The sequence below is a fragment of the Cherax quadricarinatus genome, chromosome 4 (genome assembly GCF_038502225.1).
Source record: "Cherax quadricarinatus isolate ZL_2023a chromosome 4, ASM3850222v1, whole genome shotgun sequence".
NCBI lineage: Eukaryota > Metazoa > Arthropoda > Malacostraca > Decapoda > Parastacidae > Cherax > Cherax quadricarinatus.
In genome coordinates this window covers 56,951,643-57,020,928 of record NC_091295.1, presented here as the reverse complement: position 1 = coordinate 57,020,928, position 69,286 = coordinate 56,951,643, and the positions used below count along the sequence as shown (strand labels likewise).

At 40.9% G+C, this 69,286-nt stretch overlaps 1 protein-coding gene across 2 annotated transcripts; it reads right to left on the bottom strand.

Moving 5' to 3' along the window:
- Positions 1–8,575: 8,575 nt before the first annotated feature.
- On the bottom strand, positions 8,576–51,216 carry Cipc (Clock interacting protein circadian). 2 transcript variants are annotated; one of them, XR_011393543.1, is made up of 5 exons: positions 50,667–51,216; positions 35,258–35,551; positions 34,883–35,071; positions 17,516–23,434; positions 8,576–17,461 (listed from the first exon to the last, which is right to left on the bottom strand). XR_011393543.1 is itself a non-coding variant. In XM_070096936.1 (4 exons), exons 1-4 carry the CDS (start codon positions 50,766–50,768, stop codon positions 23,180–23,182), a joined length of 840 nt encoding a protein of 279 aa, XP_069953037.1. In that variant the 5' UTR covers positions 50,769–51,216; the 3' UTR covers positions 8,576–23,179. The 2 variants fall into 2 exon arrangements, 1 of the variants encoding a protein (XP_069953037.1); XM_070096936.1 differs by having other exon boundaries at positions 8,576–23,434.
- Positions 51,217–69,286: the final 18,070 nt, after the last annotated feature.

Below are 69,286 nucleotides of genomic sequence, written 5' to 3'. Positions count from 1 at the left end.
TACATAGCTTTAAGCAGAGGTATGATAAAGCTCACGGTTCAGGGAGAGTGACCTAGTAGCGATCAGTGAAGAGGCGGGGCCAGGAGCTCGGACTCGACCCCCGCAACCTCAACTAGGTGAGTACAAGCCGAGGTGGCCAGAAGAGCTCACATGGGGAAGCAGAGTTACTAGTCACGGGTGATTTCAATCACAAGGAGACTGACTGGGAAAACCTGGAACCCCATGGGGGTCCCGAAACATGGAGAGCCAAGATGATGGATGTGGTACTGGAAAACCTCATGCATCAACATGTTAGAGACACTACCAGAGAGAGAGAGGTGAGGATGATCCAGCAAGACTGGACCTTGTATTTACCTTGAGTAGTTCGGACATCAAGAATATCGTGTATGAAAGGCCCCTAGGAGCTAGTGATCAAGTGGTTCTGTGCTTTGACTACATAGTTGAGGTACAAGTGAAAAGAGTAGCAGGAATAGGATGGGAAAAACCAAACTACAAAAGGGAGGACTACATAAGCATAAGGAACTTCCTGCAACACGTTCAGTGGGAGAGAGAACTGGCAGGAAAACCAGTAAAAGAAATGATGGACTATGTGACAACAAAATGCAAGGAGGCAGAGGAGAGGTTTGTTCCCAAGGGAAACATAAATAGTGGGAAGATCAGAACGAGTCCTTGGTTCACCCAAAGGTGTAGGGAGGCAAAAACTAGGTGTACTAAAGAATGGAAAAGGTACTGAAGACAAAGGACTCAGGAAAATTAAGAGATCAGCCAAAGAGCCAGAAACGAATATGCACATATAAGAAGGGAGACTCAGCGACAATACGAAAATGACATAGCGTTGAAAGTCAAATCTGACCCAAAGCTGTTGTATAGCCACATGAGGAAAACAACAGTCAGTCAAGGAACAGGTAATCAGACTGAGGAAGGATGATGGGGAGTTCACAAGAAACGACCAAGAGGTATGTGAGGAGCTCAACACGAGATTTAAAAAAGTTTTACAGTGGAAACCGGTAGGAATCCAGGAAATCAGAACAAGGAAGTGTTGGATGAGATACATATAACCGAGGAGGAGGTGAAGAAGCTGCTATGCGAACTTGATACCTCAAAGTCAGTGGGACCAGAAAACATCTCTCTGTGGGTCCTTAGAGAGGGAGCAGAGATGCTGTGTGTGCCACTAACAAAGATCTTCAACACATCCATTGAAACTGGGCAACTTGCTAAGGTATGGAAGATGGCAAATGTAGTCCCAATTTTTAAAAAAGGAGATAGACACAAGGCATTAAACTACAGACCTGTGCCACTAACGTGTATAGTATGCAAAGTCATGGAGAAGATCATCAGGAGAAGAGTGGTGGAGCACCTGGAAAGAAACAAGTGTATAATCAACAATCAGCATGGTTTCGGGGAAGGAAAATCCTGTCACAAACCTACTGGAATTTTATGACAAGGTGCCAGAAGTATGACAAGAGAGAGAGGGGTGGATAGACTGCATTTTCTTGGATTGCAAGAAGGCCTTCGACACAGTTCCTCACAAGAGGTTACTGCAAAAGCTAGAGGATCAAGCACACATAACAGGAAAGGCACTGCAATGGATCAGAGAATACCTGACAGAGAGGCAACAACGAGTCATGGTACATGAAGAGGTGTCAGAGTGGGTGCCTGTGACAAGCGAGGTTCCACAGGGGTCAGCCCTAGGACCTGTGCTGTTTTTGGTATATATGAATGACATAACGGAAGAGATAGACTCAGAAGTGTCCATGTTTGCAGATGATGTGAAGCTAATGAGGAGAATTGAATCGGTCGAGGATCAGGCAGGACTACAAAGAGACCTGGACAGGCTACAAGCCTGGTCCAGCAACTGGCTCCTTGAATTTAACCCTGCCAAATACAAAGTCATAAAGATCGGGGAAGGGCAAAGAATACCACAGACACAGTATAGTCTAGGTGGCCAAAGACTGCAAGCCTCATTCAAGGAAAAAGATCTTGGCGTGAGTATAACACCGAGCACATCTGAGGTGCACATCAATCAGGTAACTGCTGCAGCGTACGAGAGTTTGGCAAACCTAAGGAGAGCATACCGATACCTCAGTAAGGAATCGTTCAAGACTCTGTACACCATTTACGTCAAGCTCATACTGGAGTATGCCGCACCAGTTTGGAATCCACACCTGGTCAAGCAAGTCGAGAAATTAGAGAAAGTGCAAAGGTTTGCAACACGACTAGTCCCAGAGCTAAGGGGATTGTCCTAAGAAGAAAGGTTAAGGGAAATTGGCCTAACACACACACACACACACACACGCATAAAGAAACTAGAGAAAGTGCAAAGGTTTACAACAAGACTAGTCCCAGAGCTAAGAGGAGAGGTTAAGGGAAAGCGACCTGACGACATTGGAGGACAGGAGAGATAGGGGGAACATAATAACGACATACAAAATACTGAGAGGAATTGACAAGGTGGACAAAGACAGGATGTTCCAGAGATGGGACACAGCAACAAGGGGACACAGTTGGAAGTTGAAGACACAGATGAATCACAGGGATGTTAGGAAGTATTTCTTCAGCCACAGAGTAGCCAGGAAGGTGAATAGTTTGAGAAGCGATGTAGTGGAGGCAGGATCCATACATAGCTTTAAGCAGAGGTATGATAAAGCTCACGGTTCAGGGAGAGTGACCTAGTAGCGACCAGTGAAGAGGCAGGGCCAGGAGCTAGGACTCGACCCCTGCAACCTCAACTAGGTGAGTACAACTAGGTGAATACACACACACACAAATAGGTGAGGAGGAAATGACCGAGATAGTAAATTTTCAGAGAATAGGGGGGTACTTGAAGGGAAAATTTGGCTGGTCAGACTGATTTTCAAGACAGAAACGGTGCAGAACAGGATCCTGGAAGAGAAACCACATCTGAAGGAATCATCAGCATACAAGAGGGTGTTCCTAAACCACAACAGAACAAAAACAGAATGACAGCAGCTGAGAGAGAGGACACAGAAATGAAAGGGGCTAGGACGAGAGACAAGGAGAGTCAGTAGAGGACAACCAGAGCAGATCAGAGCAACAAGCTCAAGTACACAGAACCACCCTCAGAATCCCACAGCCAAACATGCTATCCCAACACAACCCACAATCCAAACTTACAGCTGCCCCCACCCCACACTGTAGAATCCCACAGCACACTGCCAGTTCCCCCACCCCACAGCCTCCCCCCCCCCAAGAACACAGTGTTGGAGAGGAAACTGAAGGTATGGTACACCAATATTGATGGAATAACGAATAAGTGGGAAGAGTGGCATGAAAGAATCATAGAGGCATCACCGGACATCATAGCTCAGAAACCAAGCTCACAGGAATGATGACAGATGCCATGTTTCCAATAGGATATCTGATCCTGAGCAAAGACAGACAGAACAGAGGGGGTGGAGGAGTGGCACTGCTCATCAAAAACCAATGGGATTTTGATGAGCTGGAGAGGAGACAAATGGGAAGCAAGTGAATACATAATAAGAACACTTCAGTCTGGAGATCCCAAGGTGGTAATTGCAGTGATGTATAACCCACCACAGAGCAGCAGGAGACCAAAGCAAGAGTATGATAAGACTAACAGAGTGATGGTTGACACACTGGCTGAAGTGGCCAGAATTATTATTATTATAAAAAAGAAGCACTAAGCCACAATGGCTATACAGCGCTGAAAGAGCTCATGCGAGCAGGGCAAAGCTCCTGATTGTGAGTGACTTCAATCACAAGGAAATTGGCTGGGAGAACCTGGAGCCACATGGGGGCCCAGAAACGTGGAGGGCTATGATGATGCAGATGGTACTGGAAAACCTCATGTACCAACATGTAAGTGACATTATCAGAGAGAGAGAGAGAGAGAGAGAGAGAGAGAGAGAGAGAGAGAGAGAGAGAGAGAGAGGATAAACCAGCAAGACTGGACCTAGTATTCACCTTGAGTACTACAGATATTGAGGACATCACATATGAAAGACCCCTCAGAGCCAATGACCATGTGATTCTGAGCATCGAATACAAAACCAAGTGTGCTAGAGAATGGAAGAAGTATAGAAGGCAAAGGATCCAGGAGAAAAAGGAGAGCAGTCATAGAGCCAGAAATGAATATGCACAGGTAAGAAGGAAGGCCCAATGACAATACGAAAATGACATGGCAGTGAAAGCCAGATCTGACCCAAAGCTGTTGTACAGCCACATCAGGAGGAAAACAACAGTCAATGACCAGGTGATGAGGCTGAGGAAGGAAGGAGGGGAGATCACAAGAAACAACTGCGATGCATGTAAGGAGCTCAACATGAGATTCAAAGAAGTGTTCACAGAGGAGACAGAAGGGACTCCAGAAACATGGAGAGGTGGGGGTACATCAAGTGTTGGACACAATACATACAACCGAGGAAAAAGTGAAGAGGCTGCTAAGCGAGTTAGATACCTCAAAGGCGATGGGGCCAGATAACATCTCTCCATGGGTCCTGAGAGGGGGAGCAGAGGCACTGTGTGTACAACTAACAACAATCTTCAACATATCTATCGAAACAGGGCAACTACCTGAGGTATGGAAGACAGCAAATGTAGTCCCAATTTTTAAAAAAGTAGACAGACATGAAGCATTAAACTACAGATCAGTGTCACTGAAATGTATAGTATGCAAAATCATGGAGAAGATTATCAGAAGGGTGGTGGAGCACCTAGAAAGGAATGAGCCTATCAACGACAACCAGCACAGTTTCAGGGATGGGAAATCCTGTGTCACAAACCTACTGGAGTTCTATGATAGGGTGACAGCATTAAGACAAGAGAGAGAGGGGTGCATAGACTGCACTTTCTTGGACTGTAAGAAAGCTTTTGACAGTTCCACACAAGAGATTAGTGCAAAAGCTGGTGGACCAGGCAGGGATAACAGGGAAGGCACTGCAATGGATCAGGGAATAACTGTCAAGAAGACAACGCAGTCATAATAAGTGATGAGGTGTCAGAGTGGGAACCTACGATGAGCAAGGTTCTACATGGGTCAGTCCTAGGACCGGTGCTGTTTCTGATATATGTGAACGACATGACGGAAGGAATGGACTCAAAAGTGTCCCTGTTTGCAGATGATGTTAAGCTGATGAGAAGAATTCAATCGGACGAGTACCAGGAAGAACTACAAAGGGATCTGGATAGGCTGCGGGCCTGGTCCAAAAACTGGCTCCTGGAGTTCAACCCCACCAAGTGCAAAGTCATGAAGATTGGGGAAGAGCAAAGAAAACCGCAGACGGAGTACAATCTAGGGGGCCAGAGACTACCTCAAGGAAAAGGATCTTCGTGTGTTTATAACACCGCGCACATCAACTAAATAACTGCTGAAGCATATGGGCGAGTAGCAAACTTAAGAATAGCATTCCCGCATCTCAATAAGGAATCATTCGGGACCCTGTACACCATGTACATTAGGCTTACATTGGAGTATGCAGCACCAGTTTGGAACCCACACCTAGCCAAGCACATAAGGAAATTAGAGAAAGTGCAAAGGTCTGCAACAAGACTAGTCCCGGAGCTAATGGGTATGTCCTACGAGGAGAGGTTAAGGGAAATCGACCTGACAACACTGGAGGACAGGAGAGATGGGGGGATATATGATCGACAAGGTGGATAGAGACAGGATGTTCCAGAGATGGGACACAGCAATAAGGAAGTTGAAGACTCAGAATAATCACAGGGATGTTATGAAGTATTTCTTCAGTACAGAGTTGTCTAGATGTGGAATAGTCTGAGAAGTGATGTAGTGGAGGCAGGATCCATACATAGCTTTAAGAAGAGGTATGATAAAACTCATGGAGCAGGAAGAGTGACCTAGTAGCGACCAGTGAAGGGGCGGGGCCAGGAGCTATGAATCGACCCCTGCAACCACAACAAGGCAAGCACAGCTAGGTGAATACATATACATACTCAAATGCCTACATAGCAACAGGCATACATGTGAACTCCTTAAAGTGGTCAGGAAGTGGAACGACCTAGACAGTGAAATGGCAGAGGCAGAATCTATATATAGCTTTAAGAATAATCATGATAGGGCTCATGCAGCCAGGAGAGTAAAACCAATAGCGGTCAGCAGAGAGGCAGGGGCCAGGAACTGAACCACAACCCCTGCAACCACAATTAGGTGAGTACAAACATACGCACACACATAAATACGTGAATAGATACTTACGCACAAAACAAAAACATACATACAAGCATACATATACACACATACAATAACTTATCCTCTTCAGTGGCAAAAATCTAAAATCAAAATCTATACCGCTGCCTACATGTGTGTTTCACTAATAACCATGATAAATATTGTGTCGAATTGTTAAAAAAATCTCGTAACCAAATTGTTATATACAATATTAATGTTTGTTAATTGTAACCTTCTAGTGAATTAACCTAATTAACAATTATTTAATAATTAGAAGTTAATTTTATGGCTCGCCTATAAAGTATGGTTTCTATAAAGTATGCCGCTTATGTTTACTAATCCTATGTCACTTGCATACTTTATGAAAATAAAGATTGTTTATCAATTATCGACATATTTTTTATATTTTGCTACATTTGAATTTTATGACGGTCCTCCACTGTTCCTGTAGAGTGCGGTGAGATAGAAAAGGCTGGGCTTTTGGAATACAGGAATACCTTTCTTGAATCGCTGAACAAGGTGGCAATGGGCTTGTACGATATGGAGATACCTTCCATGGATCGCGCAGCAACTGATACAAGTCAAATTACTGTTGTATACGCTCATGCAGGTGATTGTTATTTTGAATGCAACGTCTGGGAGCCATGTCACCCATGCATGCAACTGCACATGCAAACTTGAAGGTGACGAGGGAGAGGCTGTAACATGCACCATGGCTGTGGACCAACATAATGTACACTTCCACATGGACGAGGGGTCAGGAGAATAGGCTTTATGTAGCAACTATGAATCCTCCTCTTCCTCATTCTAGTGTTTGCAATGGTATCAGCTGATCCCAACGCAAAGTTTCTTGCAACCTGCTGATCGTCATGTAATGAGAAATGAAGTAACTACAAGTCTTATCCATAAGTTTGTAATGGTTCCAGGACTGGGTATCTTCACACCAGACTGAATTAGCTGGCTCATAAGAATGTTAAATAATAAGTACCAATTCATTTGTATTTTTGGAATTAATGTCAGCCTTGTTGAGCTTAAACTCTAGAAACATTGATAATTAGAAAGGAAAAATGTAAAAATATGAAAGAATGGCAAATATTTAGTAAAGTTTGTTTGGATGACATCTCATGTTAACCTCACAGCTGATGAATGGGCAGAAAGAGGAGCACAAAAAAAATACAAACTACAGATTTTGAGAAACATTACAGAAAATACAAATACAAAAATCTACAGTATGAGTTGAACCAAACAAATTTATTAGACAGGTGGTTCATACATTACATTAGTTGTATTATATGGTGAATTTACCTCGAAGAAAGCTTCACCTGGATTTTGGGCTGTGTAACTTTTAATTTGCTCATTTTATTAAACCAAACTGGCTTCTTTACAATAACTGAAGGTTACTGCATAGAAGGGGTTCAAGAAAACTGGTCAGTGAGTCAGATCACTAGCGCATTCAGCTCACACACTGAAGTCCGAAGTTTGAATCACCAGTACGGCTGGAAAACATTAGCACGTTTCCATAGGACACCTGCTGTCCCTTTTCACCCATAGTATAAAATGGGTACCTGGGTATTAGTCGACTGGTGTGGGTCACATTCTGTGACAAAATTGACCTAAATTGCCTGAAATGCTCTGCATAACAAGTGACTTTCTATGTAGTAGTATGTCACTGATCATGTCAACTAAGCCTGTATACCTTGTACATGTACTTGTAGAAATAAAGATATTATTTTTTATTATAGAGCTCTCATATCTAAACTATATTATCATAGGGTTTAAACTATATTAACACAGAACTCGTCTTAATTACATTATCATAGAGCTCTCGTCTAAATTATATACAACTCTATCTAAATATCATAGAGCTCTCACAGCTAAACTAAACTCTATTATCATAGTGCTCTCATGTCTAAACTATTATCACAGAGCTCTCATGTCTAAACTACTGAATACAGCAATGCAGTGTTTCGGTCACTACACAGTCCAAAATGTATCCTATAACCCCAGTAATCTGTACCTCAATGCATGTAAGAGGACCAATAGTTGTACCTCAACTTCTTCAAAAGATTCAGGAGCAATCAGTCAACCCCTACAAGAGGCCCATGACTTATTTTTAAAGCTTTTAATGAGCCTAACATCAGCAAATTAACACTCTTTATACCAAGAACTGTTTATCATTAAGAGATACAAGAGCTGTAAATCAACACTCAAGAGACCCAGATGCTGTATTTCAACCAAGTTAAACTTCGAAAATATAGGCTACAAGGCAAAACTGGATTTGTCATGTCCTTAGAGTTTAACTTTTTTTTAATATTATTTAACTGAGTGTTCGATACACTGGCACAGTAGACTCACTGCAGTTTCATGGAATGAAAGTCTTAAGTATGCATTTATATTTTATTCTTAAAAAAAAAAGACAACTACAGTGTTTAGGAAATAATTTACAACAAATAATTTGTACCAGCAACAATATGCACCAAATGTGCTAACAGTACAGCTTCTTTTAAGAACTTAGTTATGCACCTTTGAAGATAAGCTTTTAAAATATTGTATAATAAAAAAACATTACTTTTCAAGGCGCAAATGGCAAGTGTGGCACATGTAGTAGATTCGTACATAAGACATCTTACTTGTGTACTCGCCACTGATCCCAGATTTCCATTTTCAAACTTATAACAAAAACATCAAAAATGAAGTATCGTACCAAAGGCTCATTAAGACTCATGTGCGCTGTGTTAAGTGGATCGCAATTTAACATCTGTGCACATAACAGTCTTACAATTATAAAAGACTTAATGAGGCATGAAGCTGATGTGAGTCAGACATATATGCCCTTCAACTTATGGAAAATGTTTAGTAACAAGTCTGAAAAGAGTGAGAGCAGTGAATAGCTAATTGAATTTTTATATGTTAATTGCATTTCTTTAAGACTGAGTAATACCTAAACAAAATGCCACACTTGTGGGCCAGACAGCAGAATGTCACACAATGATGATGGAATTACAAAGTTCCTGTTTGGAGATATAATGAAGAGCCAAAAAGAGATCATTCTAATGTGAAGATCCCCTCACCTAGGCCCTTATGCTAAGGTACAGCCATGAAAGGAAGCAGCACGAGTCAGCACCTTAGAATTCTCTTCATTGTTATGGTGGCCAAAATATTATGATTAGTTGTTTAAGCTTTAACTGCAATATAAGTCAAAACTCTTGGTTAAAAAAAATTTCTAATACTGTACACCAAAAATATAATTTTTTTTATTTATTTTAACACACCAGCTGTCTCCCACCAAGGTAGGGTGACCTGAAAAAAGAAGAAACATTTTATTATCAATCACTCTATCACTGTCATGCCAGCATTACAGCTCACATGCCCCTCCAAACTGCAATATCCAACCCTTCCATCAGAGTATAGGGCCTGTACTTCATGTTACCTTGCTCACACTCCAACAGCATGTCAAGTCATTAAAACCACTTCTAACATGCTCATACATGCCTTTTGGATGTCCAGGCCTCTCACATACAAAACTTCCTTTACCCCCTCCCTCCAACTTTTCCAAGGATGACCCCCTACCCCCTCCTCCTCTCCACTACAGATTTATATACCTTCCAAGTCATCTTAAATTTCTCCATGTCCAATATGTCTCAACCTCTCTTCAGCCCTCGGGATAATACTTTTAGTAAGTCCACACCTTCCTACAATCTCCAAACAATGAATTCTCTGTATAATATTTACACCACACACTGCCCTCAGAAGTGACATCTCCACAGCCTCCTTCTTGCTGCAGTGCTTCACACCCATAGAGTAGAGTTGTACCAATACTCTTTTACAGATGTGAAAAATAGGTTTTAAACACTGCAGTGAGGAGGCTGGAGGCAGTAACGAAATAAAATGAAATACCCTCTCCTTTCAAATAGTGACTAGATTGATGCAGAAAGCATTTACTGGCACTTACAGTAGAGTAGCATCATCATAGAAGAATGAACAAGGACACTAATTTATTCATCGTATAGTAATATATTTTCTAGGCAACATATTGTATGTATTTTATTATTGGAAAGAAAAAACTTTGATTTTAGATATAACAGCTCGACACAAAATCTACATGAAAGCTGTTCTTGCAAAATCAAGTTCTTAAAAGAAAAAAATGTTTATTAAAAAAATGCCAGAAACTGTCATATAATTATATACGAATATAAGATTTTCAAGTGACAGGCAGTGAATTAAATTTTACCTAATTAAAATATAAGCAGATCTGACAATACTTACCATAACAAATTTCCATTGTTATTTTTATGAAATACATTACTAATTTTAGACCTAAAATTTGAACTCATAACATTACTGCTGACAAAATAGATAATCAATAATCTATTGAGAAATGTTTAAACTAATATCTGCATATAAATATGCATTCAGTACACTGAAACATTTGTGTTCATCTTTCTGTTACTAAGAAAAAGATACAGTACCCACGGTGCTATCACTATTCATGGTAATAAACTGGAAACTACAGAGCAAAAATTTCTGCAAGGGAGATTTATAAATTTCAACTGGTATTTGTATTCTACAGAAGATTATGATTATAATCTTTATACTATGTATAAACAGTTAAACATGACTTGGACAACCACAATGTGTTACACAAATCTTCCTAATTCCTGTTCAAATGTCTTATGTCTACATTTCTCATCACTGGCACAGCAGATTTCTCAATATAAACAATCTTAGAATTTTTATATTATTTAAAAATACGTATACAAAACTTTTAACAAATGTGTAATATTTCAATAAAATTCATAACTATGAAAACATTCAGTTTATTAAATTGAAAACTGCCACATGTCAGCAGTATCATTTAAGAAGGAAGATGTTCCCATTATAAGATAAAAAATAATGTGGTATGTACAAATATTATTCCCAGATTAAATCATATGAATCTAACGGAATTCAAGGTTACAGTATGTGCCATATACCCATTGCCAAGGAACACCATAGATGAAGAACATGTCTGGCATTGTTTAGTAAGTATGTAGCAATTCCAAAATATTAAAATTGAATAAAAGAAATTTTTATGAATGCTGATAACCCTTACTATTATTATACTAATTAGTTATACTGCACTGAAGATGTTGAGAATAGCATGATATTGTGATCAGGGTTTAAACACACTGCTACATTTTCATCTTATCACAGATCTTGTCTAATATGTACAGCATTAACTTATTAGTACATGTACATACTACATGTACACTAAACATAATCAGAAAACCTGTAAACTTTGCAACGAACACTGGGATGATCCCATACAAACATGGTCACTCTTCTTTCAGCTGGACTCACTTCTTAAAAGTACAGAAAATTTTGTTGTATTTGCACTGTTGCAAACCTGCACACTGATGTACAACCACTGACAAATTATATTTCTTCCTTTAATAAGACAAGATCTTGCAGTACAACAGCTACTTAAATATTGATCCTGAAATCACCAACTGATGTACTGGCTCAAAATGACAGTGAATGAAAGTGTCACTTATGGCTCTTACTCCCAAAGAAGAATAGAATAACGATGGTAATATAATCACTTTACATGCTAAACCCATATGGGTCATACAACACAACAATACATACATGTATGTGGGTTGTAGTGTGAAAGGTTAGAAGTGTGCAAGGGGAAGAGGTGAGTAAAGGGATAGAGATGTAGGAAGCATTCTTTTAGCAAAGAATAAGTCTACTTCAGTTTCCTACTAACAAACATGCAACAAGTCAAGTACAGTAAATCACTGGTTTCTGTTTGTAAAAAAAGCCTAACATCAATAACACTTCACAGTTTGTTCAGTGTATCACAGCAAAACATATTTACTACTAAACTTAAAATTTAAATTTTAACTACATATTAGGGAATTAATATTATTTTTTAATGATTTGAAGAAATACGCAAGAAAATCTAGATATCTGTTTTTATACAAAACAGTGCAGGCCGACAAGCTTACAATTAGCACACATCTAGCACCAGAGATAGACCTTTTTGCACCTTATGCAATTTTTAGACATGATCACAGACCAAGCAGCAAATAGAGCAGATTTTATTGCACTTAATCTTACTGACAAATATTCAGTATTGGTTATGGATTAAGTTAGTGCTCTTTCACCACCTTCAGTATGGTAGAAAGAGTAAACATCCATTGATTTTACTCCATGTGAAATAAATTACCTTTACAAACTACAAAAATAATACGTATACAGAAAGAGGCCTCATCTTCCACTGACAGAAAAATAATGAATACGTATATGAAAAATTCCTTAAAGAGGACACCTTGATGTTAGAGAAGAGCACTTGATCCAGGAAACTGGAACTGCTTCTTTGGATTAAATCTGATTACCTCCCACTCCCAGGCAATGAATTACTTACAGGTTTAGTGATTTTCATGAAAATAGGTACAGTGGACCCTCGGTTAGAGGCCATTCTGCTTACTGGCCAACTCGGTTACTGGCTGGTTTTTCAGCTTCTGGTTATCAGCCGTTATTTCACTTATTGGCCGTATGGAACGTGTCAACCAGCCTGCCCACCAGCCGCTCACGCATTCATGAGTCAGTCTGGCTGTGTCTCTGGGCAAGTGAGGACACTTCTGCTCATTCATCCAAACATCAAAGAAGCTAATGTTGTGAAAGGGAGTTTAGCAGGGAGTGTAGCAGGGAGGCAGGACCCAAATAGAAATAAGTCGCTCTGTCTGACTTTTTTGGGTTATCCTAGGTTCTTTACACATATGCTGTGGAAGGGAGACAGGGAGTGTAGCAGGGAAACAGGGAGTGTAGCAGGCAGGCAGGGAGTGTAGCATGGAGAGGGAGTGTAGCAGGGAGGCAGGGAGTGTAGCAGGCAGGCAAGGGGTGTAGCATGGAGGGAGGAAGTGTAATGGGAGGGAGGAAGTGTAATGGGAGGCAGGGAGTGTAGGAGGAAGGCAGGGAGTGTTGCAGGCATGCAAGGAGTGTAGCAGGGAAGCAGGGAGTGTACCAGGCAGGCAGGGAGTGTAGTAGGGAGGCAGGGAGTGTAGTAGGGAGGCAGGGAGTGTAGTAGGGAGGCAGGGAGTGTAGTAGGGAGGCAGGGTGTAGCAGGGAGTGTAGGAAGAAGGCAGTGAGCATAGCAAGCATGCAGGGATGTAACCCCAGACAGGGCTTTGATACCTGAAGTCCTTATGGAACAGATTACGGTCGATAACTGAGGGTCCACTGTACTAATAATGTAGAGTATAGTAATTACAATACTATTCTAGTTGTAGTATAATTACAATGAACCAAGCAAATTTTCTTCACTCCTACATTTAGTGTACACAACCTATATGAAGCAATAACAACAGGTGAAAATGTGTTGCTGGTGTAAACTTACAATTAGTTTTAATATGTAACCTTGGGTCAATTTATATTTTGGTGTTAGCTTCATAAAAACTTAAAACAGAGAATTATACATAACAGTTCTCGTTTCACAAAAAAATCTGACTAAACTATTATTTGAGTTATATTCTGTACAGTATTTGCCTGTTGAATTTGAAAATATGAGTAATGTAAATGAAGTAAAAATGTTGTAAAATATGCTCAGAATTGCTTCTTAACAATATTTCAGATCAGCTTTTTATATCTGTTTCCGTTATCAACATGAATCACTCGCAAGTCTTTGAAAAAAAAAATTATGCTCAAGCACCTTTCTTACTATTTATTTTCTAACACACTGACCGTCTTCCATTGAGGTAGGGTGATCTGAAAAAGAAGAAACATTTTCACCATTGTTCATTCAATCACTGTCTTGCCAAAAGCATGCTGATATCTCAGCTCAGATGGTCCTCTGAACTGCAACATCCCCACTTCTCCTCCAGAGTGCTGGCACTGTACTTACCACGTCTAGGACTCAATCTGGCTAGCTAGTTTTCCTAGACCCCTTCATAAATGTTACTCTGCTCATACTCCAACAGCAAGTCAAACCATTTGCCTCTACTCACTCCTGTCTAACATGCTCACCCAAGCCTGTTGGATGTCCAAGCTCCTAGCACTCAGCTCCAACAATATATAAGTAAGTAAGTACAGTATATGTACAGTATATTGCTTTCTTTCAAAATACCACTGAAATTTCTTCACACGACTATGGGTTATAACTGAAACGCAGCTACTTGTGAATGCAGATCATGTCTAAAATACTCTTAATATAAAGGTCTTTAAAAGATCATTAAAAGGCAGGTGTAAGTGCCTGAAAAATGTAAAAATGTGCAATAGACAATCAAATAATATATATATATTATTATTGCGCAAAAAAAAAAAAAAAAAAAGCAGCTTCATTAGCAAAAACAAAGTAGTAATGAACATGCCACCATCACAAATGTCAAACTGTCAAATAATATTTATATTTTAACATCAGTTAAAAATTCTTAATACATTCTTGCTCTGAGAATACATGTGGGGCTCTATTCAAGTGCTAAAGTTTGTTGTGGATAATATATACACCCAGTATGGACCCTATATTTTTGTTATTTTATGGCATTCTGCTTTTTTTTTTTAAGTAAATGTCCAATCTTTTATTTATTACTGGCCTGACTTTGCCAAATAATTTCTGACTGTAAATGATGGTGAAAAAGGACTCCACAATCATACCTTTAAATTATAAGAGGGGCACTATATACTTTTTGAAGATATAAAAGTATATAGTACGCATAATCATAAGTGTCTGTATGAATCCCAACAAGACTTAAGACAATTTTAATGCAAAAGTTTAAAAAGATCTGAATTAAGATATGGAGTGACACACTTCTGTTAGAAAAAACATTCATTTTAAAATTTATACAGAAGCTATGCAGAGATTCATGAAAATCTTTATTCCATCATTGTTACTATGTGAAACATAAGTGTGTGTTAGATAGAAAATATTTAAAAATTCTGACTATTGTAAATTGTATTCCAGGATAAAAAATGTAAAACATTACACAAAGCCATAATTCAGCTAGAATTGAGAATCACATGCAATACTAAATATTTTATCCTAGAAACTCCTTCAACAACCACATGCTCTAGAGAACATCAACAACATGATGTGAGCACCTAAAACTGGACCATACACAGGACCATATTGAGTTTGTTAATCATTTCAAAATTCAGTACACCTGATTCTGGTGTAATGAATTAGAGCATAAAATATCTTCCCAATGATTTCCATGAATACAATTCACACCCCCTCTAGGCTAAAAAAATCCCTAAAAATATAAATATATACATTTAACACTGTATGAGAAACAGCATTTAAATCTTTGAATCAGAAATGTATACAATATTAGAAACTACACTCCTTAAAAATCAGACTAAAAAAAAGGGGGGTGCTGCACCACTAAATCTGACATTTCAGGACCAGAAGCTATCCAGAACTTCCAACTTTTTGAACATACACATAAAATCTGCAACACTTACAAAAACAACTTGCCAATTAATTTGGTAGGGTGTGCAAAAGAAGAAAATTAAAAGTGAATACAGGAAAGAGTAAGGTTATGAGGATAACAAAAAGATTAGGTGATGAAAGATTGGATATCAGATTGGAGGGAGAGAGTATGGAGGTGGTGAATGTATTCAGATATTTGGGAGTTGACTTGTCAGCGGATGGGTCTATGAAAGATGAGGTGAATCACAGAATTGATGAGGGGAAAAGGGTGAGTGGTGCACTTAGGAGTCTGTGGAGACAAAGAACTTTGTCCTTGGAGGCAAAGAGGGGAATGTATGAGAGTATAGTTTTACCAACACTCTTATATGGGTGTGAAGCATGGGTGATGAATGTTGCAGCGAGGAGACGGCTGGAGGCAGTGGAGATGTCATGTCTGAGGGCAATGTGTGGTGTGAATATAATGCAGAAAATTCGTAGTTTGGAAGTTAGGAGGAGGTGCGGGATTACCAAAACTGTCGTCCAGAGGGCTGAGGAAGGGTTGTTGAGGTGGTTCGGACATGTAGAGAGAATGGAACGAAACAGAGTGACTTCAAGAGTGTATCAGTCTGTAGTGGAAGGAAGGCGGGGTAGGGGTCGGCCTAGGAAAGGTTGGAGGGAGGGGGTAAAGAAGGTTTTGTGTACAAGGGGCTTGGACTTCCAGCAGGCATGCGTGAGCGTGTTTGATAGGAGTGAATGGAGACAAATGGTTTTTAATACTTGACATGCTGTTGGAGTGTGAGCAAAGTAACATTTATGAAGGGGTTCAAGGAAACCGGCAGGCCGGACTTGAGTCCTGGAGATGGGAAGTACAGTGCCTGCACTCTGAAGGAGGGGTGTTAATGTTGCAGTTTAAAAACTGTAGTGTAAAGCACCCTTCTGGCAAGACAGTGATGGAGTGAATGATGGTGAAAGTTTTTCTTTTTCGGGCCACCCTGCCTTGGTGGGAATCGGCCAGTGTGATAATAAAAAAAAAAAAATATTCCACTTCTAAATATATACAAACAAGTACAGTACTGGTATATACTGCACATCATATTGGAAAGAATTATCATTATTCTCATGGAAAACACTAAGCTTCTGTGGGTCATTCAGTGCTGGATAGCAAGGGTAAGGGAGACGGTAGAGGGAGTAAGACGGTGTAGAGGAAAGGACAATGGCAATAGTGGGAGTAGTGTCACAGAAGGTATAGAATATCAGTGCCAGTTAGGAATTCACAGAGAATCTGCATTAAAAGTGGAAAAACCACAGAAGAGGGTGGAGAGAGTAAATATGTCAGGGCACTGAAAAAGTATCTGAAGTAAAACTGGTATGGTCTTTGTTGAACTAAACATGTGACCGTATGTTTCTAGCTTGATGTATAAGGAGGCACACGAGGAAGTGGCTGGAGTAGACAGGCTTAACAATGTCTATTTTTCAATTAGGTATCTAAGAATGTGTAGCCTTGGTTTAAAATCTACGAAGATATTATTACCACTTAGAAAAGTTGTAATTATGCCTTGTTATTTGCCTTTATAGGAAATGACATAGGGTGTGAAACAGATGTAACCTAGGGAAACAAAGGACAGGCTTAGCTGGATCTAAAAGATAGGTTGAGAAGGGTTTCAGGACTGAAAATATCTTCGTCATTTCAATACAGTCATCAAAAGGAACCACAAATGAAGATCTAGGGCATTCAAATAAGAGTGATGAGAAGACTGGAGTTGTGTGAACCCTCCCTGCTACTACCCTGTTAGAAGCAAGGAGAGGATTGAGTAAGCTGAGTGGTCAAGGAAGGGGAATGAAGAGTGGAAGAGGAAAGCTGCATAAAGGTATTCAAAACTGAAGAAGAGGTAATGATCTCTGACCTATATGACCCCTAATGGCCAATATAGGTCAGAGATCATTAGTGCTTTCTTGACTAAAATAACTATAAACAAACTGTCACACAAGGCAGAAACAGAAACATTTAAAGCAGTTTCTAAAATAATTTGCCTGAAGCATCATTTGGGGTCCCAGGTAAAGGTGTAAAGGTAGAAAGTTGAAAGTGAACATTGATAAGAGTAAGGTGATGAGGGTATCAAACAATTTAGATAAAGAAAAACTGGATATCACATTGGAGGGAGCATGGAAGAAGTGAATGTATTAAAATATTTGAGAGCTCTCTTGTCAGCAGATGAGTTTATGAAGGATGAGGTTAACCATAGAACCAATTAAGGAAAAAAGATGAGTGGTGCTTTGAGGTATCTGTGGAGATCAAAAAACATTATCCATGGAGGCAAAGAAGGAAATGTACAAGAACATAGTGGTACCAACAGTCTTACATGGGTGTGAAGCATGGGCTGTAAATGCTGCAGCAAAGAGGAGACTGGAGGTAGTGGAGATGCATCTAAGGGCAATGTGTGGTGTAAATATTATACAGAGAATTCATAGCGTGGAAATTAGGAGGAGGTGTGGAGTTACTAAAATTATGAGCCAAAGGGCTGAAGAGAGGTTGTTGAAGTGGTTTGGTCATTTAAAGAGAATGGAACAAAGCAGAATGACTTGGAGAGTGTATAACTCTGTAGGGGAAGGAAGGAGAGGTAAGGGTTGTCCTAGGAAAGGTTGGAGGGAGGGGGTAAAGGAGGTTTTGTGAGTGAGGGGTTTAGACTTCCAGCAAGGGTGCATGAGCGTGTTAGATAGGAGTGAAAGGAGACGAATGGTTTTTGGGATGTGGAGCTGTTGGAGTGTGAGCAGAGTAATATTTTGTGAAAAGATTCAGCGAAACCAGTTAGCTGGACTTGAGTCCTGGGGGTGGGAAGTACAATGCCTGCACTTTAAAAGAGGGGTTTGATGTATTGGCTGTTTGGAGTGACATCTAAACTGTCGTATCTGAGCGCCTCTGCAAAGACAATGATTATGTATGAATGATGGTGAAAGTGTTGAATGATGAAAGTTTTTTTTTTCTTTTTGGGTCACCCTACCTCGGTGGGAAACAGCCCCTGTGTTAAAAAACAAAATCATGTTAAACAATAAATCCAAAAGAGTCATACAGCATTGCAGAGAGGAATGTGCAAAAGCATAAATGTTTAAAGTGTAGGATTGAATGAGGGGCAAAAGTGTGTGAGGGGTAAGAGTTAGCGAAGGTAGGGAAGAGAGCAAAAGCAAAATTTAAATCAGAGTTGGTGCAATAGGTTAGCTTCCATCACAAAGTTGAAGAGAGTCTGCATCGAGAGAGGGTGTCAGTGTGTTAGGGCGGTGGAGACGTCGACAATGAATCCTGTGAACCCACTGGTAAATAGGACAATCTATTAAGACATGGTGGATTGACAGCATAACCCAGGAGTCCATGTAAAGCGGTGCTGGGTGTTTCTCCATGTGGCATCTATGAGTGAGTCATGTATGCAATACGAAAGCAGGAGAGTTCAGTCTGCCAAACACGACAATGGAAGAAAGAGGACAGAAACCTAATTGTAGTTTAACAGAAAACAATTTGTTGTTGTCCAACTCAGATCAAAGTTGTTGCCAAAGGTTGCAGAGTTGTTGTGGGATCACTGAAAAACAGTCCAAGAAAGGAATACCCCTGTGGGAAATTGGGGAATCATGAACAGTTAACCAAGCAGCAAAGTCTGCTTGTTTGTTGTCCTGGGACCCAGCAAAAAAAAAAAAAAAAAAAAAAGGCTATAGTGTGTTTACTAGAAACATCATTACCAAAGTTGTATATGAAGGACAAAAGGACGAGAAAGTTGAATTTCTGGATAGCCTGGAATACACTTTGGGAGTTTGACGAAACTACGAAAGACAAGGTGAATATTAATGAGGTGGACATCGACACTATGTGTATGAAAGCAGTGAGAATTGCATATACGTATCTAAGCTGTGAAAACAATGACTAATTCTAATAGTAATATAAAAAAAACTTATTTCTACAAAGTATATGATTTAGTTAATACAGCAGAACCTTGGTACTCAAACAAAGCTTGACACTCGACCAAACAGACACAAACCTGCCAGAACTTCGCTGTAAATTATTTCGTGCTTTTTTTGCATTTTTTGTTTTTTATATTATTTGTATAAATAATTCACCATGGGCCCTACAAAGATTAGTGATAACAGCCAACCAAAAAGAAAATTGATTGGGAAAAATTTGTTTGATACTTGAACAGATCGGCACTTGAACAACCTTCTGGAATGAATTAAATTTGTGTACCAATTTTCCACTGTACAGATCTAGTTGACATTATTGGCATACTTTATAGAAATTCCTTAGTTATGCAGAGCATTTTGGGCAGTCTAAGTTAATCTTGTCCCCTAATATGTGACCTACAACAGTTAGCTAACACCCAGATACCTACTTATTGCTAGGTGAACACACCTGGCAGTGTGCAAGCTGTAAAACAACTTTTGTTCTGCAGAGTAAATAATCTTAGATTATTTTTTTATGAAAAACAGCTGCATACCCAACATCATCAGGGGACCTAGAACCACCATTGTACATTGAAATAGCATGAGAATGAGAATGGAAGCAGTCAATAAAAAGCAAGCATGATGTTGTAGGAGGCAAGTGAGCTTTTCTACATGAAAATGGAAAGGAGCAAACATGAATTATTAGAACTTCATAAAGAGGGAGTGGCAGGTCCCACTGTGATCCCACCTCCTCCTGCTTCACCTCATCTAACTGCAGTATATAAGCCACCTCTCTGGCCCTATGCTGCATTTCCTACAAGAGTGATGGACTGAACACATCGATTCCAGGTTGAGGGACTGATTACCTCAAACTTCTCCTCTCCTTACCCATTTCTACTTTGTATTGGACTGATGAAGCCACTGTGTGGCAAAACGTTTCTTCAATAAAGATTCCCATGTGTTGCATAAGTGTCTCACTTCTTCAAAGAGGGAGGGGAAAAGTAAGATGCAGAGTGAACATAAAGGGGAGGCAAATTAAAGGAAGCCAACAGAAGCTGAATACTGAGAGGAAAGAGCCATAATAAATGGAGGTGACAATTAAGCAAATTAGCCACACTAATATCTGCTACCATTCTGTACATGGAGGGATTATGAAGGTCATGAAGGAAGACAAAATATCAAGACAATGGGGACTATGATGATCTTGCAAACATGGTGCATTCACCTCTGCATATAAGTTCTTGACCTAGGAAGATCAAAAAGCCCCAAGAAACAAAGGCAACCTTTGATGCTGAATGGAATCAACCTTAGTAGTAGTGGGGAAGGCTGAAGAACATAGTAGGTCGGAAAATGAAGGCAAAGAAGGGTTGGTCTATCAGTCTCACCCCACAAATTCTAGTTTTAAGGAGGTTCAGCTGACTATGACAAGCAGGGAGGTTATGCAAGGCTTCCATGACATTCAATGATCAAATGGAAGACTGAGAAATTTTACTGAGCCTTGTTCAGAGATATGAGGACCATACTGGTAAAGAGTAGTACAAGGGATAGTAGGGCATCTAAGGAAAGTGATCTGGTGAATTTTAGCAGCAGGAAATTTAAGTCTGTGAGAGATGCCCAGTTGGAAGCACAATCAATAGCATACTGGAGAGGGGCTGCTAGAAGGTGACAGTCAGAACCTCCATAAGGTATAGCAAAATCATTGACAAAGAGACAACCAAATATTGAAAGGGAGAACAGAGGCAAGGTCATTAATGGTGAGCAGGAAGAGGGTAGTGCTAAGAACACAGCCTTGATGTATGCCTTCAGCCTAGACAAAGTTGGGAAAAGCTATTATTTATCCAGATGTAAAGTGCCTCTCAGACAAAAAACTTTAACGAAGAGCAACAAATTGCCTTTGAGGCCTAGGGAATGGGTGGTGCTGACTTTTGTTTAGGTTAATCTTGTCACCCTGGAGGACAAGATTAACTTAAGTTGCCCAAAATGTTTTGCATAATGATGGGTTTTCTATATAGTATGCCGGTGATGTCAGGTAGGTCTGTATCAGTTGTATCATATATTTGCAGAAATAGATTATTATTGTAATGTCGTAAGCTTTCTTGAGATCAAAAAGACTATAACAGCTAACTGATTATTAACAAAGTCATTGCTAACAAAGGTATCCAGGTGGATTAAGGGGTTGATGGTAGAATAACTCCTATGAAAACTAAATTGATTAGGAGAGAGAACTTTGGGTTTCCAAATAACATACTAAACATCTCTAAACCAAGTGTTCCAGCAACTTCCAAACTGTACTAGTAAGAGTGATGGGTTTGTAATGAGTGATGTTATGGCACAGAGGGGTAGAAGGCATGGGATATAAAATTACAGCATATGTTTAAGTGTCTGATAGTCAAACATAAGTGGAACATCATTACATTGTCTAAAATTTTGCAAGTCTTCACCCTTATCACCTCATTAGACCTTCCCTCAACTTTTTTGCTTTGAACTTTGTGTCTTGAAGTAACAGCATGCAAAGTAGGTATAACATAGTAATCTTGAGTAGACATATTGATGCTATAAGTTGGAATTAAAAAAAATAATAATAAAGCACCAACAGAGACAAGATGTAAAATGATGATTCAGGGTATTATTATTAATATTGTTGCTATATTCATTCAGAAGTGCTAAACCCATGAAGATTATACAGTGTCTAAGGAACTGGATGTAATTAAGTTTGATCCAAGAAAGAGGAAGGTCACTCCAATTCCTCAGCTCAAGAGCCCTTCACCAGCATCCTTTGAAGGGATGGCCTCAAGTAGATAGATTACCTTTACAAGCAGAAATACTATGTATATAGGATAACATGTTGGTTTGAAAGGCAGAGCTTATTCCTGAGAGCAAGATATTTAAAGTGACCACTGCAGAAAACCTATTACTATATGTTAAAAACCTGAGAACTGATAACAAAGAAAAGAAATTACAGAACTTTGGTAAACAGTTCAATGGTGCAGCACTTTTACTGTATAGTGATTGGTATCTTGAAACCAGTTACACTTTCATGCATAATAAAAAAAAAAAATTCTAAATATATACTGTCTTGTTTAACAACAGGACCAGATGCATCCAAATTCACTAATAACACTTAACTTCCAAATGAAATTAATTACAAGTTGAGCCATTATGTATTGTCTTAAGAATATATAGTACAGAATATTCCTGTTTTTGGCTGTGAATGGTCAAGTATGTTCAGTCAGTGCTCACATAGTATTTCTTCATTAATGAAATATAATTTCTCATGTTAGAATAATGAGTTTACTTTACAATTCAACACCATTTTTAAGATGAATAATGAAAGGTACAGGATAGCAAGCCAACCCTCAGTTCTACCAGTTAAAAACTTTACATGCATGAAAGATTTGTATTGCTGTGTCCATTGCATCCATAATACAAGTTAAGGTACACAATTAAACATATCACAAGTAATGAGCAAAATCCTTAAGTGTTTTCTATCTCTCTAATTTAAACAGAAGTATGGTTCAAACAACCGCTGACAATCACGTTAAATATCACTGAGCATACGTTCTCAGCATTTCAATAATCTTTCAAAAAAATCAGTAAATGTTTAGAGCAGTGTTACTAACTAAAATCAGAGAAAATTTAATATTTAGCTATTGCTAAATATTAAATTTACTTTTCATCTTATTATTTTTTAGTAGGTCAGACTAATGCCCAAAGTTGGAAAAAAACTTTGGTGGGGACAAGTTCTCCTCTTCTGATGATTCAATATCATCAGATAATGATGTGTCATCTGATGAGCTTGAAATAGTAGGTGGTGGTGAGGGTGATGACATATTGCTATGGGATGATATGTTATCATCAGACATGTCATTTAACAGAGTCGATGTCACTGAATTCATGTTCACATCAGTAGAGTGGGTGGAGACTGACATGATACGCTGCGAACCTGGGACAACAACCTGAAACATTAAGACATTTGCTGTAACTCATACTATTTTTTAATAAACTGTCCATTCTTACTATTTAACTTCTCATAAATCTTATAAGCCAACTGCACTTCAAATTTAATTGTGTTCGAGTTATATTCCATTTATAAGATGACAGAGATTAATATTGTTAGGGACATACTTAATTACTATGCAGTGGACCCTCGGTTATCGGCCATTCCGGATATCAGCCAATTTAGTTTTTGCCTGCTTTTTTGGCTGAAATTTTATCCAAGTTATTGGCTGTTTTTTCAGAGATCAGCCATACTGGACGCGTAATAAATCACCCTTGAGCACATTAAATGTCTTATTTTAGGTTAATGTAGACATTTTCATTAATCCATCTATGATATTTTCTTCAAAATTATATAAGAAACACGTTACATAACATTTAGCATATAAACATGCATGTTTATATGCTATCAAGTGGAGAGTCGGGTGGAGAGTAAACATTACGTTTTCTCTGATTCAGCGTTAGAGAAAACTGAATCTGGCATCTCGCCCAGTAACCACCCTTCACGTGCATTTGTTTACAAAGCTCGGCATGAATTATTCATCCCTTCTCCCTTTGTTTATGATGGCATCTGAAGGTAGTTGTTAGAAACGATTAAACTCAGTGAACATGGTAATAATATGGCTGTGTAGTGTAGCCCAAGGGGGTTATACTACACAGAGGGGAGAGGGAGTTGGGGATTCCCAACTCCCTCTCCCCTCCTGACTTCTTCAATACTCCAACAAGTCTTCAATAAAGGTGTGTAATGTTCATTTATCATTAAAATTTGTGCTTTATATTTATTTCTTATTGTTTTCTGTATGTAAAACAATAGTTAATCTTTAAAAAATGTATTTTTTGTTAATATTTTTGGGTGTCTGAAACAGATTAATTGGATTTACATTAATTCTTATGGGAAATATTATTTCGGTTTTTGGCCTTTTCGGATTTAGGCTGACCTTCTGGAATGGATTATGGCCGATAACCAAGGGTCCACTGTACAATGAATTTAACATATTTCCCATTTTGTGATAGTGTATTTCACCATATATCTACAATACTGTAACTATATTCCAAAGTGTTAAGACTCCATTGATCTTGTAAAGTATCCAGTCTTATAATAACCATAATAATAATTTTATGTAGTAGGTTGGTAGACAGCAACCACCCAGGGAGTTACTACCGTCCTGCCAGGTCAGTGTCAAACGAAAGCCTGCAAGATTTCAGGTACGTCTTGCTACTTCTACTTACACTTAGGTCACACTACACACACATGTACACATTTATGTATACACACTCATCTGAGTTTTCTTTGATTTTATCTTAATAGTTCTTGTTCTTATTGCTTTTCCTTATATATCCATGGGGAAGTGCAATAAGAATCTTTCCTCCGTAAGCCATGCGTGTTGTAAAAGTCAACTAAAATGCCGGGACCAATGGGCTAGTAACCCCTTTTTCCGTATAGCCTACTAAAGAGAAAAAGAAGAAAACCGTCAAAGTTGGATGTTTGAATGTGCATGGATGTTGTGTGAATGATAACTGAGTTGGGCAAATATTCTGTTAGTGGGATGGATTGTGAAGGACCTGTCTAGTATGGGCCAACAGGCCTGCTGCAGTGTATTATTATTAGTACGTATATAATATAGGTAGTAGGTTGGTAGACAGCAACCACCCAGGGAAGTACTACCGTCCTGCCAGATGACTGTGAAACAGAAACCTGTAACTGTTTTGCATGATGGTAGGATTGCTGGTGTCTTTTTCTGTCTCATAAACACGCTAGATAACAGGGATATCTTGCTACTCCAACTTACACTTTGGTCACACTTCACAGACATGCACATGCATATATATATACATACATCTAGGTTTTTCTCCTTTTTCTACATAGCACTTGTTCTTCTTTATTTCTTCTATTGTCCATGGGGAAGTGGAAAAGAATCTTTCCTCCGTAAACCATGCGTGTCGTATGAGGCGACTAAAATGCCGGGAGAAATGGGCTAGTAACCCCTTCTCCTGTAGACATTTACTAAAAAAGAGAAGAAAAAAAACTTTATAAAACTGGGATGCTTGAATGTGCGTGGATGTAGTGCAGATGACAACAAACAGATGATTGCTGATGTTATGAATGAAAAGAAATTGGATGTCCTGGCCCTAAGCGAAACAAAGCTGAAGGGGGTAGGGGAGTTTCGGTGGGGGGAAATAAATGGGATTAAATCTGGAGTATCTGAGAGAGTTAGAGCAAAGGAAGGGGTAGCAGTAATGTTGAATGATCAGTTATGGAAGGAGAAAAGAGAATATGAATGTGTAAATGCAAGAATTATGTGGATTAAAGTAAAGGTTGGATGCGAGAAGTGGGTCATAATAAGCGTGTATGCACCTGGAGAAGAGAGGAATGCAGAGGAGAGAGAGAGATTTTGGGAGATGTTAAGTGAATGTATAGGAGCCTTTGAACCAAGTGAGAATAATTGTGGTAGGGGACCTGAATGCTAAAGTAGGAGAAACTTTTAGAGAGGGTGTGGTAGGTAAGTTTGGGGTGCCAGGTGTAAATGATAATGGGAGCCCTTTGATTGAACTTTGTATAGAAAGGGGTTTAGTTATAGGTAATACATATTTTAAGAAAAAGAGGATAAATAAGTATACAAGATATGATGTAGGGCGAAATGACAGTAGTTTGTTGGATTATGTATTGGTAGATAAAAGACTGTTGAGTAGACTTCAGGATGTACATGTTTATAGAGGGGCCACGATATATCAGATCACTTTCTAGTTGTAGCTACACTGAGAGTAAAAGGTAGATGGGATACAAGGAGAATAGAAGCATCAGGGAAGAGAGAGGTGAAGGTTTATAAACTAACAGAGGAGGCAGTTAGGGAAAGATATAAACAGCTATTGGAGGATAGATGGGCTAATGAGAGCATAGGCAATGGGGTCGAAGAGGTATGGGGTAGGTTTAAAAATGTAGTGTTAGTGTGTTCAGCAGAAGTTTGTGGTTACAGGAAAGTGGGTGCAGGAGGGAAGAGGAGCGATTGGTGGAATGATGATGTAAAGAGAGGAGTAAGGGAGAAAAAGTTAGCATATGAGAAGTTTTTACAAAGTAGAAGTGATGCAAGGAGGGAAGAGTATATGGAGAAAAAGAGAGAGGTTAAGAGAGTGGTGAAGCAATGTAAAAAGAGAGCAAATGAGAGAGTGGGTGAGATGTTATCAACAAATTTTGTTGAAAATAAGAAAAAGTTTTGGAGTGAGATTAACAAGTTAAGTAAGCCTAGAGAACAAATGGATTTGTCAGTTAAAAATAGGAGAGGAGAGTTATTAAATGGAGAGTTAGAGGTATTGGGAAGATGGAGGAAATATTCTGAGGAACTGTTAAATGTTGATGAAGATAGGGAAGCTGTGATTTCGTGTATCGGGCAAGGAGGAATAACATCTTGTAGGAGTGAGGAAGAGCCAGTTGTGAGTGTGAGGGAAGTTCCTGAGGCAGTAGGTAAAATGAAAGGGGGTAAGGCAGCCGGGATTGATGGGATAAAGATAGAAATGTTAAAAGCAGGTGGGGATATAGTTTTGGAGTGGTTGGTGCAATTATTTAATAAATGTATGGAAGTGGGTAAGGTACCTAGGGATTGGCAGAGAGCATGCATAGTTCCTTTGTATAAAGGCAAAGGGGACAAAAGAGAGTGCAAAAATTATAGGGGGATAAGTCTGTTGAGTATACCTGGTAAAGTGTATGGTAGAGTTATTATTGAAAGAATTAAAAGTAAGACTGAAAATAGGATAGCAGATGAACAAGGAGGCTTTAGGAAAGGTAGGGGGTGTGTGGACCAGGTGTTTACAGTGAAACATATAAGTGAACAGTATTTAGATAAGGCTAAAGAGGTCTTTGTGGCATTTATGGATTTGGAAAAGGCGTATGACAAGGTGGATAGGGGGGCAATGTGGCAGATGTTGCAAGTGTATGGTGTAGGAGGTAGGTTACTGAAAGCAGTGAAGAGTTTTTACGAGGATAGTGAGGCTCAAGTTAGAGTACATAGGAAAGAGGGAAATTATTTTCCAGTAAAAGTAGGCCTTAGACAAGGATGTGTGATGTCACCGTGGTTGTTTAATATATTTATAGATGGGGTTGTAAGAGAAGTAAATGCGAGGGTCTTGACAAGAGGCGTGGAGTTAAAAGATAAAGAATCACACAAAGTAGGAGTTGTCACAGTTTCTCTTTGCTGATGACACTGTGCTCTTGGGAGATTCTGAAGAGAAGTTGCAGAGATTGGTGGATGAATTTGGTAGGGTGTGCAAAAGAAGAAATTTAAAAGTGAATACAGGAAAGAGTAAGGTTATGAGGATAACAAAAAGATTAGGTGATGAAAGATTGGATATCAGATTGGAGGGAGAGAGTATGGAGGAAGTGAATGTATTCAGATGTTTGGGAGTGGACGTGTCAGCGGATGGGTCTATGAAGGATGAGGTGAATCATAGAATTGATGAGGGGAAAAGGGTGAGTGGTGCACTTAGGAGTCTGTGGAGACAAAGAACTTTGTCCTTGGAGGCAAAGAGGGGAATGTATGAGAGTATAGTTTTACCAACACTCTTATATGGGTGTGAAGCATGGGTGATGAATGTTGCAGCGAGGAGAAGGCTGGAGGCAGTGGAGATGTCATGTCTGAGGGCAATGTGTGGTGTGAATATAATGCAGAGAATTCGTAGTTTGGAAGTTAGGAGGAGGTGCGGGATTACCAAAACTGTTGTCCAGAGGGCTGAGGAAGGGTTGTTGAGGTGGTTCGGACATGTAGAGAGAATGGAGCGAAACAGAGTGACTTCAAGAGAGTATCAGTCTGTAGTGGAAGGAAGGCGGGGTAGGGGTCGGCCTAGGAAAGGTTGGAGGGAGGGGGTAAAGGAGGTTTTGTGTGCAAGGGGCTTGGACTTCCAGCAGGCGTGCGTGAGCGTGTTTGATAGGAGTGAGTGGAGACGAATGGTTTTTAATACTTGACGTGCTGTTGGAGTGTGAGCAAAGTAACATTTATGAAGGGGTTCAAGGAAACCGGCAGGCCGGACTTGAGTCCTGGAGATGGGAAGTACAGTGCCTGCACTCTGAAGGAGGGGTGTTAATGTTGCAGTTTAAAAACTGTAGTGTAAAGCACCCTTCTGGCAAGACAGTGATGGAGTGAATGATGGTGAAAGTTTTTCTTTTTCGGGCCACCCTGCCTTGGTGGGAATCGGCCAGTGTGATAATAAAAAATAAAAAATAAATATAATAATAATTATTATATTATTATTATTAATTTAGGGGAGTGGAGCACAGATCCAGTTCCCTTGATCAAGAGCCCCTCACCAAGGAACCTCCCTTGAGGGGGAAGTTCGCATCCTGAAATTTCGTTTGTATCCGGAAGCAAAAAATTGATCAAGTGACTGTTCATATCCTGAAAAATTCGCATGGTGAGGCATTCGTAAGCTGAGGTTCCACTGTATTTTGTCCTGTCTCCAGACAAACACTCGTCGGCCACCACCACCGCCGCCACATATATAATGACATATTTTATTCATTCTAGAGTATATATCAGGTTTCTATGTTATTTATATTGTTTGTTATGTCATATTAGATGAACTGTGATAGATAAATAAGCCGTAGAGTTGATGATAGCGAAATATTCAAGGAGTATTTTGTCCTGTCTCCAGACAAACATTCATTGGCCGCCACCGCCGCCGCCACATATATAATGACATTTTATTCATTCTAGAGTATATATCAGGTTTCTATGTTATTTATATTGTTTGTTATGTCATATTACATGAACTGTGATAGATAAGTAAGCCATATAAATGATATTAGCGAAATTATTCAAGAAGTATTTTGTCCTGTCTCCAGACAAACTCTCGTCCACCGCCGACACCGCCTATACCACTACATGAATTACATATTTTATTCATTTTAAAGTATATATCAGGTTTCTATATTATATATATTGTTTATTATGTCATATTAGATGAAATGAGATAGATAAATAAGCCGAAATTATTGAAGTACAGAATTCCACTGGAACGGATTAATTGCATTTCAATTAATTTAAATGAGGAAAATTGACTCTGCAAACAAGCAAATCCAGTTGCGAGCAAGGTCGTGGAACGGATTAAATTCGTAAGTAGAGGCTCCACTGTAGTAGTACAATAATATATTATAATAATAATAATAATAATATGCACGTAATAATACATGTATAATATTGTACTATATAATAATAATTATAATAATAGACGGCTTCAAAAGATGGCAATGTTCACAAGAACAAAGTGGGAGCAGTTGTGGCCATCTCCACCTGTTACATAATGACATTTCTTATTCATTCTAGAGTATATATCAGGTTTCTATATTATTTATATTGTTTATTATGTCATATTAGATGAGTAGATAAATAGATGTGATAAATAAATAAACCGTACAGATGATATTAGCAAAATTAGTCACAGAGTATTTTGTCTGGTCTCCAGACAAACTCTTGTCTGCCGACGATACCACTACATGAATGACATATTTTATTCATTCTAGAGTATATATCAGGTTTCTGTTATTTATATTGTTTATTATGTCATATTAGATGAATTGTGATAGATAAATAAGCCGTAGAGTTGATATTAGGGAAATTATTGAAGTACAGAATTCCACTGGAATGGATTATTTGCATTTCAATTACTGATTAAAATGAGGAAAACTGACCTTGCATACGAGCAAATCCAGATGCGAGAAAGGTCACGGAACAGATTAAACTTGTGAGTGGAGGTTCCAGTGTGTATGGAATAGGTAATAAGTTACTAAATGCTGTAAAGAGCTTTTATGAAGATAGTGAGGCTCAGGTTAGGGTGTGTAGAAGAGAGGGGGATTACTTCCTGGTAAAAGTAGGTCTTAGACAGGGATGTGTAATGTCACCATGGTTGTTTAATATATTTATAGATGGGGTTGTAAAAGAAGTAAATGCTAGGGTGTTGGGGAGAGGGGTGGGATTAAATTATGGGGAATCAAATACAAAATGTGAGTTGACACAGTTACTTTTTACTGATGATACTGTGCTTATGGGAGATTCTAAAGAAGAGTTGAAAAGGCTAATGGACGAGTTTGGGAGGGTGTGTAAAGGTAGAAAGTTGAAAGTGAACATAGATAAGAGTAAGGTGATGAGGGTATCAAATGATTTAGATAAAGAAAAATTGGATATCACATTGGAGAGAGGGAGTAAGGAAGAAGTGAATGTTTTCAGATATTTGGGAATTGACGTGTCAGCGGATGGGTTTATGAAGGATGAGGTTAACCATAGAATTGATGAAGAAAAAGGTGAGTGGTGCATTGAGGTATATGTGGAGACAAAAAATGCTACCTATAGAGGCAAAGAAGGGAATGTATGAAAGTAGAGTGGTACCAACTCTCTTATATGGGTGTGAAGCTTGGGTTGTAAATGCTGCAGTGAGGAGGCAGTTGGAGACAGTGGAGATGTCCTGTCTAAGGGCAATGTGTGGTGAAAATATTATGCAGAAAATTCGGAGTGTGGAAATTAGGAGAAGGTGTGGAGTTAATAAAAGTATTAGTCAGAAGGCTGAAGAGGGGTTGTTGAGGTGGTTTGGTTATTTAGAGAGAATGAATCAAAGTAGAATGACATGGAGAGCGTATAAATCTGTAGGGGAAAGAAGGCAGGGTAGGGGTTGTCCTCGAAAAGGTTGGAGGGAGTGGATAGGGGAGGTTTTGTGGGCAAGGGGCTTGGACTTCCAGCAAGCATGCGTGAGCGTGTTAGATAGGAGTGAATGGGGATGAATGGTTTTTGGGGCCTGTCGAGCTGTTGGAGTGTCTGCAGGGTAATATTTAGTGAAGGGATTCAGGGAAACCGGTTATTATTATATAGTCGGACTTGAGTACTGGAAATGGGAAGTACAATGCCTGCACCTTAAAGGAGGGATTTGGGATAGTGGTAGTTTGGAGGGATATGTTATATATCTTTATATATGCTTCTAAACTGTTGTATCTGGGCACCTCTGCAAAAACGGTGATTATGTATGAGTGAGGTGAAAGTGTTGAATGATGATGACAGTGTTTTCTTTCTTTTTGGGTCACACTGCCTCAGTGGGAGATGGCTGACTTGTTAAAAAATTATAATAATCATAATAATTTTTATTCCTTTGCCATACAAATAATATAGTTTCAATGAATGAATACAATAGTAGGCAGAAAAGAAAGTCACTAATTATGTAATGCATTTTGGACAACTAATCATAAAGCTAACATGTTATTTAAGAACTAGACAAAGATTATCAAGTAGGATTTCTTATGCAGTTAATTACAATCATAAGTACAATAAGAAAGGTAGCTAATGACAAATGGTCAATTACAAAAGAATTACTTATTATTTACACTGATTTAATGATCTTCAGTTTTGTCGAGTGACTGAATAGAGATAGTGAAGATACAACAAGTTACTTAGATTATAATACAAATAAAATGGAACAAGATATGTTACAAATAATGTATGGGAGTTAAAAGAAGGCTGGAAGAACAGGGACAACTGGATGAAGGCTTATTTTGTTTGACATAGTGCATCGCTGTCTCAATTATGTTAAGGAGACAAAGTGCTTTTTAACAATAGCTCTGAATGAATTTTGAGATAAGGAACCTTTCAATGCTTCAGGCAGGGAGTTCCAGATGTTAGGGTAGTTTATGAACACTAAGAAATAAAACTGTTTATTGTTTGTTTTATTGTTTAATGTAAGTGATGCTGTTTGAGGTACATGGTAATGTATCTTAGAGACGATGCCTACTGTTTTGGGGATCACCTTAGTTATGTGTTGGAAGTGAGAATTAAATTTCAAGTTGCAGTCAATGGGTAGACCTAAGAATTCACCCTCAGTGTGTCTTCCAGTGGGAGAACCGATGAACATTGTTTAGTTGGATATTTGAAGCTGTTTCCAAACATAATATAGTAGGTTTTATCAGTAATAAGGGTGAATTTGCTGGTAGTCATTCTTGTAGATATTTTTAGGAGCTCATCATTAACAGTGTTGTTGAGAGAAGTTGGATTTGAGTGGGAGATGACAAAAGTTGCATCATATGTGAACTGAGGTGGCCCATGGCCCAGTAGGTAAAGCTCTCGCTTCACACACTGAGGGCCCATGATTCGATTCCCAGCAAGGGTGGAAACATTGGGCGTGTTTCCTTACACCTGTTGTCCCTGTTCACCCATCAGTAAAATGGGTACTTGGGTGTTAGTTGACTGGTGTGGGTTGCATTCTGGAACAAAATTGACCTAATTTGTCCGAAATGCTCTGCATAACATGGGGCTTTCTACATAGTAGTATGTCATTGATGTCAGCTAGGCCTGTATACCTTGTACATGTCTTGCAGAAATAGATATTATTATTGTTATTAGATGTGATAACTCAGTGAATTTACTCTCATTTCAAGGAATAAATTGCATGCAATCCTGCAGTATAGTTATGTCAGCCTACCAATTCATTTAATGACAGATTAAGAATAAAAGGGGCTTTGGGATAAAAACATGTACTGGATTTTGGTTTTTGGGTACAGTTTACCCTGGTTTTCGTCGACTTTTTCCATCAAAATATTGTCCCAGTTTTCGTTCGTCACCTTGGTTTTTGTCCGCCGTACAGAACGTGTCTGTCTGCCCGTGCCCACACAGAGCATCCCACACATGCATTCTGAGTCAGTATGGCTTTGTTTCTCATTGAGCGAACATTGCCCTGCGCATTCATACGAAACATTTCATAATAATCCAGTGTTTTTTGTGCCTGTTTAGTGAGTGTGACTGCTAAATAAGCCACCATGCGGTCAGAGAGAGTTCCGAGTGCCAGCCCTTTGATAAAGAAGGGGAGAAACATGATAGAATTCAAGAAAGAACTCGTAGCAAAGTATAAAAGTGGAATGAGTTGCAAAGTTTCGTGGAAAAATATCACTACCACCCTCTACAAAGGTAGAGGGTGGTAGTGATTGTGGTAGAGGGTAGTAGTGATGGTGATAGTGGCTGGTAGTGATGGTGGTAGAGGGTGGTAGTGGTGGTGGTAGAGGCTGGTAGTGGTTGTGATGGTAGTAGAAGGTGGTAGTGATGGTGGTAGAGGCTGGTAGTGATGGTAGTAGAGGGTGGTAGTGATGGTGGTAGAGGGTGGTAGTGATGGTGGTAGTGGGTGGTAGTGATGGTGGTAGTGGGTGGTAGTGATGGTGGTAGTGGGTGGTAGTGATGGTGGCAGAGGCTGGTAGTGATGGTGGTAGAGGGTGGTAGTGATGGCAGTAGAGGGTGGTAGTGATGGCAGTAGAGGGTGGTAGTGATGGTGGTGGTAGTAGAAGGTGGTAGTGATGGTGGTAGAGGGTGGTAGTGATGGTGGTAGTGATGGCAGTAGAGGGTGGTAATGATTGTGGTAGAGGGTGGTAGTGATGGTGGTAGAGATAACCTCTCCTTCCTCTCCCCTCCTCGCCGTCTTCCATACGCCAACAAGAGTCTTCAATGAAGGTATAAGTGATGTTAAATGTTCATTAATCCATTTCATTAGTGCTTTATATTTATTTCTCATTGTTTTCTGTATGTAAAACTATAGTTATTCTCTATAAAATGTATTTTTTGTTAATATTTTTGGCTATCTGGAACGGATTAATTAGATTTACATTATTTCTCATGGGAAATATTGCTTCAGTTTTTGTCGAATTTGGTTTTCATTAGACTCTCTGGAACGAATTAAAAATGAAAACCGAGGTTCCACTGTACATTACATATTAACCTGTAACTAGTATCTATTAACCTGTAATTTGTATCTATTAACCTGTAACTTGTACGTATTAACTTGTACAGTAACTTGTATCTATTAACCTGTAACTTGTATCTGTTGCTAACTTCCTACTAATAATGATATTCAGCTCCTTATAGAAAAATTAAAAGGCCCATAGAATGCAAAGCATAAAGGCCAATAGAATGCAAAGCATTCTATTGGCCTTTAGACCTTCAATTTATTGTATGTCCTGTGCAGTAATACTGAAATATAGATTAGTATCTGCTTTTAAAATTAATCAACTTTGTATTAACTGCTTCAAGCAGTATAACATTATTTTACTAAAATTTCCAACAAATTGTGTTGCAAAAAATCCATTAATAATTATTAAAAGTTATAAGTGTATTTTAAGGCTGCCTGAAATGCTTTGTATGGCCAGAGGCTTTCTATAAAGTTTATCAGTAATGTAACCCATTTCTGGACAAATTACTAACTATATATTTTTTTAGAAGTAAAGTTTATCATTTATTATTTACTCAGAGCTGTAAAATGTATCACAATGCATTACAGATTTATTTGAACTGATTCTGACAACTATGCTGATGTTTATGCTGCAATTGGTTATAAGTAACACAAAGTTAAAGATTATTCATTACCATATCTATACAACACAACTTTTGCACACTCAAACATACCTCATATAACTGTGCCCCTGAGTCAATGTTATTGAGTATATGTCTGTTTTCTGGATTTGAAAGTACAGACAAAACAAATGATCTTGTTTCTTTTTGTAGAGTCTCAATCTCTTGCTGTAATGCTTGATTTTTACGTAATAATTCTGCAGTCTTCAAGGTGATATCCAACAAGCCAGACTGCCTTAAAGCCTGTTGGTATTAAGGAATAGAGTAAGAAATACTGTACATACAAAAGATATATTACTGTAGTTCTGTACATAAACTAGCCTCTGATGTTAGTCAACACATCTGTAGTAATACTACTGCTACAAATTTCAGAGTGACATGGCCTTAATTACATTTTAATCAGAAACAATTTATAATACCAGTACATACCTCTGCTGTTCTCATGAACCGCCTTCGTCTCATAGCATAGGACTCCTTAATATTGGTCACAGCTTCTCCATTTGTATCTGGTAACACACGACTCTCTAAGCACACTCTTTTTGCACATTCTTCTTGCTCCGAGTCTGAACTGGAGTCTGAGGATGGGGTGTTAACAATTTTTCTTCTTTGCTGACTTCTGGAAACTTGTGGGGTAATACGTCTGTGTGGATGTGGCCTGTCTGGGCTGACCTCAGAAAACTGCCTTTTAATACCATGTTGGATGCTTGAAGACTTTGCTGATTCCTACAAAGATAGCAAAGGTATGAAGGTATTGAATTTAAGAAGCATGAAAAATGAAATGATTTCCAATGGACATGGTACTGTATTTAATAAAATATATGTTTAACATACACTTGACCTACAAAATTTAGTGCATCCTGCCTAATTTAATTGTTATAATAATACTGTACACAATTCTGATGTAATAACACACCTAGTAGATCATGATGTGTTGTGTTAAAATTAATTTATTCTATAGCTGCAAGTGAAGTACAAGATATAAATAATTTTAAGTAGCTCAAGACATTTTATTTTATATCATTTAACTGTCATTTACATAGATCTAAGTTACTGATGCCAGCAACACTTGCGTACATCTGCGCTTTAAGCACGGCCTTCTCAAATATGTATGCTGTGAATGGAAAATAGAGGCCTAGACACAAGGGAATTGGTCTCTGTGGCGAGTATGAATGATATAAACAAATCCTGCTCCACGCGTTACATGATGGGGAAAAGCAAACCTCTGACCTTATGTCTGGTTTAAAATAGTGAATTTGAGGTGTGTTCTAGGATGTTTTTCGTTGTTTTATTAGCTGTTTCTTGGTGTCAATTGATAGAATGAAAGATATACTACTGAAATGGTAATGATGTTGGTTGGTTTCGAAACCAGTAGCTTGAAATCAGGCACAAACTAACGGAAATATTCAATTTTTTTTACTATTTTCCTGAGGACGGGTAACAACCCACCCCCTTGCTTTGTTTTATGGATTTTACTAGGTCTGCTTCTGTTACCGGGATGCCCTCAACCATGACTAATCATTCCTGGTTATATTTTATTATCCGAGAAATAGTGTAAAACTTTTTTGCTATTATAATTCAAAAAGGAGGGCAAGTGTAATATAGGAGGCCTGGGGACGTGATTAATGAACAGATGAAATGTTTCTTTAGTGGCTGGAATGCCTACAGTGCATATTTGGAGTCTGTTGTCAAATTGGAATTATTTGAAATTCATGTAAGCGGCCATGTTACCGACTTCTTTGCACTTTATAGGGTAATTCTGATAACTGAATGAGAGGTTCCTTGGCTCAATCGATAGAATGGATGGCTTACTAGAGAAATAGCTAAGAATTTGGTCAAATTGATCACTGGAATAGGCTTAAAATAGAACTCAAGTGGGAGAAATCTCCGATAAGTAAATTGCGCCCAGACTGCCACTTTGTGCCTACATAATTCCCTAGGTTCAATAAGTTGTAAATCAAATTTCGTATTTTTGGTTTCATTACCTTCGGAAAAAAGAGTATCTACCATTTCAGATTTTTTTTTTAATTCCCGACAATGAGCACTTTCCAACAGTCAAGGGGTTAATATTAGTTACAAGCCATAACAACAGAAGTTATATGTGTGTGTGACAATCTGGTTGGAAATGGGGCTAGGGAACTTGTTCTGAAGCAGTTATAAATATTATTGTTTTTATTTGGAGACAGGTTAATATTGAGTTTAGGGGTATATAACAAATCCTTTATTTTCATTTCAGCAACACAGGCAACCTACATAGAGCCCGGCAAAAACAGTTATTTCTTATGCAAATTTTTGTGGGAGGAGATATTATAGAAACAAATTTTTTTTATAAGAAACAGACTGCATCAAATAAATTATTATAATGTCGAGCCAATTTGTCCGGGGGGCAAAAATAGTCTTACGTCAGCCCGACACTGGTCGCTACAAGGTCACTCTCCGTGAACCGTGAGCTTTATCATACCTCTGCTTAAAGCTATGTATGGATCCTGCCTCCACTACATCGCTTCCCAAACTATTCCACTTCCTGACTACTCTATGACTGAAGAAATACTTCCTAACATCCCTGTGATTCATCTGTGTCTTCAACTTCCAACTGTGTCCCCTTGTTGCTGTGTCCCATCTCTGGAACATTCTGTCTGTCCACCTTGTCAATTCCTCTTAGTATTTTGTATGTCGTTATCATGTCCCCCCCTATCTCTCCTGTCCTCCAGTGTTGTCAGGTCGATTTCCCTTAACCTCTCCCTTAGCTCTGGGACTAGTCTTGTTGCAAACCTTTGAACTTTCTCTAGTTTCTTTACGTGCTTGGCTAGGTGTGGGTTCCAAACTGGTGCCACATACTCCAATATGGGCCTAACGTACACGGTGTACAGGGTCCTGAACGATTCCTTATTAAGGTGTCGGAATGCTGTTCTGAGGTTTGCTAGGCGCCCATATGCTGCAGCATATGTTACAAGTTGCGTGTGCTAGCATTTCAGATCACAGTTTAAACATGGTACTTAGTGTCGGCGTGTAGCGCAAGCTACCCTGTTGTACCATTCAAAAAACGTTCAGACACTGTCAACCAGAGAAATATGACCCATCCCATTATAATATTGTGGCTTCAGTATTTCACTCATTTCTTATTTTCATCAGTGTGTGTGATGTAAATGGTTTGGACTGAAGTCTAATACAGAGAAGAATGAGGAAAGAAGCCACTGGTTGGTAAAGTTTCCTCAATAAAGATTCCCAAATGGTGAACATGTGTCTCATTCAATGTGAAATGGTTGACAATGAGCAACTTATCAATGAAGTTTTAAAACAAGAATTGGTTACTCTCAATGTTTCCAACCTCCTCAGCCCATCTCACTTTTTGTCTTTATTTGTCACCATCAGCATTTCTCCATATTTTGCCCACAGTTAAGCCTGTATCTTACCATATGTGCTAGATCAACCAGGCTGTGATGGATACATGGCCTGGCAGTCCGCCAAGAGCAGTAGCCCGGTTGATCAAGAAATCAACATAAGAGGCTTTTTCCCAACCCGTGCCAGGAGTAGGAAAAGTCTGGAAACGGATCACATATAAATCAAATTTATCTTGCCAGCCCCAGTATACCCTATCATTTCTTCGTGTTTCCTTGTTTAGGATTATTTTTATACTAGTATTTTAATAATACAAGAGGCTAGTAACTCCTGTATAAATTACTAAATGTTAAAAGAAGATGAACTTTCGTTTCTCTTCTGGGTCACTCTTCCTCGGTGGGAGACTCGTGGAATTACATGTTCATCAGTACTTGCTAAATGAGCACTCCATCATCCTGAAGGTCTGGTCTGGGACCGGGCCGTGGAGGGTGGTGACCCCTGAAATCTTAATGTAACCCTGAGAATCCCTGAATGTGGCAGAAATGTCCTAACAGGCTTACACATAAGGCGAGGGGTGGTAGTGTGCACCGTGGCGCTGAGGCTAACTTTGGTTTTATAGCCAGTCCTGCTTTAAGCTTAGAACAGAGCCACATTTGATTATCTCCGCTAACGTCACTCTCCTATATCACTCTGGGGTGTCTGAAGAGTATATTTAGGCTAATGTGCACTGAAACACACTTTAGGCTAAAAACGTGGACAAACAAATGAATTTTGAGTCGAACCACAATAAATGCAAGGTAATAAAGATTTGGTGGGATTGGTCCCAAGCGTGCACACTGATGTTACTCCACATGAAAGAACGAGATTTGGCAGATGGTGCAAAATACTTCAAATGAAAACCAGAAGCGTGAAGGGTTAGACTATGGGAGAACTCATTAAGTGTAAAAAGACCAAGACTTTTCAATGCCTTCTTCCCCCTTCCCCTTCGTGAACGAGGGAAACTAACAACTAATCTTGGGCTGTCTTCAAGAGGGAAACTGATAATTTCCTGATCTGTATTAGGAAGCACTTTTCAATTTTAGGTTGGCATATAAGTGAAACACTATATACAGCTATAAGAGTGGGTATGATTGGTCCCAGGAGAAAAAAAAATAGGTGAAAGTGGTTGATAATAGTTAAGAGGTGGAGTCAAGTGAGTACAAACTCGTGTCTTGGCACTGTCGCAAGAATGATAAAACAGAAAACTCGTTGACCTAAGTGAAAGTTTTATACTTTTACTCTTTCTGACAACTGTACACTATTATTTATATTATTAATGCTTATACAAATGCAACGAGGCTTGGTCGGTAGTGCCCTCAGCTCACACACCTGAGGGTCCGGGATTAATCCCCGGCACAAGTGAAACGCTGGGCATGTTTCCTTACTCCTGCTGCCCCTGTTCACCTTGCAGCTTACTAAGTAGGTACTTGGGCTTCGGTCATATCCTGGGGGACAAGATTAGTCTAAACTGCCCAAATTTCTCTGCATAACCAGGGTAATTCTATATAGCATGCCAAAGATGCCAGCTGGGTCTGTATAAGTCGTATCGTGTACTTGTAGAAATAATAATAATAATAATAATATTATTATTATTACTGTATTTATATATAGCACTAAATCCGGTGGGGTAATTGAATTAAGATACAATAAAAAAATAGCCAGTATTATTCATAATTAACTCAGCCTGAAAGCCTTTAAATAAGCTCCCAATATTGTTTTCCTTCCAGAAGTACACCAGTTTACAACAACTCTTAATGTGCTCACTCCATTTAACAATTATGTAGTAAGTTGTCCTCCAACCAATTAACCAGGCAAAATCCAAACTAAGCTTCCTAATCTTAAGTATGTAAGTTTATTCAGGTATACACAAATACAGTTACATAGATTGTCATACACAGCAGCATATGTGTAGAGAACCAAAAAAGTGAGTGACTTATTTCCACTGGGGTCCTTTACCCCAAATATACAGAGCCACTTTATTACGTCTAATCATCCGTAAAATGTACAATTACTGCACTATTATTGCCTTATTAATCTTAAGTTAGTCTTAAGTTTGCCCAAAATTCTCGGCACATAAAGGGGCTTTTGTCATGTACATCTAATTATACTTCTTTGTACAATCATGTATCATGCTAAAATAAAATTATTTTTATTTTTTTTTATTATCACACTGGCCGATTCCCACCAAGGCAGGGTGGCCCGAAAAAGAAAAACTTTCACCATCATTCACTCCATCAGTCTTGCCAGAAGGGTGCTTTACACTACAGTTTTTAAACTGCAACATTAACACCCCTCCTTCAGAGTGCAGGCACTACTTCCCATCTCCAGGACTCAAGTCCGGCCTGCCGGTTTCCCTGAACCCCTTCATAAATGTTACTTTGCTCACACTCCAACAGCACGTCAAGTATTAAAAACCATTTGTCTCCATTCACTCCTATCAAACACGCTCACGCATGCCTGCTGGAAGTCCAAGCCCCTAGCACACAAAACCTCCTTTACCCCCTCCCTCCAACCTTTCCTAGGCCGACCCCTACCCCGCCTTCCTTCCACTACAGACTGATACACTCTTGAAGTCACTCTGTTTCGCTCCATTCTCTCTACATGTCCGAACCACCTCAACCCTTCCTCAGCCCTCTGGACAACAGTTTTGGTAATCCCGCATCTCCTCCTAACTTCCAAACTACGAATTCTCTGCATTATATTCACTCCACACATTGCTCTCAGACATGACATCTCCACTGCCTCCAGCCTTCTCCTCGCTGCAACATTCATCACCCATGCTTCACACCCATATAAGAGCGTTGGTAAAACTATACTCTCATCCTATGGAGAGGGAGCATGGACACGGGGGTCGTCCCACAGTTACTAAAAACAACAGACATAGCCCCACTCCACAAAGGGGGCAGTAAAGCAACAGCAAAGAACTACAGACCAATAGCACTAACATCCCATATCATAAAAATCTTTGAAAGGGTCCTAAGAAGCAAGATCACCACCCATCTAGAAACCCATCAGTTACACAACCCAGGGCAACATGGGTTTAGAACAGGTCGCTCCTGTCTGTCTCAACTATTGGATCACTACGACAAGGTCCTAAATCCACTAGAAGACAAAAAGAATGCAGATGTAATATATACAGACTTTGCAAAAGCCTTCGACAAGTGTGACCATGGCGTAATAGCGCACAAAATGCGTGCTAAAGGAATAACAGGAAAAGTCGGTCGATGGATCTATAATTTCCTCACTAACAGAACACAGAGTAGTCGTCAACAGAGTAAAGTCCGAGGCAGCTACGGTGAAAAGCTCTGTTCCACAAGGCACAGTACTCGCTCCCATCTTGTTCCTCATCCTCATATCCGACATAGACAAGGATGTAAGCCACAGCACCGTGTCTTCCTTTGCAGATGACACCCGAATCTGCATGACAGTGTCTTCCATTGCAGACACTGCAAAGCTCCAGGCGGACATCAACCAAATCTTTCAGTGGGCTGCAGAAAACAATATGAAGTTCAACGATGAGAAATTTCAATTACTCAGATATGGTAAACATGAGGAAATTAAATCTTCATCAGAGTACAAAACAAATTCTGGCCACAAAATAGAGCGAAACACCAACGTCAAAGACCTGGGAGTGATCATGTCGGAGGATCTCACCTTCAAGGACCATAACATTGTATCAATCGCATCTGCTAGAAAAATGACAGAATGGATAATGAGAACCTTCAAAACTAGGGAGGCCAAGCCCATGATGACACTCTTCAGGTCACTTGTTCTATCTAGGCTGGAATATTGCTGCACACTAACAGCACCTTTCAAGGCAGGTGAAATTGCCGACCTAGAAAATGTACAGAGAACTTTCACGGCGCGCATAACGGAGATAAAACACCTCAATTATTGGGAGCGCTTGAGGTTCCTAAACCTGAATTCCCTGGAACGCAGGAGGGAGAGATACATGATTATATACACCTGGAAAATCCTAGAGGGACTAGTACCGAACTTGCACACGAAAATCACTCACTACGAAAGCAAAAGACTTGGCAGACGATGCACCATCCCCCCAATGAAAAGCAGGGGTGTCACTAGCACGTTAAGAGACCATACAATAAGTGTCAGGGGCCCGAGACTGTTCAACTGCCTCCCAGCACACATAAGGGGGATTACCAACAGACCCCTGGCAGTCTTCAAGCTGGCACTGGACAAGCACCTAAAGTCAGTTCCGGATCAGCCGGGCTGTGGCTCGTACGTTGGTTTGCGTGCAGCCAGCAGCAACAGCCTGGTTGATCAGGCTCTGATCCACCAGGAGGCCTGGTCACAGACCGGGCCGCGGGGGCGTTGACCCCCGGAACTCTCTCCAGGTAAACTCCAGGTACATTCCCCTCTTTGCCTCCAAGGACAAAGTTCTTTGTCTCCACAGACTCCTAAGTGCAACACTCACCCTTTTCCCCTCATCAATTCTATGATTCACCTCATCTTTCATAGACCCATCCGCTGACACATCCACTCCCAAATATCTGAATACATTCACCTCCTCCACACTCTCTCCCTCCAATCTGATATCCAATCTTTCATCACCTAATCTTTTTGTTATCCTCATAACCTTACTCTTTCTTGTATTCACTTTTAATTTTCTTCTTTTGCACACCCTACCAAATTCATCCACCAATCTCTGCAACTTCTCTGCAACTTATTATTATTATTATTATTATTATTATTATTATTATTATTATACGGATTATTTTAACTAAATACAAATGTTTAAAAGGACTGCTTAATAAAGCCAAGCACTAGATATATTTCAGTGGTTGCACGATCCGAGAAACGTATCTCCGTATCCCATAATCCCAGCCCCCTTCTACCTCAACCCTCGCAAGATGCGTAACAGCTGAACCTCCACACCCTCAACTGGCAGACAAGCTTGCAGCTAAACTCCACGAAGAGACCTATGAACTATAGGTCAATCCTCCCAGAGATGGAGATCAACACCTTGAAGGCCCCTCGCGGGATATGCTTTTATGCCAGTGAGGGCTAATGATCCAAGGAATCAGACTTATCTTCTCTTTCTCAGCTCAAATCTGATGATCTCCCATTCCTCCATGCGCTGATACTATGACACCGACAAGTTTAGTGTTCCTATCATTACAGAGTGCAACGGACAAGTGAAGTAATAGCAGCAGCAACAAATATAGCAAGAGGACATTCTTGAGCTTCTCTAGCGCTCGGGGTTAATGCCCAAAGCTGGAGTGTGGCTCCAAAAGGATCATGTAGTGTTTAATGTCTTTGCACCTACTGACATCGTCTGCTGCTATGCTGCTGCTGTCACACCCTTCGAGCCCAGTGTGGGAGGGTTTGTGGGAGCCCAATGTGCCTAGCTTCTCCCTCCGAGCCCCATGGGGACGGGGAATGGGGCTAGGCCTGGGGACAGCTGGTCCCAGAAGATGAGGAGATACTTGTACCTCCTCCCATGGCAGTTTTTGATCTGCGATTCCCACGACAGGGAGCCAAGGCCGGGCCACCTCTTGGAAAAGGCCCAGGCCGGGCGTTTATACAGGCGAATCTACAGCAACAACAACCTTTGGGGATTAGCGTGGACGGTTACAAAGCATGGCTTGCTTCTGCAGTGTTTTAAAAACTGAGGTTGGAGAGTTGAAGGAAGAGGTCTTGCTTCTCCAGGAGATTAGGAGGCTGAAGGTCCACCTCAATGGGTCTGGGAGAGTGTGAGGTGGCTGGAGTTGTGGGGAATGAGGCTTCTAGCAGTGAGGTGCAGTCCAGCACCTGCTACAAGTGGCGAGTGGTTCTCAGTAATGGGAGGAGAATCAGAATAAGGAAAGTTAAGAGTGAAGATCTGAAGGTAGGAAATCACTTCTCTGTTCTTCAGGATGAATGCACTTCAGTGGCCAGTGAAGGTAAGGGTACTACTGCTCCTGCTAACAGAGGTAAGCGCATTCTTGTGGTTGGCGACTCTCAGGTAAGATATACTGGCTGTGCTTTTTGTAATAGGAATAAGATGAGAGATAGTGTGTGCTTCCCTGGAGTTGGTGTTGGGGACATAGTTAACAGGCTGGATAATATCATGTCAGGTAATGGGAACAAGCCCATTATCTGTCTCAGTGCTGGTGGAAATGATATTGGGAAGGGCAGGAGAGAAGAGCTGCTAGATAAGTACAGGTCAGCTATAGATTTCATTAAGTCTAAGGGAGGGGCCCCAATCATATGTAGCATCTTCCCTAGAAGGGGAGTAGGAAATGAATGGTTGTCTAGGGCAATTGGTGTAAATTGCCGGCTAGACAGATACTGCAAGGAACTTGCAATCCCATTCATTGACAACTGGAACAACTTTTATGGCAAACATGATATGTATGCAAGGGATGGGGTACATCTCTTTGGGGCTGGTGTGGTAGCACTTGCAGACTCAATTGAGAAGGCCATTGGTGAAATGCCTATGATTTTAAACTGATAGAAGATAGAGGTATGGGTGTGTGTGGGAAACAAGCAGGTTGCAACACTAGGGTTGGAAACAGTAAATGTATAAAAGGCATTCAGCATGAAGTTATAAATAAAGACAATAGATCAGGTCAGCAAACAAAGGGGGACAGCAGAGGGCAGCAAGGGACTAGCTCCCTTAAGGTTTACTATACTAATAGCAGGAGTGTAAGAAATAAGATAGATGAGCTAAGATTAATTGCAAGTGCAGGAAACATAGATATTATTGCTATAACAGAGACCTGGCTCAATCTGAAAGATAGAGAGATGCCCTCTGAATGTCACATACAAGGCTATAAATTATTCCACACTGACAGGGTCAACAGGAAGGGTGGTGGAGTAACGATGTATGTCAGAGACAATTTAAATTGTTGTGTTAGACAAGATATAAAATTAGAAGCATCAGCCACTGAATCTGTTTGGTTACAGCTTCTCGAGGGCCGAGAAAAACTAATTTTGGGTGTGATTTACAGGGCCCCAAATCTTGATAGGGAGGGCAGTAAACTTCTATGGGACGAAATTCGTAAGGCATTTACATACGAAAATGTTGTGCTAATGGGAGATTTCAACTATAGACAGATTGACTGGAGCAATTTGACAGGAAATTTAGAGTCAGGTGACTTTCTTGATACGATCCAGGATTGTTTTTTAAAACAGTTTGTGACAGAGCCAACTAGGGGAAACAACCTCCTTGACTTGGTTCTTGCCAGTAGGGAAACACTAATTAATAATCTTGAGGTTAATGATGAGCTTGGGGAAAGTGATCACAAATCACTCAGTTTTAATATATCATGGAATTCCCCTAATAATGGCAATCAAGTCTCTGTCCCTGACTTTCGCTTGGCTGATTTTATAGGACTGAAAAATTACTTAGGTGGGCTGAACTGGAATGACCTGACTAAGGGTCAGGTAGGTGGTGATGGTTGCCGATATGACGCTTTCCAGGGCATAGTTCTAGCTGCTAAGTCAAATTATGTTCCAAATAGGGAAATCAGATTAAACAAAAATGATCCTAAATGGATGAACAATAGATTAAAATATCTGATTGGTCAAAAGAGAGGCATATATAGGCAAATCAAAAGAGGAGAGGGGCAATTAAGAAATCGATATATTCAGTTAAAGAGAAATAAAAAAGGGAATTAGAAAAGCAAAAAGAGATTATGAGGTTAAAGTTGCAAGAGAATCGAAGACTAACCCAAAAGGATTCTTTCAGGTATACAGAAGTAAGATCAGGGACAAGACAGGCCCACTCAAAAGTTCCTAGGGTCAGCTCACTGACAGTGATAAGGAAATGTGTAGAATTTTTAACACATACTTCCTCTCAGTTTTTACACAGGAGGATACCAGCGATATTCCAGAAATGATAAATTATCTAGAACAGGACGGTAATAAACTGTGCACGATTAGGGTCACAAGTGACATGGTCACTAGGCAAATAGATAAATTAAAACCTAACAAATCCCCAGGCCCTGATGAACTGTATGCAAGGGTTCTAAAGGAATGTAAAGAGGAGCTTAGCAAACCTTTGGCTAATCTTTTCAACATATCACTACAAACTGGCATGGTGCCAGATAAGTGGAAAATGGCAAATGTGATACCTATTTTCAAAACAGGTGACAGGTCCTTAGCTTCGAACTATAGACCAATAAGCCTAACCTCCATAGTGGGAAAATTTATGGAATCAATAATTGCCGAGGCAGTTCGTAGCCACCTTGAAAAGCATAAATTAATCAACGAATCTCAGCATGGTTTTACAAAGGGGCGTTCCTGCCTTACGAATTTATTAACTTTTTTCACTAAGGTATTTGAGGAGGTAGATCATGGTAATGAATATGATATTGTGTATATGGACTTCAGTAAGGCTTTTGACAGGGTCCCACATCAGAGACTATTGAGGAAAATTAAGGCATATGGAATAGGAGAAATTTTTTCCTGGATAGAGGCATGATTGACAAATAGGCAGCAGAGAGTTTGCATAAATGGGGAGAAATCAGAGTGGGGAAGCGTCACGAGCGGTGTTCCACAGGGGTCAGTGTTGGGCCCCCTGCTGTTCACAATCTACATAAACGACATAGATGGGGGCATAAAGAGCGACATCAGCAAGTTTGCCGATGATACCAAGATAGGCCGTCGAATTCATTCTGACGAGGACATTAGAGCACTCCAGGAAGATTTGAATAGACTGATGCAGTGGTCGGAGAAGTGGCAGATGTAGTTTAATATAGACAAATGCAAAGTTCTAAATGTTGGACAGGATAATAACCATGCCACATATAAACTAAATAATGTAGATCTTAATATTACGGATTGCGAAAAAGATTTAGGAGTTCTGGTTAGCAGTAATCTGAAACCAAACAACAGTGCATAAGCTAATAGAATCCTTGGCTTCATATCAAGAAGCATAAATAATAGGAGTCCTCAGGTTGTTCTTCAACTCTATACATCCTTGGTTAGGCCTCATTTAGATTATGCTGCACAATTTTGGTCACCGTATTACAGAATGGATATAAATGCTCTGGAAAATGTACAAAGGAGGATGACAAAGTTGATCCCATGTATCAGAAACCTTCCCTATGAGGATAGACTAAGGGCCCTGAATCTGCACTCTCTAGAAAGACGTAGAATTAGGGGGGATATGATTGAGGTGTATAAATGGAAGACAGGAATAAATAAAGGGGATGTAAATAGTGTGCTGAAAATATCTAGCCTAGACAGGACTCACAGCAATGGTTTTAAGTTGGAAAAATTCAGATTCAGGAAGGATATAGGAAAGTACTGGTTTGGTAATAGAGTTGTGGATGAGTGGAACAAACTCCCAAGTACAGTTATAGAGGCCAGAACGTTGTGTAGCTTTAAAAATAGGTTGGATAAATACATGAGTGGATGTGGGTGGGTGTGAGTTGGCCCTGATAGCTTGTGCTACCAGGTCGGTTGCCGTGTTCCTCCCTTAAGTCAATGTGACCTGACCTGACTAGGTTGGGTGCATTGGCTTAAGCCGGTAGGAGACTTGGACCTGCCTCGCATGGGCCAGTAGGCCTGCTGCAGTGTTCCTTCGTTCTTATGTTCTTAATATAGAAGTAACAATAATAATAGCACCTTGAAGATAACCAGTAGTTTAACTTAACACTCAAGTCTAACACCTGTAGCTTAATATCCTTAAAAGGCTCAGGAGCTTTAAATCAACACATTTAATTAGTCTAGGAACAATAAGACAAACCTTCCTCTCAGTATCGAGGATTAAAGCCAGTTAAAAAAAAATTCTCCGGTGATAACATATCACAATATCTCCATATTTAGTCAAATTTGTAAACTGGGACTTACAACCCCAACTAACATGGCAAATCTTTCTCTAAGGAAAATAAATGTATCGGCACTAAAAGGTCGAAGTCAGTTTGACGAGGCGTTCCCAATTTATCAGAGAAAAAAATACCCAGCAATTTTTGTGGTAAAACTGGCATCTATACAGTCCGATAACAAACCATACCACGGGGGAAAAAGGCCTGAGCTTGCTACCATCTGCAGTTCATAAGACTGCCATCAAGAAGCATAAATAATAGGAGTCCTCAGGTTGTTCTTCAACTCTATACATCCTTGGTTAGGCCTCATTTAGATTATGCTGCACAGTTTTGGTCACCTTATTACAGAATGGATATAAATTCTCTGGAAAATGTACAAAGGAGGATGACAAAGTTGATCCCATGTATCAGAAACCTTCCCTATGAGGATAGACTAAGGGCCCTGAATCTGCACTCTCTAGAAAGACGTAGAATTAGGGGGGATATGATTGAGGTGTATAAATGGAAGACAGGAATAAATAAAGGGGATGTAAATAGTGTGCTGAAAATATCTAGCCTAGACAGGACTCGTAGCAATGGTTTTAAGTTGGAAAAATTCAGATTCAGGAAGGATATAGGGAAGTACTGGTTTGGTAATAGAGTTGTGGATGAGTGGAACAAACTCCCAAGTACCGTTATAGAGGCCAGAACGTTGTGTAGCTTTAAAAATAGGTTGGATAAATACATGAGTGGATGTGGGTGGGTGTGAGTTAGACCTGATAGCTTGTGCTACCAGGTCGGTTGCCGTGTTCCTCCCTTAAGTCAATGTGACCTGACCTGACTAGGTTGGGTGCATTGGCTTAAGCCGGTAGGAGACTTGGACCTGCCTCGCATGGGCCAGTAGGCCTTCTGCAGTGTTCCTTCGTTCTTATGTTCTTATGTTCTTATCCCCACGAGCCCCTCTGAGGCGGGGTAGATGGCAGACCAGAGGCCTAGCTTCTCCCTACGAGCCCCGTGAGGGCGGGGAATGTGGCTAGGCCTGGGGACAGTTGGTCCCAAAGATGAGGGGGTACTTGTACCTCCTCCCATGGGAGACTTAAGTCTCGAGACACTCCCCAGATAGGGAGCCAAGGCCGGGTCACCACTACTTGGAAAAGACCCGGGCCGGGAGAATACCGGCGAAAAAAAAAAAAAAATATATACCACGGGTGGGGATAGAACCCGCGTTCAGAGGGTCTCAAAACTCCAGACCGTCGCGTTAGCCACTGGACCAGCTAGCCACAATAACATTCGTCCAACTAGGTATATTTCTACACCATAGGAAGGTTAGCATAGGCACCACTGTGACCACAAATGCAAGTTTTTACAGACGAATCTCCAGCTAGCGTAGCCGTGACGAACTCTAGCTCAAGTCCCCTCAAAGCCGTCAACATGACTCACGAAATCGTAATGACACGATTGCAAACAAACCATACCACGGATGGGAATAAAACCCGTCGCGTTAGCCACTGGACCAGCTAGCCACAATAAGATTCGTCCAACTAGGTCACAGTGGTGCCTATGCTAACCTTCCTATGGTGTAGAAATATACCTAGTTGGACGAATCTCATTGTGGCTAGCTGGTCCAGTGGCTAACGCGACGGTCTGGAGTTTTGAGACTCTGATCGCGGGTTCTATCCCCACCCATGGTATGTTTTGTTTGCAATCGTGTCATTACGATTTCGCGAGTCATGAGTCCGATAACAAACCTTCCTTTAAATAGTGCACACCCGTCAATCGAAAGAAACAATTCACACATAAACCACTTATTTGACATTCAGATGAGGCAGTCGAAGATATTTTGGAGAAAATATTTCATCCTTTAAAATTAAAATGGCAAAATGCCACCTACACACTTCTTTTAAGTATAGACTTTGTTAAGTTACTGTGTGGACACCAAGGCCCATGGTCTGTATAACAGTGACCAGAGGGCAACTGTCATGCCAATAATTACAATGAAGCTTTTCTTTATTACAATAAACCATCACTGAAAATTTGAAACTGATCTGATGAGGCGTTCTAAAGTCAAACAAAAACCTTAGAAAGAAAAAGTTGCATTAGTCATCGACAATTGAAGCCATTCAAATGAGGCATAGATAAACGAGAATCTTAGAAGGAAAAAAAATCAGTCAACCATTATCGGGTACCCCTTCGAGGGTACTTAATAATACTGGTAATTAGATAAATGATTCAGAGGACCGACTAGTTGATAAATTAAACACACGTGCAACATGGTATCTATTGTGGAAACGTTTTGCCACGTAGTGGCTTCATCAGTGCAATATAAAGAATGGTGAAGAACAAGGAGTTTGAGGCAATCAGTTCCTTAGTCTGGAGTCAATGTAATCAGTCCGTCAATCTTGATGGACTGATTACATCCTTCTGATCTTCACCATTCTTCTTTGTATTGGACTGATGAAACCACTGCGTGGCGAAACGTTTCCACAGTAAAGATTCCCAAGTGTTGTACGTGTGTCTAATATATCAATATTGGTAGTAATAATAATAATAATAAATAATACCTGTAATAATACAAATAATTTATTCAACAAAATAAGCGAAGTTAAAAAAAATGGGAACACCTACAAGATGCACATTTTTTCTATACAACCATAAGTATTCGAGTACAAAAATAGATTAATATTACACACAAGAAAACTTATTCTCACCTTCCTGGCGATGGGTTGGGTGTCACAAATGCTTGTGGCAAACATCTGGACCACATCAGGTACAGTGACACCCATCTTGGAGACCTGGGGTAGCTTGGTCATCAGGAGACACTGACGACGTCTTCACCTACACCTGACGGACGGCTGCTCTAGATGATCTCTTTGACTTGCTTAAATTTCTGACTTAACTATTTTCACGCTGGATATGTTATGCTGCGTAAGAATCCTTTAAAAAATTGCAGTGACTCTTGGTTGTTATAGGAAGATCAGACTGCAATACCTGTAGTTATTCTTCTAACTTTCATAACCAGTTTTCAGTATCAGTGCACTAATCACCAATATGTGTGTATTTCTTGATATAGTTTCACGAACACTTAATGAGCTGTAGTAGTCAAGGAATATTCACTTACAGACATCATTCCTAACACAATTAGGGTAAGTTACTAGTAGCGAAAATGCGAGATTTACTTATATCACCTGTGACTTGTACCACAACTGGCCATCAAATACTCCACCTCAGTGATAGATCTCAGCGACGCTGAGATACCAACTGACACACACACACACACACTACTGAGAGCTGCACTGGCAGCGTGAACAAGGAAAACTCTCGTACCGTTACTATTTTTTATTCACCATGTCAGGTGGCTTTCCTAGCTTGCCAAAGCTTGCTTCCTGAAAATGGTGAGATAAGCTAAAAATACGTGAGATTTTCACAGTTCAGGTACTTTTGAACACATACAATCCTAATTTAAAATAACAGCGCACATTTAAATTTACATATTATTATTATTATTATTATTATTATTATTATTATTATTATTATTATTATTATTATTATTATTATTATTATTATTATTATATTATTATTATTATTATTATTATTACACTTATGGGGAGTGCTAAACCTGTAGAGGTTATGAAGCCCCTGAGAAAATGGAAGATAATCAGGTTTGATCCATGGAAAGGGAAGCCAGGCCCATATAAATAAGATGAAATGCTCTGTACTGCCCGAATTTCCGCGGCATGATAGTGGCTTTGTTTGTACCACTCAGATTATGATATATAATCACACATTGTAACCTTTGCAAAGAAATAAATTTTTGTATTTGTAAGATTAGCATCCTAGTCATTTACAGGATTGCATAAAATAAAAAGTGCACTACCCAGATTGCTTCCAGTTTCAAGTTACACCATCACCGCGTTACTGATTTATAATAATAGTATTAATACATTCATGGGGAATAATAATAATAATAATAATAATAATAATAATAGTTTGTTGTTGCTGCTGCTGTTGTTGTTGTTGTTGTTGCTTGTTGTTGTTGCTTGTTGTTGTTGTTGTTGTTGTTGAGGGAAGTAAGAGCTGTTGGGATTTTCCTTGTAGAAAAGTAGGACAGAAAAATATTAACCAGGAAATGAACATAAAAGCGGTCATATGGCAGGAATTATTTTATTACATTACATTTGTTAAATAATCGCAACATGAATGGAGTAAGTAAAGGTAACGTGAATATCATTAAAATCACATCAAGTGTGTGGAGAGACGTCTGAGACACCTGCGTGCAGCCTTACAACCAACCAGGATCTTCCAGTGGATGGTCTACCCACGGAACACTGAAGACGATAGATGGCTGCCTTCTCTTAAAGTACTGTAGTGGGCCAAGGGGCTGCAGCTACTTTCTCAGTCAAATTAACATATCCGTGAGTAGAGAAGTGACAAGCGTGCCAGTCACACAATTCATAAAGAAATACTAAGCTTAGGTCACCAGATACTTGTCGGAAAAACCAAGGTATAACTATTAATAGCCATCAGAAATGAGGTAGGACATGCCGTAGCCTCATTTAAAGGTTGCCGCCCATAAGACGAGCATGGTGATGCACATTACACTAATCGCTCAGGCGGCAAAACTAAAAAACAACTTCTGGAACGCCTTCTACTAGCATAAATTCATGGGAAAATCTGATATTCACACGAACACTGAAGTGCCTCTGATACAAAAGTTGTAATTTACTCAATAGGCATAAGGAAGGGACTTGCAATAAAATGTTCTAATACCAGGTAGTGTCGTAAATTTTTTCCAGATCAAAAAAAGAACAGCAGTTACTGAATGGTTATCAATAAAGGCATTCTGGAGGAATGTATGAAGATGCAGCAAGGGGAAAGGGGTGCAGGATAGAACCAACTTTTCAAAAATTAAATTGATAAGAGTGTCCTCGTGAGGTCTCCCTAGAGACCTCACAAGCCCAAAGGTCTCACATCCTGTCGGGTTCGATAACGTGGATTGGGTAAAGGATACTCACATAGGCAATAATGGAGTATAATTAAAACGGAATATATGGGAAGCGCCCAGCCTAACCTACCTCTCTGCTCCCTATCTTTACAACTGACCCACGAATGATGCCTAGGGGTGAGCGGCATTCAAAAACATGCTAGGGTCAGCTGCAACAGTGAATAACAAGTGATTCACACAGACGGTTGGTAGTGAGTCACTACTACGGACACTGGTAATGTTGTTACTGGTACTGGTATTACTGAGTGCTCGGCGACGCTAACGTATGTCGTCCCAACATGCAGCTAATACAAACTAGAGATGATAAGAATTGCTTGCATAAAAAATTGTACAAGTCTGCAAAAAAATCAAGGGAATGAGACACTGCTGGGCATAGGAAAAAATGGTACACACAGAAATAAATGGGTAATTTGGTATACTGTGGTGAATAGCACTGCATGAATTACAATAACGACAATTACTGGAGAATACAATAGTGAAAGAATACAAGGGAAAAAATGAATGAATTACTTTACACGGAGTGAATGACTGTGGTAAGGACTAAAATACAAATAAGGAATAAACTTGTACACTACAAAATCATACTACAGGCAGAGAATAGCATAAAAAAAACAGATAAAAATATCAAAATGAAACACAAAAGATGAACGATAACACTGAAAAATAATGCAACAATAATGAGTCAAAGAAAACACTGAGTCTACACTGGAAACATAAGGTGTAGAGTACACAAGAAATTCACTGTAAATGTCTCACACACGCAAATGTCTTTAAATGCAGAGAAAAACGTCTCTAAACAGAAAATTATCACTGAAGTCTGGAAGCAGTGGTGGACCGCGGTGACGGGTGGTGATGGGAAGATGTGGTCCTGTGGGCAGGCGATTCGTCCTACACTAACACTGTTGTCATCGCAAAGAGCGCTTTCCGAAGACCCACACACTTAGGCTTTTAACGGTAGCGCTAAGGTGAAACACAGGTGAAGTACAGCTCTTGACCCAGTGTGAGCGGTAGAAAGGTGAAGAACACCACAGGTAGATGAGGTGAGGAGTGGGTGAGTGGTGTGAGTAGCAACCAAGCCCACTGGTGCGCACTGCCACTCACTAATCTCACCTCTCATGAGAAAACCCAGGTGGCTTAAACTAAGCCACAATATGCCACAGGGATGGTGAAGACCACTCTTACCAGCATCCAACTGGTAGCAGAAAGCAATATTGGAGATAATACTTCAAGAGGAACTTGCGTGGCTTACTTCTCTCTCTCAGCTGGGTGAGGAAGCTGAGTTGGTTTACTGGGTTAACCCACGAGAAGGGCTGACTGGAAGACATGTAACAATGCACACAGCATGAAGGAGCAGGTGGATGACAGGAGACAGGCTGGATGATAGACTGAGGCAGGCTGACTGGCACTCTCTTCCACAGACTGGCTTACTGGCTGGCTTAATTGCAAAATCCGGGTCAACCACTCGAAGCTTGAGGAGGGGATTGCAACTCAAGGAAGCTTGAGAGGGGATTGCAACTGACTTGCAGGCTGGAGTGACACTGGTTGAGGCGGGTGAGGAAGAGACAGAAGGCTGGCATAGGGTACTGCAGCACTCACTGACCCGGCTTAGTCTTCTGATATCTGCGTAAATACCCTTAAATCCACGCCCCCACTGCTGCCACCAATTTGTCCCATTGGGTTTGGTAACACTGCTAGTTCGAGTAGTAGTTTCTCCACAGGGGATGCCTTGTCAGAAAACGATTACTTGGAACTAGTAATGCCATCTCTTGTTGATGTCACATGCCGTTTGCAGAAAGACGTCTCTGTTGCGGCTAGTGCTCTCACTAGAGTGTCTGTTGTTGTTCCTAATGTTCCAGATGGTGATACCGTCCTAGTTGACAGTGATTCCTGCAAGGTCAAAGGTTTATTTGTTGAACCTTCCTTACACATTGTAAGAGACAGTAAGATCCATTTACTCCTTGCTAACACTTTGGGTCACAGTGTTCGTCTCAGAGCAAATACCAACCTCGTTGACCTAGTTCACTATCCTTACCCTGTTCAAGTACAGGATGACGTGTCACCTGACCAGTGGGTCGGTGCTATTTCTACCGGGGAGACCTCATCCACTTCTCCGGATCAATCTGTTTCACCAGTTGAGGAGAAAGACTTAGCTCCTACTGACTTCCCAGACGAAGTCAAGCGTTTGTTGACTCTGTTGAACAAACGTCGTAAAGCTATTGCCTTACCAGGTGAGAAGATGGGTATAACGAACTTATTGTCCCATCGTATTCCACTTGAACCTGGTACTAGACCTATTTACATACCTGCGTACAGAATGCCTCATTCACAAGTTGCTGTCGCAGAGGAACTGATCAATCAAATGCTCAATGATGGAGTTATTGCACATAGCAATTCACCCTGGAATGCGCCCTTGATCCTAGTGCCTAAGAAGGATGGCACTTGGCGCCCGGTGATTGACTTTAGGAAGTTAAACGCGAAAACCATTCCAGATCGTTTCCCACTTCCTGTACTAGGTGACCTTTTACGCAATATCGGAGATAACAAAGTCTTCTCGACCCTAGACTTGTTACAAGGGTTTTGGCAAGTCCCTCTTCACGAGGACAGCCAAGAGTTAACAGCTTTCTCCACTCCCACAGGTCATTATCATTTCCTCCGTATGGCGTTTGGATTATGATCGTCTCCTATCACGTTCTCTAGACTCATGACCAATATCTTTAGAGGTCTGATAGGTAAAGCACTTATGGTGTACTTAGACGACGTAATCGTCATGTCCGAAGACGTGGACACACATCTGAAAAGACTTGATACAGTACTTGGAAAGCTTGAAGAAGCAAATTTAAAGATCAAACTGTCTAAATGCCAATTTTTCAGATCAGAAATTAAGTTTCTTGGTCACGTAGTCACTCCTAGAGGGGTTACGACTGACCAAAGTAAAGTAACAGCAGTACTAAATTTTCCAACTCCCAAAACCGCTGATGCCGTAAGATCCTTTGTGGGCTTAGCAGGTTTTTATAGATCTTTCATTGCTAATTTTTCTTCCATAGCTGCTCCTCTAACTGAGTTGCTTAAGAAAGATGCTCCTTTTAGTTGGACCTTCCGTCAAGAAACAGCATTCCAAACTCTAAAAGAAAAGCTAACATCTGCTCCCATTTTGAAATTCCCAGATTTTTCTAAGCCCTTCTATCTGACAACTGATGCTAGTTCCATTGGCATAGGTGCCGTACTAGCTCAGAAGACTGATAGCAAGTACAACGCAGTTGCATTTGCTAGCCGAGTCCTTACGAAGGCTGAACGTAATTATACAGTAACGGAGCAAGAAGCTTTAGCAATAGTGTGGTCTTTAAAGCACTTCCGAGACATCATTTACCAGTACCCTGTTCATGTCTTGACAGATCATGCGCCACTGATACCTTTATTCCAGAACAAACAGCCTACTGGAAGGTTAGCCAGATGGTCCTTGACTATCCAAGAGTTCAATCCCACTTTTGAACATTTACCTGGCAAGTCAAATGTAGTCGCAGATGCTTTATCGCGACACGTTAGTGTAGTTACTGCAGATCCTCCATTTACTGTCGAGGATGTCAAAACTGCACAAAGAATAGATCCCATGTGGTCTGGTGTGATTCGATTCCTTCTCCAGGAAGATCTCATTCTTGCTGTAAAGCCACCAGCACCCATTAGTGACTTTGTAATGAGTCAGGAATTACTGTATCGAACAGCCGAGTTGGGTACTCCAAGCAGAAGAGTTTACCAGTTAGTAATTCCACAGTCACTAGTGAACGTAGCTCTACAGCTAGTTCATGATGCACCAGGTGTTGCACACCCTGGTATGGATCGTTCTGTGAAACAAGCCAGAATGAAATACTTTTGGCCACGTATGGCAACTGACATTTCCGAGTATGTTAAGAAATGTAGTGTCTGTATGCAGCATAAAGGAAATGTCAATGGTCCTAACCCAATCCAAGTGTACCCAACCACTAGCGAACCGTGGGAAAGAGTTGCCCTTGATTTGTTAACTAATTTTAAATGTTCCCTCCAAGGCAACAAACATCTGTGTGTTATGGTAGACCATTTCACCAGATATTGTGAGCTAGTTCCTATTGCAGATAAGACTGCAGAGACAGTAGCTAGAGCGTTTAAAGAACGCATTATCTGCAGGCATACCACCCCAAAGTCCTTAGTAACAGATAATGGAGGTGAATTCTGTAATGAGATTCTTGAAAATTTGTGTACTTTATACAAGATCTCTAAATCCACCATTGTTCCTCATCATCCTGCCAGCAATGGGTTAGCCGAAAGAACAAATAAGAAAGTACTTGATGTTCTGAGAGCCACTATCAACCCCAATAGTGAAACTTGGGATGAAGTTATACCAGATGTCCAGTGTGCCATAAATTCTGCTTACAATGCTTCCATAGGTGATACTCCACATTATGCATTGTATGGTGTAGACAAGCGTTTACCCTATGAGTTGTTATATTCTACTCCGAAACCTAATTACAACCCTGATGATTTCGTAGCAACTCGTACCAGCTTAGCTCAAAGTGTTTTTAGAAGAATCCGTGAAACACTTCATAAATCAACAGCAGAATTTACAAGAGTCGCAAACACTCGAGCAAAGCCATCTAAAATCAAAGTAGGTTCGAGAGTTATGCTGATTAACTTTAACAAAACATCTGCAATGCCAAAGCTTGATCAAAAGTTTGTCGGACCTTATCGAGTAGTTGAACATATCACTGGAAATAAGTATAAGGTTAGAGAAATTAGTACTGGCAAATACAAAGAATCGCATTTAGATCATATGAAATTAGTATGCGATGTTGAGGATATTGCTACCCAGACTAATGAGACAGACTCTGACAATCCTCCTGATCCTGTACTCTCTACCTCAGATACTCAGTCAGATACTCAACCTGAATGTCGTTACTCCTTGCGTACTCGACAAGTAATGAGAAACCCGCAAGTATCTTTTGTAGATATTCCTTCAGATCTCTCTCAGTCAAGGCATGTGTTAGCCATTGCAGAGGAATTCGACCCTCCCAGAGATGATAACCATTCTGCATACGTAAACCTTACCCTCGCAGAATTGGGTTTAAATGTACATAGTCTGTATAATTAGATGTCCGAGATGAATGAATTTGTCAATTGTGTGTTTTATTATTAGCTGATCAGTTTGTCAGAAATTTTCGTGTTCACGTTCCCTCCGTATTCTGAGAATTAACAGTCTAGATTTGCGTGCACCGAATCTGCCTTTCTGTTAAACACTTCTTTGTATATAATTATTCTTCCTCAGAATCCGTAGAGTGCATGAATACAGATCGATCGATCAATTCCATCCATATTGTATAATGAATTGTTCTTATAGTTTGTAATGCATTATGTTAACACCCACTATGTAATATCCATTATGATACCATCCATTAGTTCTAAGATATATATGAATTTGTTATTGTATAGAATCAGCCCAGATCCGCCTGCCTGTTCAGCCTATAGATAGTAGTGTATGTCGGGACGACATACGTAACATGACCGAGCTGTCAGCATAGTTGCTGATCCCTGTATTCCCTGTATTATATAGCATAGCATATTAGTATCCTCCATGTGCTTTAGACACGAGATCCCTCGTAGGCCTTTGGCTTGGTGTGACGTCATGGGCATACACATGGGCAGTGATCCCTTTGTCCCGCTCTCACTCAGCGGCAGACCGTCTAGGCGTAAACAGGCTAGGTAACTGTGGCTCCATCTCCCATCTCAGTCTGACAATATATCAACCATCCTACAAGTGTGTCTACTTTCAACCTGTGATATCTCCATTCAAGAACCCTTACGATATGTGTGTGTGTGTGTGTGTGTGTGTGTGTGTGTGTGTGTGTGTGTGTGTGTGTGTGTGTGTGTTTGTGTGTTTGTGTGTGTGTGTGTGTGTGTGTGTGTGTGTGTGTGTGTGTTTGTGTGTTTGTGTGTGTGTGTTTGTGTGTGTGTGTGTTTGTGTGTGTTTGTGTGTGTGTGTGTGTGTGTGTGTGTGTGTGTGTGTGTGTGTGTGTGTGTGTGTGTGCGTGTGTGTGTTTGTGTTCAATGTAGTTGCAGGGGTCGATTCACAGCTACTGGCCCCCCCACTTCACTGATCGCTACTAGGTCCCTCTCCCTGCTCCATGAGCTTTATCATACCTCTTCTTAAAGCTATGCATGGATCATGCCTCCACTACTAGACTATTCCACTTCCTAACAACTCTATTGCTGATGAAATAGTTTCTAACATCCCTGTGACTCATCTGGGTCTTCAGCTTCCAATTGTGACCCTTTGTTGCTGTCTCCCATCTCTGGAATATCCTGTCTGTCCACCTTGTCGATTCCTCTCATTATTTTGTATGTTGTTATATATCACCTCAGGAGATGTGCTCGGTATTATACTCACCCCAAGATCCTTTTCTTGAGTGAGGTTTGTAGTCTTTGCCCCCCTAGACTGTATTCTGTCTGTAATCTTCTTTGCCTTTCCCCGATCTTCATTACTTTGAACTTGGTGGGGTTGAACTCCAAGAGCTATTTGCTGGACCAGGCTTGTAGCCTGTCCAGATCCCTTTGTAGTCCTGCTTTGTTCTCCTCCAATTGAATTCTCCTTGTCAACTTGACATCGTCTGCAAACAGAGACACTTCTGAGTCTATTCCTTCCGTCATGTCATTCACATATACCAGAAACAGCACCAGTCCTAGAATTGACCCCTGTGGAACCCCGCTCATCACAGGTGCCCATTCTGACACCTCGTCACTTATCATGACTTGCTGATGTCTCCTCGTCAGGTATTCTCTGATCCATTGCAGTGCCTTCCCTTTTATACCTGCCTGGTCCTCCAAGTTTTGCACTAATCTCTTGTGTGGAACTGTGTCAGAAGCCCTCTTATAGTCCAAAAAGCACAGTCTACCCACCCCTCTCTCCCTTCTCTTACTGCTGTCAATTGTCATAGAACTCTAGTAGGTTTGTGACACAGGATTTCCTGTCCCTGAATCCGTGCTGGTTATTGCTGATAAGCTCAGTTCCTTTGTAGGTGCTCCACCACTCTTCTGATAATCTTCTCCATGACTCTGCATACACTATATGTCAGTGACACTGGTCTGTAGTTTAATGCTGCATGTCTGTCTCCTTTTTTTTTTTAAAAAAATGGGACTACATTTGCTGTCCTCCATACCTCAGGTATTTGCCCTGTTTTGATAGATGTGTTGAAAGTTGTTATTAGTGGTATACAGAGCACCTCTGCTTCCTCTCTCAGGACCCATGGAGAGATATTTTCTGGCCCCATCGTCTTTGAGGTATCTAGCCTCTTAGTAGCTTCTTCACCTCCTCCTCAGTTGTATGTATCGTGTCCAGCACTTGATGGTGTACCCTACCTCTCCGTCTTTCTGGACTCTCTTCTGTTTCCTCTGTGAATATTTCTTTGAATCTCATGTTGAGCTCCTCACATACTTCTCGGTCATGTCTTGTGATCTCTCCTCCTTCCTTCCTCAGCCTGATTACCTGGTCCTTGACTGTTATTTTCCTTCTGATGTGACTGTGCAACAGCTTTGGGTGAGACTTGGCTTTTGCTGCTATATCATTTTCGTATTGTCGTTGGGCCTCCCTCCTTACCTCAGCATATTTATTTCTGGTTCTTCGATTGCTCTCCATAAACTCCTATACTTCTTCCATTGTCTAGCACATTTGGTTTTGGCCTCTCTATGCCTTTGGGTGAACCAAGGGCTCATCCTGGCCTTTTCGTTATTTCTGTTGCCCTCGGGTACAAACCTCTCCTCTGCTTTCTTGCACATTGTTGTTTATATTCCATCATCTCATTTACTGATTTCCTTGCCAGTTCTGTCCCAATGAACCTAGAGTCTACCTGGAGGTTATTCCAGGGATCAATGCCCCCACGGCCTGGTCCACGACCAGGCCTCCCGGTGGATCAGGGCCTGATCAACCAGGCTGTTACTTCTGGCCGCACACAGTCCAACGTACGAACCACAGCCCGGCTGATCCAGCACTGACTTTAGGTATCTGTCCAGCTCTCTCTTGAAGGCAGCCAGGGGTTTATTGGTAATTCCCCTTATGCTTGGTGGGAGGCTGTTGAACAGTCTTGGCCCCCTGACACTTATGGTGTTTTCTTTTAATTGGGGGTATTTTGCATCGCCTGCCCAGTCTTTAACTTTCGTAGGGAGTGATTTCTGTGTGCAGATTCGGGACCATTCCTTCCAGGATTTTCCAAGTGTAGATTATGATATATATCTCTCTCCTGCATTCCAACGAGTACAAGTCAAGTGCCTCAAAGTGTTCCCAGTAGTTAAGGTGCTTGACAGAACTTACACGTGCATTAAAGGTTCTCTGTACACTCTCTAGATCTGTAATTTCACCTGCTTTGAACGGAGATGTTAATGTACAGCAGTATTCGAACCTAGAGAGAACAAGTGATTTGAAAAGGATCATCATTGGCTTGGCATCCCTCGTTTTGAACGTTCTCATTATCCATCCTATCATTTTCTTTGCACTTGTGATCGTGGCACTGTTGTGATCCTTGAAAGTGAGATCCTCAGACATTACTACTCCCAGGTCTTTTACATTATTTTTCCGCTCTATTGTATGGCCAGAGTTTGTAGTATACTCTGTTTTAGTTATTATCCCCTCCAGTTTTCCACAACAGAGTAGTTGGAATTAGTCCTCATTGAACATCATACTGTTTTCCGTTGCCCACTGGAAAACTTTGTTTATATCTTCTTGGAGGTTAACCGTGTCCTCAATAGATGGCAGCCTCACGCAGATCCTAGTATCGTCTGCAAAGGATGATACGGTGCTGTGGGTTACATCTCTGTCTATGTCTGATATGAGGATGAGGAACAGGATGGGGGCGAGTACTGTGCCTTGTGGAACAGAGCTCTTCACTATGGCAGCCTCCGATTTAACTCTGTTGACCACTACTCTTTGTGTTCGATTGGTCAGGAAGTTGAAGATCCATCTCCCCACTTTGCCAGTTATTCCTTCAGCACGTATTTTGTGCGCTATTATGCCATGATCGCACTTGTCAAACGCTTTCGCAAAGTTTGTGTATATTACATCTGCATTCTGATTTTCTTCCAGTGCATCCAAGGCCATGTCATAGTGATCCAGTAGTTGTGAGAGGCAGGAGCGACTTGCCCTGAACCCATGTTGCCCTGGATTGTGCAGTTTTTGGGAATCCAGGTGGTTTGCAATCCTGCTTCTTAGCACTCTTTCAAAGATTTTTATGATGTGGGACGTTAGAGCTATTGGTCTATAGTTCTTAGCTAATGCTTTGCTGCCACCTTTATGGAGTGGGGCTATATCCGTTGATTTAAGTGACTGTGGAATTTCACCCATGTCCAAGCTCCTTCTTCATAGTGTACTTAGGGCATGAGAGAGGAGTTTCTTGCAGTTCTTAATGAACACAGTTCCATGAGTCTGGGCCTGGGGCTGAGTGCATGGGCATGTTGGCAATGACTTTTTCGAAGTCTATCGGAGTTAGGGTAATGTCGGAAATCTGGCATACATTTATGGATTTTTGAGGCTCATTCATGAAGAAATCATTTTGGTTGTCGATCCTCAGATGGATTAGTGGCTCACTAAACACAGAGTCGTACTGGGATTTCAGTAGAGTAGAGTGCAAGAAATTCCTCATGCCTGTATAGTCCCCTCTCTTGTAGTTTGGCTTCGCTCATCCTGTCCTTCCTGCTTCTCTCTCCACTTGGAACTCTACTATGTATTCGAAGCTCAGAACCACTGAACCCTGAAGGGTCTTTCACATATCCACACTACTCAAGGCGAATACTAGGTTCGGTCTTCCTGGTTCGTTCTCTCCTCTCTCTCTGGTAGTGTCCCTTATGGGTTGGTACATGAGCTTTTCCAGCACCACCTCCATCATCTTAGCCCTCCTGGGCCCCAGTGTGGCTCCAGGTTTTTCCAGTCAATTTCTTTGTGATTGAAGTCACCCACAATCAAAAGCTTTGCCTGCCCACATTGCCAATTCTGGCTACTTCAACCAGTATATCAACCATTGCTCTGTTACTCTCGTCATATTCTTGCCTTCGTCTTCTGCTGTTCTGTGGTGGGTTATACATCACTGCAATTACCACAATGGGACCTCCAGATTGAAGTGTTCCTATTATGTAACCTCTTGGCTCTCCTCTGTCCACTCTCCCCAGCTCCTCAAAACCCCATTGGTTTTTGATTAGCAGTGCCACTCCACCCCCTCTGTTCCCTCTGTGTTACCTCAGGATCTGGTATCCATTTGAAAAGATGGCATCTGTTATTATTCATGTGAGCTTGGTTTCTGTTAGAGCTATGATGTCTGGTGATGCCTTTTTTATTCTTTCATGCAAATACACACACTTATTCGTTATTCCATCAGAGTTGGGGCATCATACCTTCAATTTCCTCCACAACACTGTATTCTGAGGGGTTGTGGGGTTTGGGGGAGAGGGGGATCTGGCAGGGTGCTATGAGACTCTACTGCATACTGTGGGGTGGGGGCTGTGTGGAGTGTTGTTTGTATTGGGATAATATGTTTGGCTGTGGGATTCTGAGGGTGGTTTTGTGGGTGTTTGTGATTGTTGCTCCAACCAGCTCTGGTTGTCTCATGCTGATTCTATCCCTGTCTCTTTCTAGCCCCTTTCGTTTCTGTCTTCTCCCTCACCTGTGGTCATTCCGTTCTCACTCTGTCATGGTCTAGGAACACCCTCCTGTATGCTGATGATTCCTTCAACTGTGGTTTCTCCTGTAGCATCCTGTTCCTCACTGTTTTTGTCTTGAGAATCAGTTTGACCAGCCGATTTCTCCCCTTTGAGTACCCCCTATTCTCTGAAAATTTACTCAGTCATGTCCTCCTCACCTGTGTATGGTGATGTTTTCAATCTCTTTTTTTCTTTCTGCCATCTTTCATTGTATGTCCTCCCTTCACTCTCCTGAAGTCCATAAATAAAGACTGACATCTCGTTCTCCTCCTCCCATTGCCTTTCCCTCCGTGTCTCTGGGTCCCATTTGTACATATCCATTGTCTCCCTTATTATTTACTGTAACTCTTGGTGGCCTGGTCATGGCTCTGCATGGGGTCTGTCACCTTGTCTATCTGCACCTTCTTCACATATTGCTGTTTCTGCACACAACAGCTTGCCTCCTTCATTCCTTGGCCTTGCCTGGTGGCCTGACAGGGCCTTAATGTAACTCTTGTCTCCTTGCTTTCCTCTGGACTCTTTCTTTAATAGGGGTGTACCTGCTCCAGATGTCATGTCCCCTCTGGTCACTAGCCCTGAAACCCACTTCAGCGTATTTACTTCATCTTCTAGGGGCCCGTATCTTGGCTTCCACAGCTTCAGCTCATGACTCCCATTTCTTCTTCTCTGCTTCCAACCTCTTCTCCATTTTTGCAGAAAGCTCACCTGGTTTGCTTTTCCACTCTTGTTCCACCCGTTTATATTGCTCTTCCATGTACTCACCTAAATGTGGTTGCAGGGATCGATTCACAGCTCCTGGCCCCACCTCTTCACTGGCCATTACTAAGTCACTCTCTCCCTGCTCCATAAGCTTTATCATATCTCTTCTTATGTCAGTAGTGTTATGATTCCTATGTGACATACTTGCCCAGCATGTTAGTGCTGTGTACTACTGTACTCATAGTAACCATTACTGATTCACTGCCTTCCTGTGTGAATCACTGACTGTTATATCACTTACCATTATGTGATTCACTGCTGACCCAGCATGACATCATGATCTCTTTGAATGCCCTCTGGGCACTGTGCAGGGCAGTTGAAGACAAGATATTAGGAAGGAGATAGGTCAGGCTATGGCATTCCTTATTTTATTGTTAATATAAGTTGCAAAGCCACCCTTGGTGTGTGTTTATTCCTGGACAACTCTAAGGTTAAAGAAATACTCCCTAACATCCCTATGACTCATTTGGGGTTTCAACTTCCGATTGTGGCCCCTTGTTTCTGTGTCTCATCTCTGAAACATTTGACCTCTGTTCACCTTGTCAATTTCTCTCAGTACTTTATACGTCGTTACCATGTCCCCCCTATCCCTCCTATCCTCTAGTGTCATCAGGTTGAGTTCCTTTAACCTCTCCTTGTAAGACATACCCCCTCAGTTCTGGGACTAATCTTGTTGTAAACGTTTGCACTTTCTCCAATTTCTTGATGTGTTTGACCAAGTGTGGGTTCCATACTGGTGCTGCATACTTCAGTATAGTCCTAACACAGATAGTGTACAATGTCGTGAATGACTACCTACTCAGTTGTCAAAATGCTATTCTCAGGTTTGCCAAGTGCCCATACGCTGCAGCAGTTATGTGATTGATGTGTGCCTCAGTGGACATGTTCGTTATAATGCTTACCCCAAGATCCTTTTCTTTAAGTGACGTTTGCACCCTTTGATCCCCTAACCTGTACTCCATATGCGGTCTTCTTTGTCCTTCCCCAATCTTCATGACTTTACACTTACTGGGGTTAAACTCCAGGAGCCATTTGTCGGACCAGACTTGTAGTCTGTCCAGATTCCCTTGTAATCTTAGCTGATCCTCGCCTGCTTGTATTCTCCTCATCAGCAGACAGCAATACTTCTGAATTTATCCCTTCCATAATGTCATTCACGTATACAAGAAACAGCACCGGACCTAGGACTGACCCTTGTGGAACCCCACTCGACACATGCACCCACTCTGACACTTCATCACGTACCAACACTCTTTGTTTCCTTCCTGTCAGGTATTCCCTGATCCATTGCAGAACTTTCCCTACTATTCCTGCTTGCTCCTCTAATTTTTGTCTCTTCTGTAGTACTGTGTCAAAAGCCTTCTTGCAGTTCAAAAAGATGCAATTTACCCATCCCTGTCTCTCCTGTTTTACTTCTGTTACCTTATCGTAGAATTCAAGTAGATTTGTGACACAAGATTTCCCATCTCTGAAGCCGTGCTGATTTTCATGTATGATCCCAATCCTTTTAATGTGCTCCACCACTCTTCTCCTGATAATCGTTTCCACGACTTTACATACTATACAAGTCAGTGACACTGGTTTGTAGTTTAATGCTCCCTGTCTGTCTCCTTTCTTAAAAATTGGAACTACATTTGCTGTCTTCCACCCCACAGGCAATTGCCCAGTTTCTATAGATTTATTGAAGATTGCTGCTAGTGCCACACAGAGTTCCTCTGCTCCCTCTCTCAAGATCCATGGAGATGTTATCTGGGCTCACTGCCTTTGAGGTATCTAGTTCACCTAGCAGTTTCTTCATCTCCTCCTTGGTTATGTGTATTGTGTCCAGGCTGGTGCACCCTACCTCAACTGCTTACTGGAAACATTTCTGTCTCTGTTGTGAATACTTCTCTAAATCTTGTGTTAAGTTCATCACATACTTCTTGGTCACTCTTCGTCAGCTCCCCTCCTTCTTTCCTCAGCGTGCTTACCTGGTCCTTGACTTTTGTTTTTCTCCTAATGTGACTGTATAACAACTTTGGTTCAGATTTAGTTTTTGATGCTATATCATTCTCGTATTGCCTCTGGGCCTCTCTCCTTATCCGCATATTCGTTTCTGGTTCTTCTGTTCAACTCCTTGTTTTCTTGAGTCCTTTGCCTTCTATACTTTTTCCATGCTCTAGCACACTTGACTTTGGCCTCTTTACACCTCCAGTTAAACCATGGGCTCACTCTGGTCTTACCATTTTTTTGTTACCCTTTGGTATGAACTTCTCATCTGCCTCCCTGCACTTAGTGGTCACTAGTTCCATCATTTCATTCACTTATTATCTTTCCCTCTAGTTCTCTTTCCCACTGCACTTCATGCAGGAATCTTCTCATGCCTATGTAGTCCCCTTTTTTGAAGTTTGGCTTCTCTCGTCCTTCTCGTGCTGCTGCATTCTCCACTGTTAACTCTACAAGGTATTCAAAACTCAGGACATCATGATAACTAGGGCCAAGGGATCTTTCGTGTGTGATATCCCCTATGTCTGAACTATTCAAGGTGAATATGAGATCCAGCTTTACTGCAACATCCTCTCCTCTCTCTCTGGTTGTATCCCTAACATGTTGGTACATGAAGTTCTCCGACACTGTCTCCAACATCTGAGCTCTCCACGTTTCTGGTCCGATATGTGGCTTTAGGTTTTTCTCAGTCAATCTCTTTATGAATGCGCGCGTGTGTGTGTGTGTGTGTGTGTATACTCAACTATTTGTACTCACCTATTTGTTGGCCCCGCCTCTTCACTGATTGCTATTGGGTCTTCTCTCTCTCTGCTCCATGAGCTTTATTAAACCTCGTCTTAAAACTACGTATGGTTCCCGCCTCCACTGCGTCACTTTCTAGGCTATATCACTGCCTGACAACTCTATGACTGAAGAAATATTTCCTAACATCCCTTTGACTAATCTGAGTCTTCAGCTTCCAATTGTGACCCTTTGTTTCTGTGTCCCATTTCTGGAACATCCTGTCTTTGTCCACCTTGTCTATTCTGTGCACTATTTTATATGTTGTTATCATGTCTCCCCTGGCCCTCCTGTCCTCCAGTGTCGTCAGGCCGATTTCCCTCAACCTTTCTTCGTAGGACAATCCCCGTAGCTCTGGGACTAGTTTTGTTGCAAACATTTGCACTTTCTCTAATTTCTTGACGTGCTTGACCAGGTGTGGATTCCAAACTGGTGCTGCATACTGGAGTTTATCTGGAGAGAGTTCCGGGGGTCAACGCCCCCGCGGCCCGGTCTGTGACCAGGCCTCCTTAGGTCAGTGTCCCAGGATGCGACCCACACCAGTCGACTAACACCCAGGTACCCATTTTACTGATGGGGAACATAGACAACAGGTGGAAAGAAACACGTCCAATGTTTCTACTCTGGCTGGGAATCGAACCCAGGCCCTCACCGTGTGAAGCGAGAGCGTTAACCACCAGGCCACCAGAGCCCCAGTATGGGCCTGATGTAAATGGTGTACAGAGCCTTGAACGATTCCTTACTGAGGTATCGGAATGCTGTCCTTAGGTTTGCCAGACGCCCGTACTCTGCAGCAGTTATCTGATTGATGTGCGCCTCAGGAGATGTGCTCGGTATTATACTCACCCCAAGATCTTTTTCCTTGAGTGAGGTTTACAGTCTTTGGCCACCTAGACTATGCTGTGTCTGCGGTCTTCTTTGCCCTTCCCCGATCTTCATGACTTTGCATTTGGCAGGGTTAAATTCAAGGAGCCATTCGTTGGACCAGGCTTGTAGCCTGTCCAGGTCTCTTTGTAGTCCTGTCTGATCCTCGACCTATTTGATTCTCCTCATTAACTTCACATCATCTACAAACAAGGATACTTCTGAGTCTATCCCTTCCGTTATGTCACTCACATATACCAAAAACAGCACAGGTCCTAGGACTGACCCCTGTGGAACCCCGCTTGTCACAGGCGTCCACTCTGACACCTGGTCACGTACCATGACTCGTTGTTGTCTCCCTGTCAGATATTCTCTGATCCATTGCAGTGCCTTTCCTGTTATGTGTGCTTGATCCTCTAGCTTTTGCATTAACCTCTTGTAAGAAACTGTGTCGAAGGCCTTCTTGTGTGTGTGTGTGTGTGTGTGTGTGTGTGTGTGTGTGTGTGTGTGTGTGTGTGTGTGTGTGTGTGTGTGTGTGTGTGTGTGTGTGTATGTGTTAGTTGTTACCATTTTGTCCCAGGCACATGTCGATTAGACACTAGGCCTGTTGTGTATGCGTGCATGTGTGTGTGTATGTGTGTGTGTATGTGTGTGTGTGTGTGTGTGTGTGTGTGTGTGTGTGTGTGTGTGTGTGTGTGTGTGTGTGTGTGTGTGTGTACGCGCGCGTGCACATGCCTGTATTTTTTTTCGTGTGATGCTATGGCGCTGCCGGGAAACTCGTCCTTGTAGCAGTTCGACATACGGCACAAAATACACTGACAGGCCACGAAACTAGAAGTTTCTGTATTTTGTTATAACTGTCGATGTCACAGATTGTGGAGAGAGGTGGACAAAGAAAGTTTAAGTTATGGGGGGGAAGACCAATATTTGTTGAGGCGGCGGGGTAAACAACGCCTTAACACAATACACTCAGCAAAACTTGCACAACTAACCTTTCATATCACCATAACAAATGTCAATATGCTTGCCCAACACACTCCCACTCGTCACCATTGATTCTACCTCTACCACCAGCACCTACCTGACCTGCCATCATAACCACCCTACAACACTACCACCAGCACCTACCTTACCTGCCATCATAACCACCCTACAACACTACCATCAGCACCTACCTTACCTGCCATCATAACCACCCTACAACACTACCATCAGCACCTACCTGACCTGCCA

What these genes read in the sequence shown, in the direction of transcription:
- Cipc (XM_070096936.1), bottom strand. Translation starts at nt 50,768, where the DNA reads ATGACCAAGCTACCCCAGGTCTCCAAGATGGGTGTCACTGTACCTGAT. An exon ending in CCCAACCCATCGCCAGGAAG is followed by an intron (nt 35,552 to 50,666) that starts GTGAGAATAAGT and finishes CTATCTTTGTAG; the next exon opens with GAATCAGCAAAGTCTTCAAG. An exon ending in CAGGGGCACAGTTATATGAG is followed by an intron (nt 23,435 to 34,882) that starts GTATGTTTGAGT and finishes TTAATGTTTCAG; the next exon opens with GTTGTTGTCCCAGGTTCGCA.